The 72,089-nt window shown below is 35.5% G+C and overlaps 3 protein-coding genes and 1 pseudogene across 23 annotated transcripts in view; 1 reads left to right on the top strand and 3 right to left on the bottom strand.

The window, feature by feature from the left end:
- LOC147401740 (uncharacterized) overlaps nt 1–10,684 on the bottom strand; it is a 10,747-nt pseudogene extending 63 nt beyond the window's left edge. Inside the window, exons 1-3 of the transcript XR_015178655.1 lie at nt 9,016–10,684; nt 3,486–4,353; nt 1–363 (exon numbers count right to left, since the gene is read on the bottom strand). The exon at nt 1–363 is cut by the window's left edge and continues 63 nt beyond it. The product of XR_015178655.1 is annotated as an uncharacterized LOC147401740 (transcript). The remainder of the gene's footprint in view (nt 364–3,485; nt 4,354–9,015) is intronic.
- A 7,907-nt stretch (nt 10,685–18,591) lies between these two features.
- LOC147401739 (uncharacterized) lies at nt 18,592–25,267 on the top strand. Of its 18 annotated transcripts, none has more exons than XM_086443130.1 (11): nt 18,656–19,138; nt 20,517–20,627; nt 21,577–21,662; nt 21,950–22,069; nt 22,192–22,283; nt 22,600–22,654; nt 22,965–23,035; nt 23,162–23,247; nt 23,540–23,611; nt 23,726–24,000; nt 24,816–25,265. In XM_086443130.1, exons 7-10 carry the CDS (start codon nt 23,029–23,031, stop codon nt 23,810–23,812), a joined length of 252 nt encoding a protein of 83 aa, XP_086299256.1. In that variant the 5' UTR covers nt 18,656–19,138; nt 20,517–20,627; nt 21,577–21,662; nt 21,950–22,069; nt 22,192–22,283; nt 22,600–22,654; nt 22,965–23,028; the 3' UTR covers nt 23,813–24,000; nt 24,816–25,265. The 18 variants fall into 18 exon arrangements, 14 of the variants coding, with proteins under 14 accessions (XP_086299246.1, XP_086299248.1, XP_086299243.1 ...); XR_015178654.1 differs by lacking the exon at nt 24,816–25,265 and having other exon boundaries at nt 18,662–19,138; nt 23,162–23,433; nt 23,726–23,761; nt 23,895–23,920; XR_015178652.1 differs by having other exon boundaries at nt 18,661–19,138; nt 23,162–23,433; nt 23,540–24,000.
- Nucleotides 25,268–25,514: 247 nt separating this feature from the next.
- On the bottom strand, nt 25,515–29,183 carry LOC147401738 (uncharacterized). The gene is given in 4 exon segments (XM_086444439.1): nt 25,515–25,842; nt 25,844–25,859; nt 26,672–28,562; nt 28,564–29,183. Coding segments are annotated over 4 exon segments (2,835 nt in total). The 5' UTR covers nt 29,164–29,183.
- A 16,307-nt stretch (nt 29,184–45,490) lies between these two features.
- Nucleotides 45,491–66,409, bottom strand: LOC147401737 (Homeodomain-like transcriptional regulator). 3 transcript variants are annotated; one of them, XR_015178648.1, is made up of 19 exons: nt 66,027–66,408; nt 64,711–64,838; nt 64,146–64,619; nt 62,885–62,946; nt 60,641–60,853; nt 60,418–60,477; nt 60,110–60,326; nt 59,876–59,976; nt 56,580–56,666; nt 56,312–56,443; nt 54,112–54,252; nt 52,681–52,803; nt 52,142–52,594; nt 50,522–50,887; nt 49,255–49,875; nt 47,978–48,082; nt 47,627–47,852; nt 45,975–46,037; nt 45,491–45,916 (listed from the first exon to the last, which is right to left on the bottom strand). XR_015178648.1 is itself a non-coding variant. In XM_086443114.1 (18 exons), exons 2-18 carry the CDS (start codon nt 64,808–64,810, stop codon nt 46,033–46,035), a joined length of 3,486 nt encoding a protein of 1,161 aa, XP_086299240.1. In that variant the 5' UTR covers nt 64,811–64,838; nt 66,027–66,408; the 3' UTR covers nt 45,491–46,032. The 3 variants fall into 3 exon arrangements, 2 of the variants coding, with proteins under 2 accessions (XP_086299240.1, XP_086299242.1); XM_086443114.1 differs by having other exon boundaries at nt 45,491–46,037; XM_086443116.1 differs by lacking the exons at nt 56,312–56,443; nt 56,580–56,666 and having other exon boundaries at nt 45,491–46,037; nt 66,027–66,409.
- Nucleotides 66,410–72,089: the final 5,680 nt, after the last annotated feature.

Raw genomic sequence — 72,089 nt, 5'->3', positions numbered from 1 at the left:
AAAAAAAACCAGATGGTCAGTTACATTCTTGTTCAAAACTGATACTTTCTGAGCTTATATTTGCATCAAGCAGCATCCTTACCACATTCATCATCTTCGGCCTTGCTTCGGGTAGGACACTAACACAATCCAAAGCAATCTTAAGGACTGATAGCATCTGATTAGGAACCCCAAATGATGTTTCACTAACATTAGGATCAAGAATATGATACCACGTCTCCTGCTGAATTGAATTACCCAATACCCATTTGGCCAATTCAGTCCCTTCAGTGACTGCTGGCCTTCCAGTCAACAATTCCAGCAGGATTACCCCAAAGCTGTAGACATTCCCGGGCATTGTCACTCTCATTGTGTACGCGTACTCTGCAAACCATGAAAGAAATAAGCTTATAGGTTTAGATAACTGAACGGTTAGGGGCTGTTCGTTTCAACTTAAAAAGCCAGCTCTTGCTGCTTTTTTGGCTTAAAAGCCAAATAAGTCATATAAAACACGTTCGTTGCGATTTTTTCGGCTCAAACGAAAATTAAAAAAAGCTCAAAACCAGCTCTTTTCAAGAGTCGTCTAAACGAGGCTTCGCTGTTTTGCTTCTGCGCGAAGTCGATCACCGAAAACGGTTTACATCGAATGACCGAAATACCCTAAACCCCTTTCGTTCTCAACCTTCAACGATGCATCTCGTCTCTGTCTAAACCTTTTCTGTTCTCTTCAACGAACTGTTGCAGCTCATCTGAGTCGAAACCCTCTTTCGTTCTCAACCTTCAACCTATTTCGTTCTCAACCTTCTACCTCTGTCATTTTCAACCTTCGACCTCTGTCATTCTCAACCTTCAACGCTTCCAGCCAAATCCCTTCCTCGCCTCTGTCCTCGCAGCAGATCTGTGATTTTTTTCCTTCCTATTTCTTTTCACCAACGCAGAGATCGATTAAGGAAAAACAAAAAGAAAAAGAGCAGCAGATCTAAGGTTTCTAGATCAATTTTTTCGAAACGATTCTCAGTCGCTACTGTCGCAGAAACCTGTTGAAGGTTGGGAAAGGTAATTGCTTTTGAAACCCTAGTTTATTTCTTCATTTTTTTGCTTGTAATTGCTTCGTTTTTTTTGCTTCTGTAATTGTTTGGATCTTATTATAATTTTTTTTTAAAAATTTTGTGTACTAGTATCTTTGATTATTGGATCATGTAAAGTGTTCTTTTGAAATCAGAATTTGATTGTTAGGAAAGGTAGAAATATTTTTTACGTTATTTTTGTTCAAATTTTTTGGCTGAAGTTTTGAGTGAAATACATGTATAGGTAGGATTCTTGTGACATTGGTGTTATGAGATTCTCCAAAATAATTTTTTAATAAGAGAGAACAAGAACATACATGAAAAACACTAACACCAACATGGTTTTGGGTAAATGGGTATCATTGACACCCCTAATGAAGCTCAAAAGAAATTGGTGTTATTGAAATACAATCTTGAATATGAATTTTTCGCTGAAACTAAAGAGGGCTATGGTATTGGATTGCTGCTTAGATAATTCATTTGAGAAAATTGACCCATAGTAAGATAATTTGAGTTGTTTTTTTATTTATTATTTTAACTTGATTTTAATCGAGTTCCCTTGGAATGTTTTCTCCGCCTCTAATAATACCCCTGTACCGTACTGCGGGGGCGTTGCCCCCGCACCCCCAACCTATTAATTGTTCCTAGCAATAAAACTTCTCCAAGTATACATTGGTAGGCATTATCATCCGGCATCCGCTTGCTTTCTCTATATACGTGTTATATTCAATATAAGAACATACTACAACATATATAATTTATCATCACTTGTAATATATATTTTTTCTTATTTTTATTTAAAAAAATCTAGAACATTAGCTCATATGATGATAATGCCCACCAATGTATACTTGGAGAGGTTTTATTGCCGCATCAACTTTCTTATGTAACAACCCAATCAACAGAAATACATAGTATTATGTGCAAATAGCAATTATACATCTCTAATCCCTACATAACCATGTGGTTTGTTGATAAGGATGAACTTTTATAGTAGTTATATGAACGATAATTTGGGTTCTTGGGCAATTAATTTTATAATATAAATTTATTATATATATATATATATATATAGTGTAATTATATATATTAACAGATTCTGGTCAATTTTGGTTATAATGTTAATAGTAACATTTCTTTTAAAACAATGATGAACTATAATGACTTAAAACATATTGATGTACATATTATGTATTTTTTTTAATGTTAATGTGTATTAGATATTGCGTGGATGATAGATTATGTATTATGCAGTGCATTATGCAGGTATTTTTTTTATCAGGAAAATTTCATATGTCCATTTTTAAGAGGAGATGTTGTCGAAATTTTGATAGAATTATAAACTTTATAAATATATTTAAATTAAAAATAATTATTTTTATAATTTTTTAATATAAATTTATTATATTTATATATGTATTTAGTATAATTATATATTTATTAATGTATTCTGATAATTTTTTATGTATTCTGGGTGTATTGTCAACATTAAGGGTATTTTGGTCATTTTATCAGAATCCAGTAATAAAAAACTGTCAAACGAACATGATTTTCTGGCTTCTGTACTTATGTAACGAACAAGCTTCTGCCAGATATGGCTTTTCAGGCTCCAGGCTTCTGCTTCTTCAAGAAGCCAGCTTCTGGAGCTGAAGCTGGCTTCTGTAAAGAACAGACCCTTAGTCTCTAGTTCATAATTCAAAGTTTCGTTTCGTTCCATAAAGTTTTGGCCAGAACATTCAGTTTTTTTAATATACTGATATGGAACATTGCCATACATTCAGAATTTGGAATGCAAGGGAATGTTGAAAAACATATCAATTTTAATGTTTTGATACAAAATTATGCATTGAACAATTTTTGTAACTTCTATGATTCATTTTAATCAAATAGAAATGACATTTTTCAATATTATGTTGAAGAATCATGGACCGTTAACTTTTATCGTTAATTTGTAAACCACTTTTGATGGGGGGATCGAAGTTTTGGAATGAGCTGATTTTTTTTGTGAGGATGATCTCCTCGCCATAGAGATCATCCTCACAAAAAATCAGCTCATTTCAAAAAATTTATCCCATATAGGACAAAACTTTGGCTAGGCTTTTTGCTCCCATTTTGGCTGCCGAATGCTATCCTATATATATATGAATCAAATGCAATGTTCCAAGGTGCCTCAGTTTATTTTGAAATGTTTAGAAATATTTTTAAGGTGTATCATGTCGAAAAAGTTTGATTTTTAATTTCAACATACAATTTTCTATATTTATTTATGAATAAATTAATCTTTATTGATTTAAAGCCTATGCTTCATAATGTTACGATACATTCCAAATGTTTCATTCTTTTAAAAACAGAAACAATAGAAGGAAACTTTAAACCTTGAGTATACCCATAACTAAAAAGTAAGAGCTTTTATCGTAGAACATGTATGGATTGATTCACCTGGAGGAATGTACCCAACAGAACCAGCAATTGTCGAAAGGCTCCCAGTTCTCTTAGTAGGATCGATCACCTTATAAAGTTCCATATCCCCAATCTGAGGCTCCTTGAGGGATTTAAGTAAGATGCTTTTAGTTGAAAGGTCGAGGAGGAGAACTGGCCCAGTGTTGCATCCATGAAGGAAAGCGAGTCCCTGAGCTACACCAACAGCTATACTATAACGGTTTGTCCAATCTAGTGCAGTTTCCAAGCTTCCATGAAGAGCGTCGAAGAGAGTACCCATTTGAGTGTATTCATAAAAGATATAAGCACTCTTGACAAAAATGATATAAGCCAAAGGGATCATAATGTTTGAGTTGCTCAGCCTACCGAAGACCTCTAGCTCTTGTCCGAACCTCTCATGGCTCTCGAGTTGCAAAATCTTGTCGCTCTGGTTAAGCTTCTTAACATAATAATTTGTTCCACAAGGCATGACAACCTTGTAATAGGTTGAGAACTTGGTCTTATGGATGATGTTGGTCTGGTTCCTAACTGCTTTCATTGCTGTGGCGAAGTCGATACCAGACATGTGGATGCCATTTACAGTTATAAGATGGCCATTGATAGCCTGATAAAACATTCTCGAAATCAGTAAAAAAGTCCCCCGTACAATTCCAATAGCAATAAGTGCACCCACGACTGCAATAAGAATTCCCACAGTAATTGAATTTCTCTTCTTTGATGAAGTAGGAGTATTTGGGATTGTTGTGTTGATGAGATCCTTATTTCCAGAGGTTTGAACGTCAACAAATTTTTTGAACGTTGGGAGAATTCCAGAGAGGCTATTATTTGAAAGCCACAAGTGTGTTAGGCTTCCCATTTGAGTTAGAAAAGTCGGGTGAGAAGCAAGAAGAAGGATCAGTTACTCTATAGTTACAGTAACAGCTATGTAATCTTAACCAATCCCAATCTGATTAGAGTCAGTTATTATTGTAACAGTCAGATTTGTTATTTCTGTTATGCCAACTGTTATAACAGCTGGCTATTGGTTGTAAGATTACTCTAAGATAAATACAATTCATCTCTATCTCATATTATGAGTTTAGAGTTTCAGAAATACATTCTTTCATTTTCTATCTTGGTATCAGAGCATTAGATCTTCTAATCATGTCTTCTGCTAGCTCTCAACCTTCATCTTCCTCAGGTTCGATTGGTTATGGTCAAGGATCAACAGTGGTGCCTATCCCTGCCTTTCAGATGCTTAATCATACCTTGCCAGTGAAGCTTGATCGATCGAATTACGTTCTGTGGAGATCACAGATGGACAATGTGATTTTTGCCAACGGATTTGAAGAGTTCATCGAAGGAACTTCCGTTTGTCCTGAAAAAGAATTGAGTTCTGGTGCCATTAATCCTGTCTTTGTTGCTTGGAGGAGACAGGATCGCACCATCCTCAGTTGGATCTATTCCTCTCTAACACCAGGTATCATGGCTTAGATAATTGGCCACAATTCTTCTCATTCTGCCTGGGTAGCGTTAGAAAAGATTTTCTCCTCTTCTTCAAGAGCTCGTATTATGCAACTAAGGCTTGAATTACAAGTCACAAAGAAGGGATCTATGTCTATGATAGACTATATCATGAAAATTAAAAGTGCTGCAGATAGCTTGGCAGCAATTGGTGAACCTGTATCTGATCAAGATCAGGTTATGAATCTTCTTGGAGGTCTTGGTGCAGAGTATAACTCTGTTGTTACTGCTGTCAACACAAGAGATGACACGATCTCTCTTGAAGCAGTCCATAGCATACTGCTTATCCTTCGAGAATCGTCTAGAACAACAAAGTTCGATTGAAAATATTTCTGGCATGACTGCTAGTTTTTCATCATCTTCTAATAACAGAGGTGGTGGAAGGAAGAATTACTATGGTGGCCGTAGTCAAGGAACTACTACAGGCAACAATACCAATTCCTATTCCAATAGAGGTCGAAGCCGAGGAGGCAGAAATGGACGAGGGAATTCCAGCTCGAATGATCGACCTCAGTGCCAATTATGTGGTAAATTTGGTCATACTGTTCAAGTTTGTTATCATAGATTTGATGTTTCTTTTCAAGGAGTACAGAATAACAATCCTCAATCACCTGGGACTCAAAATAATGTTCCTGCCATGGTTGCCTCCACTAACATTCCTGCAGAAGAGAGCTGGTTTCTTGACTCAGGTGCTAGCCATCATCTTACTCAGAATGCTACTAGTCTTAAGAATGTCACCAGCTATACAGGAGCAGATTGCGTGACCATTGGAAATGGTAAGAGGCTGTCTATCTCGAATTTTGGTTCTAAAGATTTAATAACTAATTCTCATTCTTTCAATCTTAGAAAAGTTTTCCATGTTCCCTTCATCTCAGCGAATTTGATAAGTGTGGCTAAGTTTTGTTCTGACAATAATGCTTTGATTGAGTTTTATCCCAATTCTTTCTTTGTGAAGGATCAACTTACGAAGAGGGTTCTTGCTCAAGGCAAGCTTGAAAATGGACTCTACAGGTTTCCTGTTTTTAGTTCAAAGAAAGCATATGTTGCTGTTAATAACTGTCAAGAACATGTATCTGATAGTTCTTCTTTTGTTACGAATAATCAGCTTTGGCATCATAGGTTGGGCCATCCTCATTCTGATATTGTTAACAGAATCTTGAATATCTGTAACATTTCTTGTTCTATTAATAAAAATCAGATTTGTTCATCATGTCAATTAGCCAAAAGCCACAGATTACCTCTGCAATTGTCTAATTCTCGTGTTTCTAAGCCACTAGCATTGATATACACTGATATATGGGGACCTGCTCCTGTTAAGTCTACCTTTGGGAGTAAATATTTCATTCTTTTTGTTGATGATTATTCACGATATACCTGGTTCTATCCTTTACAAACAAAGGATCAAGCCTTGCCTATTTTCAAACAATTTAAGGTGCAGGTGGAAACTCAATTTGAAACTAAGATTAAATGTCTTCAGTCTGATAATGGGGGAGAGTTTCGTGCCTTTCTTCCTTTCCTTCGAGCTGCTGGTATTCAACACAGGTTCTCATGTCCTTATACTTCAGCTCAGAATGGTAGAGTTGAGCGCAAACATAGACATGTTGTGGAGACTGGTTTAGCTCTTCTTTCGCATGCTTCCATGCCATTTAAGTATTGGCAATATGCTTTTCAAACTGCTGTCCATCTTATCAACAGGATGCCGAGTAAGGTCTTACATTTTGATTCTCCATACTCTCTTATTTTCTCAAAACAGCCACACTACAAGTCCCTTCGCATATTTGGTTGTTTATGCTATCCTTTTGTTCGTCCCTACAACAACCATAAGCTTCAGTATAGATCTGTTCAGTGTCTCTTTCTTGGCTATAGTCCTAATCACAAAGGGTACTTGTGCCTTGATTACAAATCTGGTAGAGTTTATATTACTCCTCATGTTGTTTTTGATGAGAGTGTGTATCCCCTGAAATCTATGCTTGTTGCGGCCACACAGACTGCCGTAGACACCCAATCTTTACCTCCTGCTCTTATATCTCTTCCATCTCAGCCTACTCATTCTTCAACATCAGTCTCAAACACAACTCCAGTCCCAATTATTGATTCTACATCTCCTTCAGATAATTCTATTGCTTCTTCACCATCTCAACCTTCTGCTCCTACACCTCCTCCAGTTCAACGAATGACTACCAGGGCCATGAGAGGTATAACCAAGAAGAAGCAAATTCTAGATCTCACAGCAGTCAAGACCACAGAACCATCCACTTTAAAACAAGCTCTCAAGGATCCCAAATGGATTTCAGCAATGCAAGATGAGTTAGCTGCTCTTTACAAACACAATACCTGGAATCTTGTCGATTTGCCTGTTGGTTCTAATGTTATAGGATGTAAATGGGTTTACAAACTCAAGCATAAACCTGATGGAAGTATAAAGAGATACAAAGCCCGTTTGGTAGCAAAGGGGTTTAACCAAACTCATGGGCTAGACTACTTTGAAACTTTCAGTCCTGTTGTTAAAACAGCCACCATTCGCATTGTTCTAACAGTAGCTCTCAGCTTCAATTGGATTATTCGGCAATTAGATGTTCACAATGCCTTCTTGAATGGGGACCTCGAAGAAGAAGTATTCATGGCCCAACCACCAGGTTTTGTTCACTCTCAATATCCAACCAAAGTGTGCAAATTAAACAAAGCCTTGTATGGCCTAAAACAATCACCAAGGGCTTGGTTCACAAAGTTGAGTACTGCTCTCTTACAATGAGGATTTAATTTCTCTCAAACAGACAGCTCTATGTTTACTCATTTTGGTAAAACCTCAACACTTATCGTCCTTGTTTATGTCGATGATATAATCATAACAGGAAGCTCTCCGACCATGGTTTGTAATCTGATAGCAAAGCTCCATTCTGCCTTTGCCTTGCGAGATTTGGGGAATCTGTCCTATTTTTTGGGCATAGAGGTATCATATGATCAAGGATCAATGCACCTTAGCCAAACTAAGTACATCTCTGATCTTCTTCACCGCACAGAAATGATTGCTTCTAAACCAGCCAAAACTCCAGGAGCAATCGGGAAGACCTTATCTAAATTTGATGGAGAGCTGATGGAGGATGTTAAGATGTATAGAAGTATAGTGGGTGCCTTACAATATGTAACCATGACACGTCCTGACATTGCCTTTGCTGTTAACAAGGCTTGCCAGTTTATGCAACAGCCCACAACAGCACATTGGCTTGCTGTCAAACGTATTCTCCGGTATTTGCGAGGCACTATGACTGAAGGTCTTCGCCTACAGCCATCCTCAAGTCTAACTATTGAAGCATTCTCAGATGCAGACTGGGGCGCAAATCCTGATGATAGACGCAGCTCTAGTGGGTATCTTGTTTATCTTGGACAAAACTTGATCTCTTGGTCAGCTTCTAAACAGAGAGTTGTCTCTCGAAGCAGTGCAGAGTCCGAATACAGGGGGCTGGCCATAGCTACTGCAGAAATAGTGTGGATTCAAGCATTGCTGAAAGAGTTGTGTGTTACAGTTGCTCAAGTTCCTATTCTCTGGTATGACAACATAAGTGCTTCTTATATGGCCAAAAACCCAGTTTTTCATGCTAGAACAAAGCACATTGAAATAGATCTTCATTTCATTCGAGATCAAGTTCTTAGGCAACAAGTTCTCCTCCAGTTTGTTCCAACTGAAGCTCAACCAGCAGACCTTCTCACGAAGCATCTCACAAGCTCCAGGTTCATGTCCTTAAAGTCACACCTTTGCCTCGTTCCTAGACCCTTTCGCTTGAGGGGGGATGAGAAGCAAGAAGAAGGATCAGTTACTCTATAGTTACAGTAACAGCTATGTAATCTTAACCAATCCCAATCTGATTAGAGTCAGTTATTATTGTAACAGTCAGATTTGTTATTTCTGTTATGCCAACTGTTATAACAGCTGGCTATTGGTTGTAAGATTACTCTAAGATAAATACAATTCATCTCTATCTCATATTATGAGTTTAGAGTTTCAGAAATACATTCTTTCATTTTCTATCTTCGGGACCTTGCCTATAAATCTATTGTTTGAGAGATCTAAAACCTCTAATTCCGGCAACCCACCGAGCGTAACTGGGATTGGTCCATCAAAGCAGTTGTAACTGAGGTTGAGTGCAATCTGCAAGCGAAATGGCATCCTTGGAATCCGACCGCTTAGATTGTTTTTTCCGAGTTGGAGTTCCAAGAGCAAGTTCAAGTTACTAATCGAATCGGGTATTGAACCATTGAGTTTATTGTCTTGCAGATTGAGGTTCACAAGCTTCTGTAAGCTTGAAATCGAAGATGGGATTGAACCGGTAAGCGAATTGAAGCTGATATTCAGTGTAGACAAGTTCACTAACTGCGAAATTTGATCAGAAATTTCTCCAGTGAGACTATTGGATTGGAGTTTCATAACTTGAAGCTGTCGAAGATTGACCAATTCTTTGGGCAATGAACCCGTAAGGTTGTTTTGAGCAAGATTTAACAGAGCCAAACTCTGACAGTTTCCCAATTCCCCGGGAATTTCGCCACTCAAGTTATTGTTATCAAGCTCGAGATGGCTCAATTTCAAGAGCGTTCCGATGGCTGCAGAGGGGATTGTTCCGTTGAGTCGGTTGTTTCCCAACTGCAACCGAAGCAAACTTGAAGAAATGTTTGTGGGGATTGACCCTTCTATTGCATTGTTAGTTAAATCAACATACAGCAAATTTGGAGGAGATAGAAAGTCATCGGGGATTGACCCACTTAAACTATTGTAACTAAGATCCAAATTCCTCACATGTTGTGAAATTCCACTAGGAATGATACCCGAAAATTGATTGTTATGCACAGCAAGTTGCGACAGGGTCTTGATACTAGATAGACTCTTAGGGATTCCTCCATTTAGAGAATTGGAAGAAAGGAGGAGTGTTTCCAACTTTGAAAGCTCTCCTATAAGAATGGGAACAGATCCGGAAAGCCGATTATCACTGAGATCAATCAGAGTTAGATTTCGATGACCCATGAGTCCTTCAGGGATTTGACATTCAAATATATTCTTAGAGAGCTGCAATTCCTCCAAAACTATGGATTTACTGAAGTTGGAAGGAAAAGACCCAACGAACGCATTGGAACTCAGGTTCAAGCTTCTGATTCCAACCAACCCACTAAATTGTAAATCAGCATGTCCACTCAAAAGATTCCAAGACAAGTCCAAGGACTCTAACCCAACAAAACCATGGAAAGTATGCAAACGACCAGACAACCTGTTCTTACTAAAATTCAACATTTTTAACCCATTAATCTATCCACAAACAATGATGAACCCATAAGGAATGAATGTCAGAAGATTTCTGGAGAGATCAAGAGACTCTAATGAATTAATCTGACACAAATCTTTGATGGAATGAGAGGCAGAGATGCCAAAACCAGATAGGGAGAGATGGGTTATGAAGCTAGTGTTATTGTTGGGTGTGGTGTTGCTAGTTATTCCATTCCATGAGCATGGGTTTGGGTTTGGGTTTGTGGTGTTCCAAATGTTGTTCTTCACAAGTGTGGAAAATTTGATAATGGTGTCTCTCTGGTTTGTACTAAGTTGAGACAAGACCAAAGGAATGAAGAATAAGAACATGAACAAGAAGTTTAGGAAAGTACCATGCACATACCTACTCATTTTAGTATTTTTGAACTTATCCTTCGCCCTTGTAATTTTCTTCCTGAGAAATGGAAGTTAAAGAAGAACTGTGACAGAGGAGAAGGGGAGAGTTGTTTATGGGTTTAAGAGATGGGTGTTGACTGGGACAAAGACTTTGACTCTGTGATGTAGGACATCTATAGTTCTAAGTAGTTTTCTAATTCTGTTAGATTTCTATTTCTATTTCTATTTATGTTTCTAGTAAGATTTCTATTTCTACTTCTAGTAGGATTTCTATTTCATAGTTATGTTAGGAGTACAATTTCTTATTAGTTTATAATTTGTTTTAAATTTGTTTTTATTATTTAAATTATAATTAGAAGTCTCCAATTTGAGTTCTAATAGGATTAAAAAGTTAGTATTATATTATAGATAGGTTAGAAATATTAATTTTTATTATTTTAGTAGGATTACAAGTTGTTATGATGGAATTATCTATGTAAGGAGCTCCAAATCCGAAAATTAGAAAATCAATCAATCAATAATCAATTCAATTATCTTTTCTCTTTTAATTACTTTTTTTAACTTTATACTTTATTTTCTTTCAAGCTATTACTTGTTTATCAATTGAATCTATTAATTCAAATTGATTTTGAGTGTTCCATTGAACACGATCTATCAAATCTATTGATTCACACGCTTTCGCTACGTCAAATGGTATCAAAGCTCTTGCTACGATCCACATTCATGGTTGGTGAAGGAGAATTCATCACTGAAATTGAATTGAAAGTCCAATTCGAGAAGTTTGAAGAAGGTGAACATCTTAGTTGTATTATTCGTAACCTATTGCCAATACAACATGTTGATCCTTCAACTAGACATAGTCTTTTTCGAATTACATGTAAGGTGCAAGTCAAGTTGTGTCAATTAATTATAGATAGTGGAAGTTTAGAAAATATAATTTCAAGCTACGTGGTCGATGCACTCAAGTTACCTACTACGCAATACCGTACACCTTATTCTATAAGTTGGGTGGACGATAAATGCAAAAAGAATGTGTCAAATCAATACTCTTTTTCTTTTAACATTGGACAATATAAGGATGATGTTATTTGTGACATCGTCCCAATGAGAGTATGCCACCTCCTCTTAGGAAAGCCTTGGCTTCATGATAATGATGTCACTTATCTAGGCAAAGCCAACACCTATTCTTTCATGTACAATAGTATTAAAGTGATCTTGCACCTTTCCCATTCAAAACCCAAAGCTACCCAATCAGCCAAGGAGAATGAAACATGCTTTGTTTCTACTAACATCCACGAGAACTTAAAGAAAGTAAGCCAAGTATTCCCAATGGTAGTGCAACCTTCCAATCAAGACCCTCTTACTCAAGTTTCTCATCAGATGCAACTCCTAAAGGAATTTTCTCGTGTTCTTCCTTCAAAATTGTCGGATTCATTGCCTCCAATGGAAAATATCCAACACCACATCGATTTGGTATCCGGTGCAAGTTTCCAAAAATTGCACCATTATATAATGAGTCTAAAAGAGCATAACATATTGAAAAAACAAGTGAAAAGGAACCTTGAAACCTCTACTAACAAGTACAAAATCGGTGTCGATAGAAGATTCAAGAAGTATGAAAAAGGAGGCTTGGTCATGGTTTATCCTAATAAATATCGTTTTCCCACCAGAATTTACAATATGACTAAGTTGAAGAAAATTGAAACTTTTCCTCTCTTGAAGAAGATAAGCAATAATGTTTATGTGAAGATTTTACCTGATCATAAGCTATGGTCAATTATATTCTCTAATCTAAGTTTGAAGAATGGATATCACTGGAAGTGGATTAGAGCAAAGGATGAATAGAAAAAAAAAAAAAAAACCTTCAAGATCAACTCGAGGACGAGTTTTTTCAAAGAAAGGGGGCCTGATGTAGGACATATATAGTTCTAAGTAGTTTTCTAATTCTATTAGATTTCTATTTTTATTTCTATTTCTATTTCTAGTAGGATTTCTATTTCATAGTTATGTTAAGATACAATTTCTTGTTAGTTTCTAATTTGTTTTAAATTTGTTTTTATTATTTAGACTATAATTAGAAGTATTTAGAAGTCTCCAATTTGAGTTCTAATAGGATTAAAAAGTTAGTATTATATTATAGATAAGTTAGGAATATTAATTTTTAGTATTTTAGTAGGATTACAAGTTGTTATAATGGAGTTATGTATATAAAGAGCTCAAAATCCGAAAATTAGAAAATCAATCAATCAATAATCAATTCAATTATATTTTCTCTTTTAATTATTTTTTTAACTTTATACTTTATTTTCTTTCAAGCTATTACTTGTTTATCAATTGAATCTATTGATTCAAATAGATTTTAAGTGTTCCATTGAACACGATCTATTGAATCTATTGATTCGCACGTTTCCACTACGCCACTCTGACACCACAATACTTCTTCAATTCTTCTCCTAAACTTCTATTGAGTGTCATAGCTCATCTTACACTCGTAAAAGAATGACTTTTAGCTTAAAAATTCCACATGTATAATGTACTTATAAAAATGGGTCATTTTAAAGTAAAATATCCCATGTATTGTTTTTCTTTGACCCTTCTCTACAAATAATTTCTGGAAGTTCCTCCCTCTCTTCATTACAATTGATGGAATAAAAGAGTCTCTTTCTCTCTATACACTATTTTTTACCTAGGATGCGAAGGAGTTCCCCAAAAAACCTTAAGAACAAAAAAGAGTGTTTTCCTATCTATCAATTTTTTTTTTGTGGATTCATTGGAACTCCCCAACATGCCTCAAGAACAAAAAAGAAAGTGTCTTTTTCTCGACCATTTTCGATTTAGGGTTCACTAGACCTCCCCAACATGCCTCAAGCTTAAAGAAACGATAACACCAATATTCATGTATATAAGCACAAAAAAAAACCTACTTAGTAGAGATAATAAGATCACCCCTCCACCCCCAAGGGTTGGTCAAGATCACGCCTTAGGAAATTGACAAGACCTTTTAAATAGCTTGAATCGTTGTGAGACTTGTGCTTCTTTTTATGTCTATGGAGAGCATGAAAGGCCCTAACAGGTCAATCAAATCTCCTTTAGAAACCACCATCGGGGATTTATCCCAGAAATTACCTAGCGCACGTGGGGTGAGGGGATTGTACGTGCCACGAGGATTGGTTAGGTGCTCTAAGAGGCCTAGATACCTCGGGTCAAAAAGAATCTTTCCTCTCGAGTGTTTATGTTCTAAAATCTTTTTGGTTTGATGCTGTCCTTATTTTACATATGTTACTGTCTTATGCCCTCTTGGGTTTTGAGTTTCAAAACGTCATATCTACTTCTAAAATCAGATCATTCCTATTTTGGGTCTCTTAAAGTGTTTGGTTATTTCTCTAAATTCATATCTTGGGATCGTGACGTTCACTGGACAAAAAATTATTTAAGTGAATAATTCTCATGTATCATACGTCTAAAAAAAGGTATAAGTGTTATCATCTCCTCATTAAACATAAATTTATTTTCATAAATGTCATCTCCATTGCGTTTGTTTATTTATTTTGCATGTGACTATGTCTTTTTTTAGGGGAAAATTAGTATTTCAAATTCCTCTTCCAATCTCAATTATAAAAATGATAAGAAAAAAAAAAAAGCACTTCTTTTGATTGCAGGGATTACTATTTCAATGAGAAAATGAACATGATAAATGAATTCTCCACCATTCAATTGCACCTAGGAAAATAACAAAATGAGAGTTAATTTTTAGCATAGTTTTAAAACTCATTGAGTCAACTCGAAACTCAATAGAATCAATAGAATCAATTTCATTCAATTGGATTTTTAAGTTTTCTGAATTCATCTTCAAAAAGAAACTGCATCTCCTTTTCGACCAATCAGAGGTTAGGTTTCCGCCATAGTTTTCAAAGCTCCATTCAACATTTTCAAGTCAGTTGTAGTGGTCCGTTCCAAACTGAGAACTGAACCAAACCGATAGATTTGAATTGGTTTGGTTTAGAACAAGTTGTGGCTTGGTTATGTATTAAGAAAATGGGGAATTGATCAATTCAATTCAATTCTCAATTCAAGACATGTATAGAACCGAACCAACCCGAGAACCAAACCCTTGTATAATAAATTTATATATGAATTATTTTAATTTTTTTATAAATTATTTTAGGAATTAAGACATAGATTAATGACTATCTATTAATCTAGTTAGGACATAAAATTTCATAACTATTGTATTTATTTATTTTTCATTAAAAATATGTTGTTTCCAATCACATTTATAGGATATTGGCAACCTGTAGAACCGAACCAAACCGACCATAGCTCGGTTTAGAAAATGATGCCAAGTGGCAATGCGGGCCCGTTGAAAGGCTTAAGTTCTAAATTGAAATCAACTCGAGAAAATTTTAGATCTTTCTAATGGGTTCGTATAAATCGGGGTGTCTACAAAGGGGATTCGTGATTCCAAACTTATGTGTTCTCTAAACTCAAACGGTGAATCTGTGAACCACATTTTGATTCATTGCACGTTATCTCATTCCATTCAGTCCCAATTTTTCAATATTTTTAAAATTTCATGGATTGCCCCATTTTCAGTATAGCCATTTTTCAAAGTTGGGATTCCTCTATGTTTTCAGGGAAAAAATTTTGTGAGGTTCCTTCCTTTAGTTTTCACTTGGGGGTTATGGTTGGAAAGGAATAAGAGAATTTTCAAGGAGAAGGAATAGTCTTTCACAGATGTTGTGCTTAACATTCTTTGGTTGCTATTTTTTTGTGCAAGTTGTACCCTGACTTTAAGAGATTTTTCTTTGGGGATTTTGTTTTTAGTGGGACACCATGCGTATTAGTTAGTTGCTTTTGTTTATGTTTGATTGGTCATCTCAACCATTGTTTGCATCTTTTTTTTTCTTAATAAATTTATACTTATAAAAGAAAAGTGGGAAATTGCCCCAAAAGGCAACTTACAAGTGTATTATTTGGAAGTGTATCTTTCTTTAATTTATTACATAATTTCAGAAAAATGATAGATCTGAAAGCCAGTAAGGAGGACAAGATTAGATTTTAGGAGAATTGAAGGTGTGGAAAGTCCCTTCTCAACATCCATTTGCCAAGATTTATAAAGAACATATTCAAAGAAGTTCTTGACAATTGGTTGGAATGGTTTGTGGATTCCGAAAAGCTATATTGAAACTTAATAAGATAGGAATTACAATCCTAGTAGTATGTCATCTCAGATAAGAAAGAAAAAAAAAAACCAATTTCAAACTTTTATAGTGTAATATTGTTGCAAATCACTCTAATTAAAATCAATTGGTGTAAAAGAAGGCACAACTATGTATATAAGAGGGTCATGAGTAGAATTGGGGCACGATACATGAGCACATGATACCTGGAAATGAAGGTGGACAAACAACACTTAACACTCCCCCTCACCCATAAGGGTGGAAAATGCTTTTGAGAAGACTCAAACTCGTGACCTATACAGATTGTGCCGCTTTGATACCATGCTGCAAACCACTCTTCCTCAAATCAATTGGTGTTAAGAGAAGGCATAACTATGTGTTATGAGTCAAACTGCAGCACAAGACGTGAGCATGTGACCTTCGTGAGCAGAGGGTGGATAACACAATACTCAATAGGTATAAGAGTGAACTTTCAATAGGTATAAGAGTGAACTTTCTCGGAGTCTGGTATTCATGAGAAACTTCAATGAATTGGAGGTAGATTCTCGTGTGCCTTATCAGTGACATATCTGATATTTTGATTGTTCCTTGTCCTAGGTGTAGACCGGGAGTCCTAATGGAACATTTTATCAATTTTTGTCAATGTCGCATAAGTTCCTTTTCCCGTGTCAAACTTGTGACTAGTATTATGATTTTTTTTTTAAAATAGACAAGTAGGTTAATGGTTAGTCAGTTAGTAGGTGAATGTCAATGGTAAACCAACCAACTTAGCAAGTAGCATCTTTCAAATCTTGTTAGAAAATTTTAATTTACTGTTTTCCTGTTATGATTATTGTTCATACTTAATTAATTTTAAAGAATATCATAAAAAAAAACATAAAAAAATTCAAAGCATGTCTATGACATGTTAGGCTTTGCCAAGCTTAATATTCGTGATTAGGCATAGATGATGATGATAACGTACGAGCATGATTTTTGTATCATATATTTCATTATATATATATGGGTAGCGTTCAATGGCAAAACATTTTTCAAAACATGAGTTAGAAGTTTTGGAATGGGCTGATTTTTGGTGAGGATGATCTCTACGGTGAGGAGATCATCATCACCAAAAATCAGCCCATTCCAAAACTTCTAACCCCATCAAAAATAGTTTACAAACAATGGACGGTCCACAATTTTTCAACTTGTAAACATGGGTTAGAAGTTTTGGAATGGGCTGATTTTTGATGAGGATGATCTCCTCACCGTAGAGATCATCCTCACCAAAAATCAGCCCATTTCAAAACTTCTAACTCATGTTTTGAAAAATGTTTTGCCAAAAAGTTTGCCATTGAACGGGACCCTATATATATATATATATATATATATATATATATATATACATATATATGGGTCAGGATCGAGGGACATTTGAAAAAATATATGCAAAAACAATGTAACATTAATAAATTTTCAAAATATAGGTTAGAAGCTTCGGATTGAGCTGACTTTTGTGAGGATGATCTCTATGATGAGAAGATCATCCGAACAAAAAATCAGTCCAATCTGAAATTTCTAACCCCATTAAAAGTGATTTAGAATGTTGACCATCGATTTTTTGTCAATAATTTGTAAATCACTTTTGATGGATTTAGAAATTTCAGATTGAACTGATTTTTTGTGAGAATGATCTTCTCATCATAGGCATCCTCACAAAAAATCAGCTCAATGCAAAACCTCTAACCCATGTTTTCAAAAACCATTGTTTTTACATATATATATATATATATATATATATATATATATATATATATATATATATATATATATATATATATATATATAGGGTCCCGTTCAACAACAAACATTTTGACAACCATTTTGGCAAAACATTATTCAAAACATGGGTTAGAGGTTTTGGAATGGGCTGATTTTTGTTGAGGATGATCTCCTAGAGATCATCCTCAACAAAAATCAGCCCATTCCAAAACTTCTAACCCCAATTTACAAGTTGAAAAATCGTGGACCGTCCATTTTTTGTAAACCATTTTTAATGGGGTTAGAAGTTTTGGAATGGGTTGATTTTTGGTGATGATGATCTCCTCACCGTAGAGATCATCCTCACCAAAAATCAGCCCATTCCAAAACCTCTAACCCATGTTTTGAAAAATGTTTTGCCAAAATATTTGTTGATATATATATAGGTGGCGTTCAATGGCCAACTTTTTGGCAAAACATTTTTCAAAACATGAGTTAGAAGTTTTGGAATGGGCTGATTTTTGGTGAGGATGATCTCTACGGTGAGGAGATCATCCTCACGAAAAATCAGCCCATTCTAAAACTTCTAACTCATGTTTTGAAAAATGTTTTGCCAAAAAGTTGGCCATTGAACGCCTCCCTATATATATATATATATCTATATATATATAAAAGTGCATTATGTGTTACAATGCTCAAAGGTATCTAAGCTACCAAGTTTTAACATTTTAGTTATAATAAGACATCAAAGTAATCCTTTGCATCGTTCTTATTGTTTCCTTCCAGAGATATTTTCTCTTATAGTAATTTGCTACATTGTAGTGTAAGAACTTTTTAAAATGGAGCAATTAGATAGCCAACACGCTTCTAACACTTTTTGAACTCTATCTACAATCCAATAGAGGCTTGGGAAACAAAGAGAAGATGTGTACAAACATGACAAATTAATCCTTCAAACATTTTTTTTTTTTTTTGAAAGATTAATCCTTCAAAGAGAGATCATTGGGGAAATTGTTGTTTATTTCAATCAATAATCATAATAGAAACCAAAATTGTAGTATATATCTATATTTATAAGAAAGAGAATTGTTCAACCATCTTTACATATAAGGTGAATATAATACACACTACCAACTCCCATTAGACCTATAACAGTCGAGAATGATGAAAACCAGATGGTCACACTACAAGAAAAATGATCTATGGCAACGACTTGAAACGACGGTCAGCTAAAATCTGTCGTTGTTGACTCTCCTCACGGATCTGCAAATATTTCTTTTCGATCTGCTCTCTCTCACTCTCTTCAATTTGCTCTGATTCTCGGATTTCCTTTTATTTATCTTTCCTTAAATAATATTCGCTCTCTCTAATCAATCTCTCGATCTGGTTCATCTTTTCAAATGGATACATCAAGGTAACTCTCTCTCTCTCTGCGATTTTCTCTTCGAGCTGCTCTCTCTCTTTCTCTCTTCGATTTGGTCTGATTCTCTGATTCCCCTATATTCATCTCTCCTTAAACAATACCGTGCTCTCTCTACTCGATCTCTTCGATCTGGTTCATCTTCTCTGATCGATCCATCAAGGTAACTGTGTGTGTGTGGATCTAGGGTTTGTTGAAGACGAGAAAGTTTGATTTTATTTTTTCTACTGATTCAAGAGATCTAGGGCATTAATTTTTCAAGTAATTAGAGAACTCTGTAGAAATCACATTGAGATTGAAACTTCAAGAAATCCAATAATTTGATTAAAGTTGCTGTTAGTTTGCTTGGTTTGATAATAAAATCAGCTCAAAGTGCATCACCTCCAATTCATTTTTGCAGGTAATTTCATTTTCCTAGCAATGTGTATAAATGAGATGTTTCAGTTTGGAGAAAATTTTATTGCTGATTATATCTCAATTTCTATAATTTTAATTCAATGTTTGGACGAAATCAGATTTCAGGTGACCACCATTCCCCAATTCTGCTTATCAAATCTGAGAACTCGCTCAATTTTTTTTTTTTTTTTTAAACGTGTTTTTGCATAATATTTACCCATAGGAGCACTATTGTAATTTGGTTGTTTGATTTTATTTTTCTACTAACCTTGTTTGAATGATTAGTGAACAAATCTTTTATATTTGGATTCTTATATATTATAGTTGGTTGCTAATAAGCATGGATTCTAGTTTTCCTAATGGGACTCCAAGTAAACACCATAGTGTGCCAAATTTGTGTCTATTAGCAATAAAATTGTCCAATTTAGACTCTTAAATCATGTTTCTGACTTAAAAAAAGTAGGTTATAAAGAGCAAGATCACTACAATAAATTATCAAAGTTTCACCACATAGCCACAATGATGGGTGGTTCTACCTCTAGAAATCCCAATTGTTTGGATTTCGGTTCTATTTTTACGATTTGTTGCATTGTGAGTTCTTTCACCTATCACTGTCAAGAACCAAAAGTGATGTATGAGTGTGTGTGTGTGTGTGTTTATAGTTGAGCAATCAACAAATGATTTGTATCACTTTTTTGTGAATTTAGATAGTGGATTTTTTCTTTCTTTATACCATAATTGTAGCGTTGAGTAGATTATTTTGAAGATAAAAGAGATGTATGATCTTCAATTGTAAAAAGATTGTACATGCTTTTTTTAAAGATTTTGTTTTTAGGTGGGTTTCAATCATTCACAGCTCCATCTAGTTTCACTGATGTATAGCTTGTTGCTCATCCTGTTTTTTTTTTTTTTTTTTTGAAAGTATAATTTATTAAAAAAGAAGAGCAGAAGAACGAGATATCCTTTTAGTTTTTTAGGGGCTAATATACACATACCCTCTTGTTTTGGTGGTCAGTTATTTCAATACCAGTTTTGTTTTATAGTTAACACCCTTAATTGTACCTAGATTAAAAGGTTCAATTAGGCTATTTGTTCTGAGATGTTACGTGAAGTACATAATTGAATCCTCTGTACCCTTTATGCAGGCTAAATATTGGAAGCAATACGTGGAGGTGCACATTGTTGTGAGTAACGATGATGTAACAAAGCAAATATTCAGTCAGTGTTTATTAAATTGTCATTTAGATTTCTCTTTGGTAAGTGTTTTTTACCTCACCATGGTTCAAGTTTATGACATTAAGAAAATTTTTCAAGATAGGAGATCTTAACATATTGTAGCTCTAGATAGAGCTGAATGGTGGAATGGAATCGTGCAAACCAAAGTATTTCTTACTTAAGTTTGCCATTGTTTTGAAATAAATGAAGTCTCTAGGACCCCATTTTTCACTCCACAGTTTATAAAGAGCTTATCTTGCTTGCCATCTTTTGTTTTCTGTTTCTCCACCGCTATAGAAATGTAGTCACTTGAGAACACATCTAGCCTCACATGCTTTGGACCCTAGCTCATATATTGTGTCAACAAGCCACAGATGATCTGCATTCAGTTCTTTAAATGAGATGGATTCATAGAATCTTGGCTTTCCTCACCTTTCTAGGAATTGTCCCCATTGCATATGTAGTTGACAACAAGTTTTTCAGCTTCTTTTGCTCAAGTATCCCTATTCTTAATGTGATTTGTCTAATATTTGAAAATATGAATCTATTTAACATTTGAAAATTCAAAATGTATACTCTATCTTATAAAAAAATGTTATAATATTTATTTTTTCTCATTTAAAAGAATATTTATTCCTGCATGTTTTCCAGTTGTATTTGCATTTTTATGCAGAACATGCGAGGTAAAAAATTATTATGGCCAATCTTTTGTCTACCGCCCGAAAAATCATGTGTGGTTATTACTAGTTATTGATTTGAAACCTTTACATTTGAGCAATTCTCATGTTCTTTCTTGAAAACCATTAAATTCCAATTAAAACATTTCTGTGATTCTTCTTCTATATGATGAGGTCACTAATGTACTAGGTCTTTTTCGTTTCCCAAGCTGTTGCATTTAGGACATCGGAAGATCTTTTGTGCTTCTCTTGAATTAAACTTGTCAAGTTGAACTCATCTTCTAACACTTACTTTTTTCTGATCATGAAATAGATGATTGAGAGATTAAATTGGATGGCTGATAAATCAGAAAAAGGCCTTTGTCAAAGCAGAGGTATCATGGTAAATTATATTTATAGGTAAATCTTCTGCCCAAAACTTTGATCTTCTTTTTTTTTTTTTTTTAATTTATTCCCTATTTTCACTGAAAGGGAAGAAAGGTGGGGTCCCCATTTGCTAGATTGTAAGGAAAATCTACAATGTACGCTTCAAGTGCTTAGTTTTCTTTGCCTTTTGAATTGTTATTACCTTCCATAGAAAGAAACTACAGGTTAATAGTTTTCCTAAGCTGAGTACAAGTGCTTGATGTCTCTGTTCTACCATGTTCTCGAGGGGAACATAGTTTTATGACCTTCCATCTTTTTAGGTATTAGATTTTTTCAATAGCCGCATGGATGCCTAGATAATGGATGTTGAATGGTCCGTGGAGGAAGTCCTCCAAATCATAATCATCAATCGCCGATCTTGGCGAGGTGAAAGGATGAAGGTAAAATGTTATTGGTCTATTTGGCATTAGAAATTGTAGTCCAATTATTTTTTGGGAAAAATTATTTTCATGAAAAATAACGTGCCTTTAACTTGTATTTTGGAAATATTGAATCCGAGCAGATGTTTACTCAATTACGATTCACATATGAGCAAGAAAATCATCCTGAGGAGTTCTTCATTCCATATGTGTGGCAGCTGGTACTGTCTCGCAGGTATTGTTCCGACTCTTATGGCTCCTTACGCTACAAATTTTTTATGTTTTCCAATCAACAAGTTTCAAACCCAAGAATAAGCATACAAGCATTGACATTCTGTATCTAACTCCTTTGGTGCCAAAAACCATTCTAGTGTTTCATTTATTGCTTGGCCATTTTTGCCATACTCTGAAACAATAAAGACATTTCTACTTATTTTGAACTCATCACACAACTTTTACTTCTATATTAAAATCGAAGATCTGTATTCAATTAGTTGCTTATATATGTTGCGTCCCAATTTGATGCTGATTACACCACACTTTCCCCGCAGCTTCAGTTATAATCCTGGTGCCATTAATCTATTCCCAGCCAGTCTGCCTGTAGAGGTAAAGTACTTGAAGTTCCTATAATAATAATAATTTTATGTGTTATTATGGAGGAAATAGGACTGCTTATACATATTATACTCTTTTAGTTGCAAGTCGTGCTTCTTAATATAAATAAACTTTGGTCATGTAGAAAGGTCATTTAGTTGGGAATAAAGTTCAATAAGACTGCCTTTCAATTGTCTTCACTGTGCATGCACAATAATACATGCACATACACAAATACAAACAAACAAATAACATTTACACATGTACTATCACAAGTTAATGAAGTATAGCCTATCAATGCCAATATTGTTTGGTCATGTAGGAAGACCATGGAGTTTAGTCAGGAATAAAGTCAAAAAGGACTACCCTTCTGTTCAATTGACAGTATGGAAGGTATGAAATGGTGAACCATCTTTTTTATATCTTGAAAAGAAATTAATGCAATTTGTCAACAAAAAAAAATCAGATAAAAAATAACTAAATAGTAAACATACTTAAACTAATGTGGTGTAATTGCAGTTTTGGCCTCCAGTTGGCTGGGTGAACTACCAATATATGCCATCGCAGGTTCATGTCGTGTTTCACAGCTTTGTTGCCACATGTTGGTAAAAACACCTCTCACTTCCTTTTGTTTCTCTCTCTTGAATCTTTCAATTAAATATCCCTTCCAATACATGTGCATGCGTAATACATTTGAAAATTTGTATTTGAGGTAGATGTATGTGGATGGCTATGCTAGTAATGATAACAAGTATGAAGTGGGGAAGAACCTTGTCTACGGTATCTAACAAGTATGTTCGAGGACATTCCAGCACCTCACTCTGGGATGAAAAATCAAGTACTCAACAAGTGGAGAACATTATTTATGAATATTTCACATGTTTATTGGCCTTGCAGGGTGATATTTTGTTCTTACACATGAGTAAGGACCCTATTCGAACTGGGGAAATCGTTGTGTTCAATATTGATGTACGTACTGTATTATACTGTTAATACTTGCATTTATCTATTTTTAATAGTTTTCTTTTATTTTTATTTGCTAAAATTGCTAACATATCTTTTCTTCAACTTATTTTGTTTCAGGGACGTCCCATTCCAATTGTTCATTGTGTCATTGACGTTGTTATTCTGGCCAAACCTTTTTCGTATTCATTTATTTCCGTGGAATAATAGAAGCAAACTTAGAATTTCACTGGTATGACTAACATGCTTAATAAATATGAACATGATCCAAAGCTTTGTGTGTGTGCAGGTGTTAAGCATGTGTGTTCAACCCCTATAATGGTTCCCATACCCTTACATACAACATACATTTGCAGTTATGGCCTCATCAGTCATTTTCGAAATATGATTATAAGGTATTACTGTCTGATAGTACGTACTGATAAGAGAGAATTTTTTTAATTATTAATTATTTATTTGTTTAATAGTGTGATGAGATCTATTCTCTATGTTTTACTTTTATTATTGTTTTTGTTTTTGTTTTGCCATACCTAGATTTAATCATCTTTATTACACTTAATTGTATCTTCAAACCAAGGAGGGGAGTGGGTTTTAAAATTTGAATACTTCTTCAAGGGTTTTTGCAGTTCTATAGTTATGGTTTTATCAGTATTTGCATTTTTTTTCATGTCTGTGATCATTGGGACATCAATTGGTGGTTGAAGCGTGTGAATATCCCTTTGAGTCCATTGACTCTAACCGATGTGAATTTCCTTAGGAATCAACAGGAAGTGATTAACAGGTCAGACCCATTAGAAACTCAACCAGCTCAAATGGCTTAAGGCGTTTTAACGTCACAAACAATCATTTATGGCTTGGCTTTTGAAATTTGCAAGGGACCTCGGTCGAAATTTGCACCTTTTCAAGTATATAGTATGTCTTCTAAAGTTATTTGATGAAATGCATTTTTAATTCTAAACCTTCAAATTTCAGAAGATTTCAGAATAATAATTCTAGCCTATCTAAGGGTGTTAATGGGCCAAGTTTGGACTAGATGTAAGGCCATTTTAGCCCATCCAATAAGGGTCAGAGTCTGACCTTTTTGTTGTTAATTCTAAAGACCAATCTTGGCCCATTTATCTAAACAGCCTAAAAATTTAGCTCAAGAGGGTATGGCATCAATCTTTTGAATTTAATTTATATGCATGAATTGACTGGCCTATGATCACAGGGCGTATTCATGGGAGATTGTGGCAAAGAACTAGATCATGGGGTGGCGATCAAGTATTGGATAGTGAAGAACTCATGGAGACCAGAATGGGGTGAGAAAGGTTACATAAGAATGCAGCGCGGCATAGTCGATGAAGAGGGAATATGTGGTATAGCCACGGATGCTTCATATCCTATCAAAACCTCAACAAAGGCAACTAATTAGTTATAATTACTCCATGTCCATTAATTTTTGTAATGTAAAAGTAAAATTAGTAGCTCATCTTGTATCATAATCTGGTAATAGTTACACAATGAACTCTAGTAGAGTGGGCATTTGGGTCTTTTCATAATGGTAATTAGGGTCATGGTCATGAATTTCAAAACGTAGGGGTATCTCCAATATTCTACAATACATGAAGGGGCTGGTGTAATTAACTTTTTTTTTTCTTCAAAAACCTTTGCAGCGACGGCCAAAAGCGCAGCTAAAGAGTAAAATTTTTTTTTAAAAAAACGATACCCTATAGCGACGGTCAATAACGGCTGTCGCTATAAGTCATGTATATAACGACGTTTGTGTATAGTTGGCCGTCGATACAACATAGAGCGATAGCGACGACTACCGACGGCCTCCTTGGCCGTCGCTACATATTTTTTGCGACGGTATTTTTCCCTATAGCGACGGTCACGGCCGTCGCTATAGCCCCATTTTACCGTAGTGTCAATTTAGTTCTTGTTCAAAACCGATACTTTCTGAGCTTATATTTGCATCAAGAAGCATCCGTACCACATTCATCATCTTCAGCCTTGCTTCGGGTAGGACACTAACACAATCCAAAGCAATCTTAAGGACTGATAGCATCTGATTTGGAACCCCAAATGATGTTTCACTAACATTAGGATCAAGAATATGATCCCACATCTCCTGCTGAATTGAATTACCCAATACCCATTTGGCCAACTCAGTCCCTTCAGTGACTGCTGGCCTTCCAGTCAACAATTCCAGCAGGATTACCCCGAAGCTGTAGACATTCCCGGGCATCGTCACTCATTGTGTACGCGTACTCTGCAAACCATAAAAGGAATAAGCTTATAGGTTTAGATAACAGAACAGTTAGTCTCTAGTTCATAATTCAAAGTTTCATTTCGTTCCATAAAGTTTCGGCTGGAGCATTCAGCTTTTTTAACATACTGATATGGAACATTGTCATACATTCAGAATTTTGAATGTATGGGAATGTTGAAAAACATATCAATTTTAATGTTTTGATACAAAATTATGCATTGAACAATTTTTGTAACTTCTATGATTCATTTTAATCAAATAGAAATGACATTTTTCAATATTAAGTTGAAGAATCATGGACCATCATTTTTATCGTTAATTTGTAGACCACTTTTGATGAGGGATAAAAGTTGTGGAATGAGCTGATTTTTTTTGTGAGGATCTCACAAAAAATCAGCTCATTTCGAAATTTTTTAGCCCATATAGGACAAAACTTTGACTAGGATTTTTGCTCCCATTTTGGCAGCCGAATGCTATCCTATATATATATATATATATATATATAGATATATATATATCTCAAATGCAATGTTCCGAGGTGCCTAAGTTTACTTTGAAATGTTTAGAAATATTTTTAAGGTGTATCATGTCGAAAAAGTTTGATTTTTAATTTCAACATACAATTTTCTATATTTATTTATGAATAAATTAATCTTTATTGATTTAAAGCCTATGGTTCAGAATGTTATGATACATTCCAAATGTTTCATTCTTTTAACAACTGAAACAATAGAAGGAAACTGTAAACCTTGAGTATACCCATAGCTAAAAAGTAAGAGCTTTTATCGTAAAACATGTATGGATTGATTCACCTGGAGGAATGTACCCAACAGAACCAGTAATTGTCGAAAGGCTCCCAGTTCTCTTAGTAGGATCGATCACCTTACAAAGTTCCATATCCCCAATCTGAGGCTCCTTGAGGGATTTAAGTAAGATGCTTTTAGTTGAAAGGTCGAGGAGGAGAACTGGCCCAGTGTTGCATCCATGAAGGAAAGCGAGGCCCTGAGCTACACCAACAGCTATACTATAACGGCTTGTCCAATCTAGTGAAGTTTCCAAGCTTCCATGAAGAGCATCGAAGAGAGTACCCATTTGGGCGTATTCATAAAAGACATAAGCACTCTTGACAAAAACAATATAAACCAATGGGATCATAATGTTTGAGTTGCTCAGCCTACCGAAGACCTCTAGCTCTTGTCCGAACCTCTCGTGGCTCTCGAGTTGCAAAATCTTGTCGTTCTGGTTAAGCTTCTTAACATAATAATTTGTTCCACAAGGCATGACAACCTTGTAATAGGTTGAGAACTTGGTCTTAAGGATGATGTTAGTCGGGTTCCTAACTGCTTTCATTGCTGTGGCAAAGTCGATACCAGACATGTGGATGCCAGTTACAGTTATAAGATGGCCATTGATAGCCTGATAAAACATTCTCGAAATCAGTAAAAAAGTCCCCCGTACAATTCCAATAGCAATAAGCGGACCCACGACTGCAATAAGAATTCCCACAGTAATTGAATTTCTCTTCTTTGATGAAGTAGGAGTATTTGAGATTGTTGTGTTGATGAAATCCTTATTTCCGGAGATTTGAACGTCGACAAATTTTTTGAACGTCGGGAGAATTCCGGAGAGGCTATTATTCGAAAGCCACAAGTGTGTTAGGCTTCCCATTTGAGTCAGAAAAGTCGGGACCTTGCCTGTAAATCTATTGTTTGAGAGATCTAAAACCTCTAATTCCGACAGCCCACTGAGGGTAACTGGGATTGGTCCATCAAAGCAGTTGTAACTGAGGTTGAGTGCAATCTGCAAGCGAAGTGGCATCCTTGGAATCCGACCGCTTAGATTGTTTTTTCCGAGTTGGAGTTCCAAGAGCAAGTTCAAGTTACTAATTGAATCGGGTATTGAACCATTGAGTTTATTGTCTTGCAGATTGAGGTTCGTAAGCTTCTGTAAACTTGAAATCGAAGATGGGATTGAACCTGTAAGCGAATTGAGGCTGATATTCAGTGTAGACAAGTTCACTAACTGCGAAATTTGATCAGGAATTTCTCCAGTGAGACTGTTGGATTGGAGTTTCATAACTTGAAGCTGTCGAAGATTGACCAATTCTTTAGGCAACGAACCAGTAAGCTTGTTTTGAGCGAGATTTAACAGAGCCAAACTCTGGCAATTTCCCAATTCCACAGGAATTTGGCCGCTCAAGCTATTGTTATCGAGCTCAAAATAAGTCAATTTTGAGAGCGTTCCGACGGCTGCAGAGGGGATTGTTCCATTGAGTCGGTTGTTTCCCAACCTCAACCGCAACAAACTTGGAGACATGTTAGTGGGGATTGGTCCTTCAAGTGAATTGTTAGTTAAATCAACAGACTGCAAATTTGGAGGCGATAGAAGATCATCGGGGATCGACCCAGTTAGACTATTGTAACTAAGATCCAAAATCCTCACATATTGTGTAAGTCCTTTAGGAATGGTACCCGAAAATTTGTTTTCATACGCGGCAAGTCGCATCAAGGTCTTGATCCTAGACAGACTGTCAGGGATTCCTCCATTTAGAGAATTGGAAGAAAGGAGGAGTGTTTCTAACTTTGAAAGGTCTCCTATAAGATTGGGAACAGGCCCGAAAAGTCGATTATCACTAAGATCGATCAGAGTTAGATTTCGATTACCCATGAGTTTTTCAGGAATTTGACGCTCAAACATATTCTTTAGAGAGCTGCAATTCCTCCAAAACTATGGATTTACCGAAGTTGAGAGGAACAGACCCACTGAAGTTATTGGAACTTAGGTTCAAGCTTCTGATTCCAACCAACCCATCAAATTGTAAATCAATATTTCCCCACAAAGAATTCCCAGACAAGTCCAAAGACTCTAACCCAACAAAACCATGAAAAGTAGGCAAAGGACCAGACAACCTGTTTCTACTAAAATTCAACAATTTTAACCCTCTAATCCCACCACAATCAGTGATGAACCCATCAGGAATGGATGCAAGAAGATTATTAGAGAGATCAAGAGACTCTAATGAATTAATCTGACACAAATCTTTGATGGAATCAGAGGCAGAGATGCCAAACCCAGAGAGAGAAAGATGGGTTATGAAGTTGTTGTTGGGTGCGCAAGTTACTCCTTTCCATGAACATATGTTTGGGACTGTGGTGTTCCAAGTGTTGTTCTTCACAAGTGTGGAAAATTTGATAATGGTGTTTCTTTGGTTTGGACTGAGTTGAGACAAGACCAAAGGAGTGAAGAACGTGAACATGAACATGATCAAGAAGGTGAGGGAGGAACCATGTACATACCTGCTCATTTTAGAATTTTGGAGCTTATCCTACGTTTCTTTTAAATTTTTTTTTTTTTTTTTTTAAATTCCTGACAAGAAGAAGGTTAGAAAGAAGAAGAAGAAGAGTTTGGCAAGTGAAGGGAAGAGTCGTTTGTGGGTTTTAAGAGATGGGGTGTGGGGTCTTGGAGTTTGTGAACTTGTGTTTTGGGTGGGAGTTGGTGTTGTTGACTGGGGCAAAGACTTTGACTGACACATACACACACTAATTCTTATCACACCGTTGATATTCCCCTATCTTCTCTGCATAAATAACCTAAATACCCTCATCTTTAGTCTCTAGTAGAAAATCCCTTGATTTTCTCATGAAATCAGTCATCTTCAACTCTATGTTAAAAGGTTTTTTTAACCATGTTTCTAAATTCAGATTTTATCCTCTTCATACGTCAAAAATCAAGATAGATTTCTTAGCGAGTTAGAATGATAGTTTTTTGGGTAGAAAAATTTTAACTTTCTACAAGGCATTGAAGACAATGGATGGAAGAAAAGATTGCATAAGTTAGGTATAATTTACTTTAAAAGTTAAATAGCTTGAAGATGAAAGATTTTGAGGGTGAACTTGTCTTCAATCTTAATATTATATGTCCTTCGTCCTTCAAACCTCAAGAAGAAAATAAGATTTCTGGAGGAAAATGAAGGTTTCTCAAGATTTTTGAAAAATGTTCTAAAATAAAATATTGAAGAAGTTGAATTAGTTGGAAATAGTTTACTCTAAAAGTAAGTTAACAACTTGAAAATATATTTTCTACGAGAAAAATCAAGGGGTATTGGTTGAAAGTTGAAGATAAAGGGCATTTAAGTAATTTACTTAATCTCTCATAGAAGACCGAGTTCAAAAGAGGCTCATCATCATCAGTTTGAAAATGCAGGGTGTATCTCTAATTGTTCGAAATCTCCCTAAAAGAAAAATGAAACTCTTCTTCGTAGGACCCACCAAGACCTTTACAAGTCTTTATTTGCATGGGTTGACTTTACGGAGCTCCTATTTTTTATCCAGTAGGTACCATAATATGAAAATACTCCATAAGAACACTCGTGTCAACTTCTCATTGGTTAAGGTAAAACTTGGGCAGTGTGCATCTTAGTTATTATTTAATATTGGAATGACACGTATATCTTTGCCGAGCAATGATAGGTCTATACATAATGCATAAACTCCTGATTATCAATCTGAACAGCAAAATGTGATTGGGATCACCTAAAATAACCCAAATGCTAACTATTTTAGATGGACGAATTTACCCTTAATTTTGGCTTCATTTACTACGCAATACAATGTGAGATTTAGGGCCTTGTTTGGTAAAGTTGTTAGATAACTCACTAATTCCTGCCCCAAATATTTTGACACAAAGAAAGATCAAAGAAATTAGGAAAAATTATTTAAAGGACCCTCACGGAAGGATTTCTTTCTCAATAGTCCCTAAGTTTTGCACGGCTTGTTCACAAGACATTTAGTAAACTTTTTCTTTCTAAACGATCCATCAGTTCACCACTTTTTAATTACTATCAAACTTGAAACTTTTTAATTACTATTGAATTCACCACTTTTTACAGTTGAGTTCACCACTTATTAAATAAAAAGTGGTGAACTCAACAATGGTAAAACCTGCCCATTTTCTCTTTATAAGTTTTTTCCATTAAAATACATGGAAAGATTACTAAAAACTTGAGATAACAACTTGCTTAGATGATTCAACCCAAAAGAACCATTCTTGATTGATATTTATCCAAAAAACTAAGAGAAAAAAGTGAAATATCCTAATTTTTTTTTACAAACATCTTCAAAATATTTTGTTTATCCTAGTTATTTCTCTAAATTCATATCTTGAGATTGTGAAGCTCATTGGACAAAAAAATTATTTAAGTGAATAATTCTTACGTATCATATGTCTAAAAACGGGTATAAGTGTTATCATCTCCTCATTAAACATAAATTTATTTTCATAAATGTCATCTCCTTTGAGTTTGTTTATTTATTTAGCATGTGACTATGTCTCTTTTTAAGGGGAAAAATAGTATTTCAAATTCCTCTTCGAGCACCAATTATAAAAAGAGTCGTGCTGGGGTGACACAGAATTCATTGTGATTCTCACAATTTTGACGTGGACATGTATACATAATCATAGATGGTTTTTACTCGTATCATGAGGGAACACATCTATGGCTATGTGCACATCCCATATCAAACTTGTGAGAATCGCAGTAAATACCCTATGTCATTTCAGCATTTTCCTTATAAAAATGATAAGAAATTAAAAAAACAAAAAAGCACTTGTTTTGATTACAGGGATTACTATTTCAATGAGAAAATGATGATGATAAATGAATTCTCCACCATTCAATTGCACCTAGGAAAATAACAAAATGAGATAGAGTTGATTTTTAGCATAGTTTTAAAACTCGTTGAATCAACTCGAAACTCAATAGAGTCAATTTCATTCAATTGGATTTTGAAGTCTCACCCCTCAGCAAGGACGATGGACTTCGAACTCTCCAAATCACATACCTTGAACTTATCTATTTCTTCCTCCAAAGTTGAAGAGCTAAAGCAACCAACTCAATGAAGAAGTCCTTGAAGCTCAACTAAAGGTTCCTATTTCTAGCTCAGAAAGAAAAAAACTCAACTCAAAGTTGTTAACTTGAGCAAGACTCGAAAGGCTAGCTAGACTCGAGCTTCTGCTTCTAGTTCAAAGATAGAAGCTCCTATCTCAAGCAACTACATTCAACTTCATGCTTCCAACTCTAAAAAGAGAAATATTTAAAAATTAACGAAGAAGTTGTATTTGAAATGGAGATTGGGACCTCACCCTCCACATTTTTCATAATGCACACTTTACGTCTTCAAGAGTGGAGCCCACAACAAAAGTCTTCTCAATTCATCTTCAAAAAGCAATACCAGCTCCTTTTCGACCTATCAGAGCAATAGTTTTCAAAGCTCCATTCAACATTTTCAAGTTAGTTGTAGCTTGTAGGGGTGCAACATCGTCCGTTTCAAACTGAGAACCGAACCAAACCAAACCGATAGATTTGGATTGGTTTGGTTTGGTTTAGAACAAGTTGCGGTTTGGTTCTAGATTAAGAAAATGGAGAATCGATCAATTTAGTTCGATTCTCAATTCAAGACTTGTATAGAACCAAACCCTTGTATAATATATAAATATATACATGAATTATTTTAATTTTTTATGTATTATTTTAAGAGTTAAGACAGATTATTGACTTTTTTATGGATAAATTAATGATATTTCTCTATGGATAGATTAATGACTATCTATTAATTTAATTAGGACACAAATTTCATGACTATTATATTTATCTATTTATTTTTCATTAAAAATATGTTGTTTCCAAGCACATTTATAGGATATTGGCAACCTAAAGAATTAGGTCGGTTTGGTTCTATAGGTGTTTTGATTCGGTTCTGGATATTATTTAGTAGAACCAACCTATGTCGGTTCGGTTCCAATTTGACCCCAGTCCAAACCAAACCGAACCAAGTTGCACCCATAGTCAGTTGCATGGGTTCTCTATTTTCTTACTATTATATAACCTTCAAAAATAATAATTTTACTTGGGGCCTGGTTCTATTGTAGACACGTGGACTTCGAAACACCTTTGGGAAGGTTTGAGCTCATCTACTTGGATTTTGAAATCTCCACTATTTAATTAGGTGTGAATGGGCACCACATAGAATGTTTTGAAATTTATTCTCCTTGGCTTGTAGTGATTCTCATATCCAAAAGGATAGTAGATTAGGTCTACCTAGAGATTCTAAGTGAAAGAGATCAATTGAGGGACAAGCAAGGTGCCAGCCACCTTATCCCTCCCATCTAAAGATGGTTACCAATATGACTATGAATGAAGAATTTGAAATCCTTTTTTGAGGTTTTGAAGATAGGAGTTATAGAGAAAATTAGGAAAGATAAGCTATAGTCTAATTTTAGAAAATGGACAAATTAAGATGATGAGCAAGCCCTACTAGAAGTAGGTGCTTGCTGGATTTTTTTGTGAGCTTGGGATTTTGATGAAAATCCACTTGGATTTCATCATTTTTCATCCCAATGCTTTAATTCTTACATTTATACTCATTTATGAGTTCTTATTTATTAGTTTGGTCCATAGATGATGTTTATGACTTGAACAATATCATATTGGGACTAAGACCACATGCATGAAATTTTGTATCCTTAGAGGATCATTTTTATTAACTCTAAAGACTGGGTATAAGTTCATAGGGACCCACACCCTTACTTGTAATCATTTTATAAGTGAGTGTGTGCAAAGTGTACATGTTATAGACTTATCAAGAGAAGATTACCTCCAAAGAGGGTTTACTATTTAGCTCTATTGCCATCAAGAAAGGAATAAGAGAAAGCATCTATTATAGAATTGAAATTGCATGATTTTTTGTTATCAAAGGTAGTCGTCGGTCAATTCACCACTATCTCCTAAGTAGGTATGCGTGTCAACATTCCTTTGACCAAGGGATGCCGAGCCTCAATTTGGAATGCCTTCAACCCGCCGAGGTAATGGCACGATACACACTAGAGCATCAATCTCACCTCGTACTTTCCAACAAACAATCATTATAGTTCCTAACCGACGATCATACTTGCTATATTAGCGTCGAGGTTCAAGAAATTCGGTACGATACCATTAAGATTTTTAAGAGATTTCTATCGGCTCCCTCCAAACACTTCGTCGTTTGTACATTAGACAAATTGGCTAATCGCCCTCACCTCAAAGTTTCAAAAGATGTGACACGTATTCAATGTTTAGTTAAATATGGAAAAAAAGATGGGAGATGATGTTTGCCCCTTTGAGTTTGAAACCTCTCTATCCACTTTGAAATTGCTATCATTTCCTAACAGTTCTTCGCCAAAGCCATCCCCGATGATTTATGGCAATAGAAGGTATCTTAATACTTCGGAGGTTGTTTTTTTGTTAAATAAATTGAAGGTTATTGGAAAGAGTTCCGGCGGTAGTGCATTGGGTAAGGCCATTGATCATCTCGTGATACTTCTTCCTGTCGAATTGTTAAGATATTCAAGTAAGTTTCACACTTTCGTTTTCCTTTATCTCTAGTCCTTTTTTATTATTTCTTCCTTCTTGTATGCACTTGTGTAGGGGACACGAAGCTCTAATCACATTGTCTTATCGGATGTTGACGATGAGGGTGACGTTCTCGACTTCCTGAACGATGACTTGGAGGGTGTTGTGCACCATTTAGATGCAGCCCAAACAACTGATGTGTTACATGCAATGGATGATGAATGGGGGAATGAATTAGAGGAAGTTGGGGGCTCGGTACTTGGTGGCATCATCGGCGATGTTAGACATTTAATGGGTGCAGATGGGGCTTTGGCAACTCTTTTTTTTTTTTATAAGTATAATATATTGAGAAGAGCAACAAAATCACATACAAGGAGTCCGAGGAGGCCTCACAAAGAACAACAAATAAAAGGAACAAACAACATTAGTGGTTATAAAGAGAGTTCCATCTAAATACAAAGTCATCAAAAGAAATTCCCGCGAAATCTATGTTCTGCTTAAACCATAGGTATAAATATCCCAAGATTTTAAAGAACCCTGTGTGAGAGCTTCTAGTCTTACTATTGAACCTCCTGTTATTTCTCTTGTTCCAAATCTCCCAAGCAATAGTTGATGGTAGCATAGCCTACAGGAACCGTTTTCTGATATGAAAAGTATTACTGGCCCATTCTTCTAACAACGAGGAGAACTTACAAGGAAAGACCCAATTAATACGGAACATTCCAAGGAAAGTTGACTAAATGTTAAAGGAAAAGGAACAATGAATTAAAAAATGATCAACAAATTTCCCTTCTCTCAAACAAAGGGGGCAACAATTAGGGGTAATCCAACCCCTTACAATCAAATTATCCATCGTAAGAATCCTATCAAGGGAAGCCAACCAAACATAGAAGGAGATTTTAGAGGGGACTAACTTGGACCAAATGATGGATCCCGAAATGACTCGCTCTGCAGAAGGAGTGAGCTACTTATGGAACGACCTGACAGAGAATCTCAAATCCTTAATATTTATCCATTCCCACCTATCCTAATCACTTTCATTGAGGGGAAACGTATGCAGGAAATCAAGGAAAGATGTTACCTCAGTTAGCTCCCAATCATTAAAGTTTCTCCTAAATCCCAAATCCCACAAAGGACTACGCTCGCTGCAAATCAAACACTACTGAATTGAATGATTTTTCTTAATAGAACAAGCATACAAATATGGAAATTGAGTCGCCAGAGACGAAGTGTCACACCAACTATCTTCCCAGAATATGATCATGTCCCCCAACCTCGCTTTAAACCTAATCCCTTTCTCGAATTCCTTACTAACTTTTAGAATCCCTTTCCACACACTACACCCATGCAACTCTTTAGACTCACCACTATACCGTCCTAGCCTCCTCTCTCCATACTTAACCACAATAACCTTCCTCCACAAACTACCCTTCTCCTCGCCAAACCTCCAAATCCACTTTCCTAGGAGTGTTCTATTAGTTAATCTAAGTCCCCTAATGCCCAGACCCCCATTCTTCTTGGGCATGCAAATCACCTTCCATTTAATCAAATGGTACTTCTTCCTGTCATTCTTATCATTCCACAAAAAGTTCCTCCTGAGCCTTTCCAATCTACTTTCAACGGACCTCAGAAGCATGAACAGGGAAAGAAAATACACCGGGATACTCGATAAGGTGCTTTTAATCAAAGTTATTTTCCTTCTTTTTGATAAATAATTAGCTTTCCAAGTGCTCAATCTTTTCTCCAATCTTTCAATCATACAATCCCAAATTCTAATACTCTTGTAGGGTGCTCCCAACGGTAAATCCAAATAGGTCGTAGGTAAGGTATCATACCCACAACCCAAAGTTGCGGCCATCAAATGAATGTCATTAACCTCACCTACCCCGAAGAGCTTACTCTTCTACAAATTAATATATAAACCTGACATAACCTCAAAGCAGCATAATAAAACTCGGAGCACCCTCACCTGATCCCTCGAATGTCCAAGAAAACTAGTGTATCGTCCGTGAATTGAAGGTGAGGAATCAAAAGTCTGTCATTCACCCTAAACCCCGATAACTTGCCTATCTCAATCGCTCTTCTAAACAATCTCTCCAAGGTCTCTACTACAATAAGAAACAAAAATAGGGATAAAGGATCAGCTTGCCTCAATCCTCTCGAACCTCTAAAGAAGCCAGCCGGACTCCCATTAACGAGAATTGAGTAAGATATCGTAGTAATACATTTCATTATCCAACTAATTCACCTTGTCCCGAAGTCCACTCTTCCCATCATATACTCTAAAAAGTCCTAACTCACGTGATTATAAGCTTTTTGTAAATCAATTTTCCCTATCATCCCCTTTTTTTTTATTCTTAATCCTGGAATCTAGACACTCATTGGCCATCAAAACACCATCTAGGATTTGTCTTCCCTTTATAAAAGCCCCTTGTTCATCACCGATAAGTTTATGAAGGATTGTTTTCAATCGAGACACTAACACTTTTGTTACGATCTTGTACACTGAGCTCACCAAATTAATAGGTCTAAAATCTTCTAGTTTAACCACCCCAGCATTCTTGGGGATCAAGGCCACAAAATTGCTATTAAGGCTATAATCCAAGTACTTCTTATTTTACAATTCCCCGATGACCTCCATGAAATCTTTCGAAACGATATCCCAACAATGTAAGAATTCCATATTAAATCTATCAGGTCCCGGTGCCTTATCCCCACTCATCGATAAAATAACTGCTCTAGCCTCTTCCTCCCTTATTTGTCTTTCCAACCACTTCATGTCCTCCTGATTTAATGAGTTGAAATCTAGATTATCCGGCCTCGGTCTCAAGGCTTCCCTTTCCTTGTACATATCCTTGCAAAAACTCACCACCCCTTCCCTAATTTTCTCTTTACCTCCTACCATGTTATCATTGATGTAGAATTTATCAATCTGATTACTTTTTCTATGGGGTTTCGACAACTCTTATTGATGAGTAGGTTTTATACCTACGAATTAACCATTTTTAAATATAATATTTTGTTAATTTTAGAGTCTTTTAGTTGCTTTTAATTAAATTTAGTTTATTTTATACTTTTATGTAATTATGTGTTTTTATTTGATTTTTATCCTTATTTTACAAATTAAGAACAATATGGAACATTGGGATGTTTGCATACGTTAGGAGAAATTCTGGATCCAAATTGATTCACTCTCGGAAGAAGGAAGCTAAGCATACAAGCTAAAAAGTCTTCAAGCCGCAGCTTGATAGAAAATGAGACCGCGACGGAAATTCAAGAATTGCACAACAGAAATATGAAAATGCAAGCTGTGGCATGATATATTAGGAAGCCATGGCCTGCTTACATTTCTAGCTTTGCACGATAATTTTTTGGACCGAATTAGAGACGAATTTTAAGACTCTTAAACCCTAATGACTCCATACCTATAAATAGAAAAGTTTAACCCTTATTTGGGGGGAAGAAGTTTTGGAATTTTTCTTGGAAGCACAAGATCAAGAAGGAGGACGAGAGCTAGAGATTCGACTTTTGAGTTTTATCTTTCTGAACTTTATCACTTCTCTTAATATTTATAATCTCTAAGAATGGCTGAATACTTTTGTGATTTTATTTTATTTTCAATGATGAACTAATTTCTATTCTAGGGTTATAATGAAACCCATTCATGATATTTGATTAGTTTTATTTATTTATTCTATGATTCCACATGTGATTGTTTATTCTATTATATGTTTAATGCGATTTAATTAACTGGCCATTAATTGAATTGAATCGGTGAACCTTAATAATATCGACAAAGTTATTTTGTGTTCATGACCTAGATAGAATAACATACGCTAATTTGAGATAGACATATACTCACGTTGCGTGTGCATCCCTTATAATAGCTTATTCTTAATGAATTCTTCTTGATTTAATTCTCATAGACATATAAGGAGTTAGTTTAGAAGGGTATTTTTACATGACCATCGACAGAGGCTTGTAGAGAATTTAGTGCTCTTGGATGACAATTATAGTGAATTAATTTATCATAGAAGGAAAGATAATTTAATCAAGTGGATTGTTTGGGGGATATTATAAACCTAGATTTTATTACTCATTGATTTTAAATCTGCAAATTTATTCTCTCCGTTAGTTTTCTTGTTTATTTTTAACTCCTATTTTTACTTTTGTTTGGATAAAATTAGAGTGAGATAAATTGGTAATTAGCAATAGATTGGTATTTAGTCTCCGTGGGAACGATACTTTCTTATCACTTTATTATTTGTTTCGATACGTATACTTGCGTGCGTAAATTTAGACAACACTTATCCAAGGGGTTTCGGCGTGGACCTTGTGAGTGTCAAGGATTCAGTAACTCCTTTTACCGAGGCCACTTCTGCATTAGCTCCTCCTGAGGTGTCGATGACTCATGTTGGCATGGAGCCGCTGGCAGCTATTCTCGTCATCGCTTTAAACAAAGTATCAATGGATCAATTGAATCTTTACACGAGTCCTTTCCTCCATACACGAGGGGATCAATCATTTGAGAATCATCTCAGCTCGACGATTCATAATTATGGGGTGTTGATTCATGGGGTGAGGGTACCCCTCATGGCATAGAGTTGTATAGAGACTGTTATTGACGCTTGCCCTGGCATGGTTCATATGTTAGTTTCTAAGGTTTTGCAAGTGGTAAAGGTGTTGCATTCGACGCACGTGGCCGATTTAACATCCATATTGCTAGACCTTTGGGATAGAAAGATCTGCACTGTAGAGAACGTTGAGTTCAATGTGTCTTGGTTACGTGCAATTTTTAACAAGGTAGCTAAGACTTATCGGGATCGCTCTACTTTAGCCCCTTTGTTGTTGAAGGCTAAGGACATCAAACGTCACACCCATTTGCTTGAGGCAGCCAAACACGAGGCGCGACTTAGAGTCTTGGTTGGAGCCTACACATTGCTTCTTTGCGCATTGAGATAGATCATCTTCTTTCAAATCTACATGCTGTAGAAAGGCATCAAGAGGAGTTTCAGTCTGGGGATGGCTTCTTGCTAGCTGGTCCTTTTTGAGCTTGTCTGATAGCTTTGACATTTTCTTTTGTTATGTTAGTCATGAGAATATTATGTTGCAATGCATCGTGTCATTTTGTTATGTACTTAATGACTTTTTTTGCGTTAAAATGTTGAATGAAATATATTACATGATGCTTATTGTGTGTTTTCATGTGACTTCTGATGACGTATTATCATTGCTTATGGTGGATTGTAATACCAATTTTTTATACTTCTTTGATCCTATTCTCCCCCCTCATTTTTTTAGAAAGATGAAAGAGACTGCATGAGGCCAACTTGTGTTTCATTCATTCCAAGTAAAAATTACAAATTTGTTTGTCGCGTTTGTATTACATTGAAATGATCAAACATGCATTTCTTGAAGAAAAAAGAAAGAACAAAATATGAGTTTCGGGAACACTAAACTCCACCAAAACAGACGTCCCTTTGCTAAGTGTGATTTTAAGGAAAATAAGGTTTCAGCCATTTCCCATTGATAGGATCGTGTAGTGTGACACCTTCGGAGTTACTGAGGAAATAATACCTGGAATTTTCTGCTTTGTGGACAATGTACAGCCCTTCCCAGCTAGGTTTGAATTTTGGTGCCAAGATGTGTTTTTGCACATGTGGGGCACCCCGTAGTACCAAATCGTCCGCTATGAATTCTCGTCTTTGAATCGATTTGTCATACTCTCGCGCGATACGCTCCCTGTACACCCTCGCGTTTCTCTCAGCCGTTCTTTTCTACTCTTCTAAGGCTTCCGGTTTTGACATTCTTGTTTCATTAAATCCTTCTTCCATGTTATCGGTGAATGCAACCCTTGAGACATTAACTTTGATTTCTGATGGTAACACGACTCCGGCGTCGTACACTAGTATGTAAGCGAAGAATCCCGTATAACTCCTAGGAGCCGTTTGATACACCCAAAGGGCCATAGGTAATCGCTCGTGCCACTTCTCATGTCTGTCATGTACCATTCTATTTAGGATTCTGAGCAATTCACTGTTAATTGCTTCTGCTTGGCCATCCCCTTGTGGATAGTAGGGGTTGAGCAAATATGCACAATCTCATATGTCGCTAGCATGCGTCACACGTCTTGATTGACGAAAGGGGTACCATTATCGGAGATTATTCGGTTAGGTATCTTGAAGTGACAAACGATGCTTTCTTTAATAAAGGTTGCCACAACAGACCCCTTGGTTGTTCGCAAGGGAACGGCTTCTACCCACTTAGTGAACAGCTCTGTCGTTGTAATAATCCACATGTGCCCTTGCATCGATTTCAGTGAGATGGGCCCCATCAGGTCAATCCCCCAGGAGTGGAATGGCCACGGTGAGATAATGCTTTTGAGTGTAGTATGGTGTATGTGGATTAGATTACCCAGCATCTGACATTGGATGCACCTTTTAACGTTCGTGCTCAAATCCCTTTCCATTGTTGGCCAGAAGTAGCCGATTCTTAGCAGCTGTCTATATAGTTTTCTTTTCCTTAGTGCTCACCTACTTCTCTCGAATGTATTTCTATCAGGACCTTTTCTGCTTCTCCCTTTCCTAGGCATCACAGAAGGGCTCCATTCTAAGACCTTTTGAACAAGATCCCCTCATGAAGTAAGAAACACGTTACATCCAATTTGTCCTTTTTTGAACTTCAATCGCTAGCCTCATTTTCCCTTAGTGCATTAATATATGTTGCCCAACAGCCTCCCTCTTCCAAAGCGTAAGCTTTGTTGGGAATTACGTGGCATTTGAAATTCTTATCTTCCACTGATTGGCATTGACGTATCATTTCAGGCCAAAAGTATCCCTGCCTTTGTATGTGGTGGTGTAAGGGTATTTCTAGCCTCTTGCCACAGAAATCGCTTTGCTTGGCAACTAGCATATCCCATGCTTTTTTCTCCCCTACACATCGTGCTAACGTGCCATCCAATTGTTTTCGATATAATTCTCACATGTATGCTTGAAGTTCTTTCAGCGGTAACTTCAAGTCCCCCTCAGTGGTAGTCAAGCCATCAATTATGACTTGGCGCCAGTTTGTTTCCTTCACCTCCTCTGTGTGGTGTAGACATTCTCTGTTTGTTAGCCAGGTATTGGGAACGACTCGATGCAGGTCATGTATTCCCTCCTCGTCACCTTCAAATACAAGTTTTGATGCTAGTGTAGCCAGGGCATCCGCGTATCTATTAGCACCCTGTCCCATGTATATGAATGCATTATCTGCATAGTAGCGAAGAAAACGCTGAGCTTCAATCTGATAAGGTGTGAGTATTACTTCCTTGAGAGAAAAAATGATTGTCATCTGGTTTACTCACAAACTGGAGTCCCTTTTATGTCTATGTGCATGACCCCATTTTGTGTGCCACCTGTAGTCCTAGCAAGAATGCTTCATATTCCGCAACGTTGTTGGTGCATGGAAAGTCTAATTTGAAAGACATTGTCGTCCCCTCCCCCCCCCCCCCCGCCTTTGGATGTTGAGGGTCGATCTAAGTGCATAGTCCATCTTGGTGCAATACAAGTCGTGTTGACTTCCCCAGGGAGTTTCTCAGGTACTGCTTCTCTTACCATTACCTCATCGTTTCCTAGGAAGGCAGCTAACACTTCCACCACCGCTTGACCCTAGACTCATTTTGGATGGATTACGTTGATATCACATTCGGACAGTTGCAAGAGCCATTTAGCTGTTCTTCCCGTTAGTAGTGGCTTAGACAGTAAATACCTTATCAGGTCAGTTTTCATTATATGACAGACACGTCCTCCCAACTGGTGGTGTGTAACTTTTATATCGCATACATGAAAGTAAGAAGATTCGATCAATTCTTCGGTAACAATATTCAGGTTCCCTTAGGGCTCTACTCAGGTAGTATACAGATCTTTCGACTCCGTCATGCTCCTGAGCAAGTAGTGCGCCCATAGCAAGGTCGGACGACACTATGTAAAGTAGTAAAGGTTCCCTTGGACTTGTCTGCAGGTAAATCTCTCTATTTAAAGGTTGTATAACCAAACCATTTACTTAAAAAAGATTGGATAATTTTGAAGAGCCTCTCCAAGTCTGTGTGAAAATTAGATACACTCCATGTGTTCTAAAACTGATGACATAGCCCTTGACTTTAGTTTTTCACAAGAGATGTATTTAAAACGATTGAAATGCCCTCCTCTTCAAGCTTTTGACAAGAACAGTTTATTTTTCCCAAAAAATCCCATCATCTTCATATTCAAAAATAAAAATCCTCGCATTCAACCTACAGGTTCTACCTCCCTCAACTATCAAGAATAAGGAAGGTTGAAGACTATATACACTGTTGGCAAAAAAAAGCCAAGGATCTTTACCAAAAGGTTGAAGGCTGGGTTAAAGAAGATAGGTTGCTAAAAAGGCTGTGTTTTTTTTTTTTTTTTCTTTTTTATAGGTAAGCTGGCCTTGAACCCACGATCTCAAAGTTGTTTTGCAATGTGTCAAACCAACCGAGCTTGATGAGGCTTAATTAGGATGAAGAATAGTTATATTAAGAGGATGAAGACAATGAACTTTGGAAAAATAAATCATATGGATTAAGGGGATTTTGATCCTTTACATTATAGGGTCTCTCATGCAAAACCAAAGTCAGAAGGGAACATTAGATTATTGCATGTACTGTCATACTTCAAGATCTAAAATGACTAACATTCAAACCTCCCATCTGATACATTATAAACTTGTATCAGATGATTTTTAAACTGTCCAACCAATTGTGTTCTTTCCATTTTTTCTAAAAAGAAAAATAAAACAAAGTAAATTGTTTTATGAAACCTGTTTCACATGCACACGCTGACACACATCCGATAAACTTACCATATTAAACAGCTGTACATATTTCCGTTGATCACCAAAACTAAGGAAATGATTATATAGTCTAGAACAAGTGAGTATGAGATCCGGGTTAACAATCTAACTTCATGTTTTTCAGTTATTTTTTATGAACTAAGGCAGTGTTTGTTTGCGCTATTTTTCAGTGCTTATTACTGAAAAAAATTAAATTCAGCACTTTTTGTCAAAATAACGCGTTTGTTTACTTTATATTTTCAGCGCTAATTGCTGAAAATAAGTGAAAAAAATTCAGCACTATTTTGATGCTGAAAAAAAGTACTGAAGCGGTAAGCACTTCACTTTTTTCGACACGGACAAGTATGCCCTTCGTTTTTTTTAGTATGGACAAATATGTCCTTATTCTTAAAAGGATATTACCTCTTATATCCCATGGATAAGTATATAAGCACCCCACAAATTAATAAACCCACACCATGGCTAAATTATTTTGTCTTATATGGGTTAAAAGTTTTGGAATAAGTTGATTTTTGACGAGGATGATCTCTACAATGAGGAGATCATCCTCACCAAAAATCAGCACATCCTGAAACTTCTAACCCTATCAAAACAAGTTCAAGAACCGTAAATCGTCTTTTTTTTTTTTTTTTAAATCATTTTTGATGAGTTAGAAGTTTCAAAATGAACTGATTTTGGGTGAGGATGATCTCTAGACCATATAGACTATCCTCACTAAAAATTTGCTCATTTCAAAAACTTTAACCCATATAAAACAAAAAAAATTGGCTATGGTGTGGGTTGCCCTTATTAATTCATAGGGTGATTTTATAATTACACATCATTTATTTCCATCAAAAATTATTCATTCAAAATTAAGTTCTTTTAATGTTGATTTCAAATTTTGGTGACTTGTATGACATTATTATTTTTAATTTGAAATTTGTGGGCTTTTATAAATAGAAATTATTATTTATAAATTGAAGATTTGAGTGTTATTTATTATTTAAAAATTAATTGTATTTTAATTTTATAAGAAATAATATATTTTATTGTGTTTGATAAGAAATAGGCATTTGAAACATGCAAATAATGTATAATATGATTGTAAGGGTAACAAAGACAATTTATTAGCTTCAGCTATGTGTAACAAACATGATTCAGCATCTAAACAAACAACTTTTTCAGCACTTAAATTTAGTGCTTATAAGTTTCAGCGCTTAATGCTATTCAGCACTTATTTTTTTCAGTTTAACAAACAGCACCTAAGTTGGATCCAGTCTGCCTCGCAGGCTTGACCCATTATTTTTATGGTTGGGCTGATAGGGCTTTGGGGTTCAGAGGTTCAACTGGAGAAGTTCCTGCTGCAAGGAAGATCAATACATCTTCAATAGAAGATTAAAGGGAACACCAACCACCAGAACAAAATAATAAACTACTGCTGCCATTTGTTATTTTTTATTTTTTATTTTTTATTTTTTATTTTTTTTGTTACCGGGGTGGGAGGGGTTCTGCTTGAGGATAACCAGCTATAAATGGCATGGTTGCTAGAACTATGACAGGCGAAAAAGAAAAAGGATCAATGTAATATGAGGGTCCATGTAATTGAGAAGTCAAACAAGTAGTTTGGTACCTTTGCCATATGGCAAGGCAAGAGACTTCTTCGTGAGCTCGAAAAGTTCGAACTACTAGCAAAGTTTCATTTGTAAGCACATCACATTCAAGCAAGTTCCATACCACTTGGCAGAACAGAGCAGCTTGAGGTGCCACTTAGCATGAGCCCGCTTACACCTTTGGAAACTGGAAATTTCGGTGATCATCCGAAATTTCATGAAGTAGGCCTAGAACTGGCCTTACTTAGTCATCCAGATGTTCGCCTTTGGAATAGTTGTAGCAGACAGGTTCACCTTTGGAAAGACTACTATAGTGTTTTTCTGAGGTAGGTTGCTTTGTCAAAACTACTTAATAGTTTGTTTTTCTGATGGGACCAGCAAGCAGCAAGCTACGGCGAAAAGCAGCGAGCTCCGCAACAAGAGCGAAGCGAGCCGCGCTAGCGCGCGTACTCTTCTTTTGCGAGACTCCATCCAAATCCGCCACTCGTTGGTTGGTGTTCAATTATGGTCGCAATATTATTGTTAGCCTCAACCCAAGATTCATCCAGTAGCTACCCATTCTCGATAAAGGGAGATCGAGACCACTTGAAAGCTAAGACATGGACATCATTCCATGAGGTTTGGTTCATCCATCCATTGAATCAGTTAAAGTAAAAGCTGTCGAAAGGTTCAAGCAGCTAGCAAAAGCAGTAGTTGAGTCCTACTTCCTATTCCAACACTCGTGTGATTCAAGTACCTGGTTTAAATTCTAAAAGATCACAAGTGGTCACCTTGCCTGTATCCTGTTTACAAAAATACTAACTGCATAGAGAATGAATAACTAAGTTTCCATTTGATATTACAACAAACTTTCATTACTTCCCAACCTATATATGACAACAATGATAAAATGCTGTAAAGGTAAAAAAATTCATCTTTAACATGAAACAATCCTTTGCTATCTCAATTTTGATTAGAAAAAGCTGTAACAGTCATGAAGGTTCACAAAGGTGAAATTTTCAAGAGAGGCCGAGGTGATTGGAATATACCCGAAACCATCTTCTGAATACCCTATTTGCTATACACCATCACTTACTCAATGCGGTCAAAAATGGAATAGTAGTGCCAGAGAACACTATTGTGCAGACTGAAGAACACAGTCGATTTCATGCCTTCAGAAAAATTAAAGGCAATGCTCCTCTAGATATCACAGGCAACTGAAACTTGTGAGCGTCCATCGATGAACCACAGCTCTGCAAAAAAAAAGAATCAGAATTCTTGTATGACTTGCCAGCATAAACCTCCGTTTACCTTTGGAATGAGACAATGAAATGGTCAGAGAGTTTCCAGGTCATCAGTTGGAAGCAAATCAGCCTGAAAATGCAGAGAGCACAATCATATGTTATTGAAGCCGAATGAGACCTAACATTCAGGGTAGAAGATTCCGACTACTAGAGTTATTTACTGCTAAAGATGAAAGACCCTGAAACTCTAGATTCTCACCAAATGATGCCTTTTCTATTAAATAATTGCATCATATTATGTCATAACAATTACTATTATTATTCCTTAAATCTAAACTTTGAAGCAAGGTTTTCGATGGTTGAGGGGGGGTGACATGCTTCAATGGCATAATGAACAAGGCCTTGTGAGCATGCTTTTTGACATAATTAATAAGAAAAAAATAAGAGCTTTTCTCCAAACAAGAGAAATTACAAAAACAATTACGAAATACATGAAAAAAAAAAAAAAAAATTTCAAGAACAGTCAAATTCATGAATTAAGGAAAACAAGGGAGACACATTAGAGGCAGGGGTAGCAGAGGCAGCTTCAGGATCAGGATCCATCCAAGTGAGATCTCCCTCGATGGGTGGCATTGATCCGGGTGAGGCAGGAGGATTTTTTGTTTCACCTTAGTTGGTGAATCATGCACTTTGATGGGGCTAGTAAGGTCTTGGCCAGATACAATTCGATCATAAAGAGTAGATTCAAAATCATTAGTTCCCAAGATTGGGGAGAATGGAATCAGATACATAAATCAGCTAATAAAAGAATACAGAAAGCTTTTATGATAAATGGATATAGATTGCTTCGATGAGAGAAACCTGATTTCTGCCCAAACCATTTCAGGTTCAGAAGCATCTAAGACAAGTTTCTCCATGTAATTCAAAATTTCAAATGAAGTACCCTGATTTTTTCTTGACATCTTTGCTAAAATCTATTTTTCCTCTTTAACAAGATCTCTACCCATAAAAATAAAAATAAAAAAGTTACCTGATTTCATTACCTTTATTTAGTTTTAAGTATACATATTTGTTTATGCCTAACCGAAGGTCATGATAAAATGGTTTTAAAACCCTGTGTTTATTGTTGCACCACCCTGCTATAAACGCCAAAGCCTATTGTACATGAGGGGCACATAGCCAACACAGGGAAATAAAATAAAATACATGAAAAGGTTGTTTTTTAATGCCGTGTACTGCGGATATTTCATGTCTGTGCTTCTTGATGCACTTCAGGGTATATTGGAAAAACCTAGTTAAGTCAAGATGTATGAATGCTTCAAATGCATTTAGAGTAAAATGCTATGAAGGGTATTTGCACTAAGTGGTTAAGTAACATCAAGTGAAAGGAAGAATGTTAAAATTTTAATTTCCTGTTCTTTCTCCTGCTTTCAGACCACTTGAGAGAACAGATAAAGGGGAGAAAAAAAGAGATTAAAAACACAAACGAGAAACAAACAATCTACTGGGACTACTGACTACATGCAGAATCCCACCTAAATATGAAGTCCACATACCCTTTTTTTCTTTCTTTAACATCATTAAAGGCACTTAAAGAAAGAAAAGGGATGTAGAGGGACTTAAAACCAGGAAAAATATACCGAGTGGCAGCATAACATCTTAAAATTTGATTTTCTACCAATCAAATAGACAATTTCGTGGTGAAAACAAAAAACATACCTTGTCGTCTGGTACTCCTTTGCAGTGCTTTTTCAGAATGAACTCTTTCCAAATGGGGACCAATCAAAGCATCCAATTTGACCAACCAGAGTGCAACTGCAGATGTTGTTTGAGGCATAGTTGGGAAGAATACAATAATCTCATCCAGAGCTGTATTAGAACAATGGTCAACATTGTGTTGGCACAACCAGTCTTCATTGATGACACCGACAAAATCAGCCAGAACCTGTAAGATATTTGAAACAGCAAGGATAGAAAAATGAGTCATTTGTAGTTCATCAAACATGTTTCAGCATAGACCTCGAATTAAATGATGATAAAATAAAGGAACCCTATCCCAAACAAAATAACCTGCAAAAGTTCTGGCATGGATGAAGTGCGTCTGAGTCGCTTGACCCAAAGCTTGTGAGCAGATGACGTCCAAGCATCGTCTAAAGCATTTTTTGGCATCACTGCCTGAAAGCATAAACAAAATCAGATTATAACAAATGTTGAAGCTGAAGAGAAGATGAGTATGTCAAAGAGGCCAGTTACTAACTCTAAAAACAGATTTTGTTTGAGATGCTAAATCAAAACTATGATTTTAAATATTTTTATGAACCAAGGCTCACCCCATCATGACGCTTCTACAAAATGTCCCAAGCTAACAAAAAGTGTGAAAAGCTCATGGGGCAAATGGCCCATCCACTGAGAGTTTATAAAAAGCATATACAACAGACCTTCAACACCTAATGCATATGCTGGAGGTGGCAATTACAGACATGGTATGAAATAAAGTTCTATAACAGTACGCTAAAATGGAAACACCAAGAACCCTTCCCATTTTTTGGAAAATAAAGGCACTTTTTATTTATATTGGACCTTTTTACTGTTCAATGGCTGTTTTTTTTTCCAAAAATAATCCTCGTTATTTATGACATTATGTAATGATGTCATTTAAGCACTATATTAATAAATAAAAAAGGTTTATAAATTTAATAACAGCTGTTATTGAAGTTTAAATTTCATTTTTTTAATATTTTTTTCTATTATTTGTGGTGGGGAAGCCATTACACCACCAGTAATGTTAATGGATCCTCCCCCCCCCCCCCCCCCCAAACGAAATCACTCAATATTTTAGGTTAACAGCAAAAAGAAACATCGCATTCCATGAGGCAACATTATTTTCATAGTTTTTCCTAAATTTCTCCTCTTTATCAAATTTTTTTCATTTAATAATTTATTTTTATTCTCAGTATTCTTTTAAATGCGCTCATGATGCTAAATCTGAGATTTGTTTGAAAATAAAGGTTGGCAGGTGTTGAAGTTGTATGCTCCTAGGAATATTGTAACAACATGTGCGCATGTCACACCAAACTGAGCTGAGTCATGGGACGTGGCCCGTGGTCTTTGGTCCATGAAATATTATTTTGATGTCCTTGTGTTGCACCCTTTTCCCTCCATTAGTGATTAAAAAAATGTCTCCGAGTTCAAACATGTGGAGACACATTAGTTTCTTATGTATACTGGAACTAGTTCTAAAGAGTACTCAACAAAATTGAAGTAAAAGACATTGAACTTCCAAAAAAAAATAAAGGATTACATCATGCAAAACAAAATATAAAGTTTGTGTTGAAGTCAAAGCCCACCTCAATAGCATGAATTGCAGCTTTGAGTGTCTGCAACTGTGATGATAAAACTTTATGCCTCGGAAAAATGTCAGTGTCCTCTTTCTCTCTACATGTGGCTGCATGGATGGCATATCTTTCCTCCAGATCAAAGTCTAACTCAAAGGTAACATGACATATCCTACAGTGCTTTTCATCCCTCCAATATAAATCATGACAACTTTCACAGCGAGCAAGTGAATCAACATAAGACCTTTTTCCGTGTTTTACAGCATTAAGATTAGAATAGAAAGAATTCCAAACCCATGCATCAAATGCTTGAAGGTGGTCCCATTTTTGTTTTTTCTCTTCTCCTGTCTTTCCGAGCTCAAGAACTATGGCACCAGATGAAGCTAAAGAATCATTTCCTGTCCCAGCAAGACTTCGATTGCTGTCAACATCAGATATTGGCGAAGAATCATCACCACTAATAATATCAATGGCAGATTGATCAGATCGTGGTGATTGCCTAGTTTCATTATCATTGGCCATTTTATCGGACATTGCTTGGCAAAGAAAAGCTTCTCGCTTCTCCAAAGAAGCAAGAAGATGAGCTTCCCGCATACCCCTGCGATCTAAGGCTGACAACAAAGCACATAAAGCCTGCAATAGGTTTAAGTTAGCCCAAGAAAATCACAAGCAAGTTTTGAATTTCATGCATCATACTAGGGCCAAGAAAATCACAAGCAAGTTCTGAATTTCATGACATCATTACTAGGGCTAAAATAGGTCGGATTTTATCCGAAATCTGAATGATACGAATCTGAATTTTATGGGTTTGGACCCTTGGGGTATACCCGAATAAAAAATGGGTTGATGTCCCTTGATCCAATTCGGATATGGATCCATCCCTATATCCGTCTAGATCCGAGTAATATATGCTTTGAAAATTATATTTTTCAAAAAATAGTTTTTTTACTAGTTTAATATAACATGAATTCTTATAAAATAAAAGAATTATAATCGTAAAATAGAATAGTATAGCAATTAGAAAAAGAAATATTGCAAAAAAAAGTAGAACGGACCGAAATTATCCAACCCAGCCAATCCAAATCAGGTAATTTGGTCAGGTCGGATCTAGATCCGGATTAGTGAAAGCAAAATGGTTCAGATATGGTTTTATCTAATGGGATCCAAGTCGGGTTTGAATAAAATTTTCGGATATGGATATACTCAGATCCGACCCATTGTAAGCCATATAGGACTATGTAAGTAATGCAGAATGGATTCTTTAGAAATAGTGAATTACCTCTTCGGTATCAATCACCTCCCAATGACCATCTTCAGAAGACTCAAAATAAACCCTTCTGTGGCCTGGATCTTTTGCATTGCATGGGCCCAGGAAAAGCCAATAGCTGTTGTGTCTGCGATCAGATCCTAAACAAACAGATTGCAGCGGATGCCCATCCAAACCCATCTCCTTTGAGATGGGTGCAGAAGAACCAAGTGAAAGAAATTCAGGTGTTGTATGCATCTCCTCCATACCAAGCATGCCTGCATTTTGAACTTGGAATGGCCTTGGCAAGCTGTACTGATTTGCTGATGATCTCTTTATTTTTGCTCCGCCATGATGTTGGATGGTATGAACCCTTTTCGTTGAGACGCTTACCGGATCCTATACAATAATGATCACATCAAACAATTTAGTCCACATACTTGATTTGGAGATATAAGCTAACCACTATTAATAGAAGTCAATAAATCAAATCAATTTGTATGTTAGAAATACACCACAAATAGTTAAAGAAAACGGATAAAATTACGATTCAGGAATAACAGGAGATGGTCATAAATATTAATAATACAAATAAAAACAATACTGTATTTTTATTTTTATTTTTTTTAAATGAAGTACAATGATTAAGTAAAGAAACGCATTGACCACTCGGTGCCATTCTTGTTAGTTGACAACCTTAAGGTGGTCCAAAGTTTGAATTTTGCAGGGTTTCTGTTGCAGATGAGCGTTTGACCTCCATGACAATGAAGTGGTTCATAAGAAAGATTAACCACTAAACTATTTTATTTTTTATTTTTTTTATACCTTGGGATCCGGGCCTCATAGAGCACCTGACTAATCCCATGGGGCACGCATGTCACCCCTTCCACATACCAAGTGTACTGGAATAAATCCCATGGGGTGGCCACCAAGGGGGGTATGCCACTCAGCTATTTACCAACTGGATTAATCAGAACTCAAGTTTCTGAATTATGTAGTGTTTTGGCAAATGGCTCACCAAATTTAATCAACTTTCCTACAATTTATCTTGTATTGGTGTTACTCCAAGATTCCCCCGAATGTATTCATTTCTTGTTTTGTCTTTCCTGGTCTTAACATTCATCCAACTCAACATCCTCATCTCTACTACGCTCATTCCATGAACACGTTTAGACAAAATCTAGCTCCATAAAGCACATGGACTAGGACCAAACATTATCTATTCAGACACATTGATAGGCTAGTTAGTTTAGTCCTAATATATGAGCTTTTCCAACATAACAAAAAAAACAGAATATTTGAATTTTCTACAGAAGGAATGTGACTATTTGAAAAGTGATCCTAAAATCATATTAAGTAAATAAACAAGTCATAGGATAAACAATCAATTTGGAAGAGGGTTATGGTTGAAAACTTAGTGAGCACGAGACACAACAATCATGCCATGGAAATAAAATATAATGAGAATCAATTTCATAAACCCGCAAAATGAAGGGACTCAAAAGCACTGTAAACGACATCATTAAGACAGATTAAGCTAGCATTGGAGCAAAATTTTAATAAATTTAAGAGTGATGGTGCAAATAAACAAATCACCCCCTCCCCCCAACCCCACCCAAAACAAGAAGTAAAGGTTTTCAAACTCAAGATTACCTCCATTCTTATACTGGATCCAGCACTTGTAAGATCTACCAAAGCCACCAAAGCGTTCAGCTTTTCTTCAACGCTTAGATCTGAATATTCACCTTCTATCAATCCTAACATCCATGCTTCTCCTGAATGACTTTCATCAATTTCAGTGCATTCTACCAACATGTCATTTTTCTTTTTACAATGGCTTTTGTGCTCAACTATACTGAGGCTATTTCTTACTGAATCCGACTCAGAATCATCACCACTGCTGTCCCCAGAGTCATCATCATCAACACTTCCAGAGTCTTCACTATCTGATTGAGACTCTCCTGCTCCCTTTGAAATCAGAGGGTTAATGCGTAGGCGATATGCAAAAGGCGAGATCTTTTCGAATAAAGTGATGTCACTTGAAAGGGTTGAACATATCAGAAGTTCCAATTCATCAGTTGTCTTGGTGAGATTTAACTCAACAATCTTCAAAACAAAAACAACCAAATATTATTCTCAGCAAATTCCTCTTGTTTTTCTAGAATATAAAGCTCATTCTATAAGAAGGTTACCTGAAAAGCTTTAGCCAACTCAGACACTTTCAACCCATTATTTCCTTCTTCAGTCAAAATACTGAACAATTCACCCTTCAAAGTATGGGGACGTAATCCATATTTTTCCATAGGATTTCCTTCCTACAAAAAAGTTGATTAGGAAGATTATACAGAGGCGAATCTTGACATTTATATTGCACCCACCCGCCCACACATGATCACAATCATAGTCACAAAAGTCGCCGACTTGTTCCAAAAATCATGTTAAAGGCTGGCAATTAAATCACTACTTTTTCAAAAAGTCGTGATTTAAACGAAAGTCACGATTTAATCGCTATTTAATCCCGAATTTTTGAAAAAGTCACGATTTAAACACAAAAAATGTGATTTTTTTTTTTTTTTCTAAGCAAACTATTTTAAAAGGGTTTTTTCAAAGACCATTTATTCTCAAGTTTAAAATAGGATTTGATGATATAAATGATAACACCACTTAGTAGAAAAAAATCTATTGCCTTAACGCTATTTCGATTTTTTCCCAATTTTTTCGACTTTTTCCCAAACCCCAACTTGGTGACTATGATCGCAGTTATATGTGACTTGCACTCCTTAAATTTCACATGGTAAGAAGTCTTCCAATCATGCATAAGAACAAAAGTATAGTGTAAATGTCAATGATAAGCAAAACAAACAACTCTTCCTCTGAATTTTCATAATTTTGTGACAATGTTGTGGAAAATGTCTGTCTGACACAAATATGAGGTGCATGGAACGACACCTTTGAGAAGCCAAAAATGCACACATCCGAACGCATATTGAATTAGAATATCAGACAACTGTGCACAACTGTATGCCCTAAATTATTGGTTATTCACCCTATCAAAGGACACTGTAGTTTGAAAATGCCACAGCCGAAACTACATACATCACACTATTGTGTAAAGAACACTCCAATACTCTATGGAACCTAAAAAAGGGTGACCTGTTTCATTCTCCATATACTACTACTTGACCAAGTTGTAAACTACAGCAATTGTTGTCCGATAGTCATCCCTCTTATTTACCTACTTAGATAATCAAATTAGCGAATAGCTGCATGAGTTATGACTAGTATGCTTTTTGGGGTCCTCGTGTCAAATACCTCGTATATGTGTAAGAGATGTGCCCATGTCATTGTTAAATAGATAAACGCCAAGAATGACAGGTCAACTAGACAAGCCCATTTGTTAAGTCATGAAAAATAAAGATATACAGCTCTATTAATCAAGGACCACAACAATACCATGAAATTTATGTCCAAAAAGTGCCCCAAAAAATGCATAACCATCAGAAAAAATATCTTTGCAAGAACACATCACCTATTGAGAACTAAAACCTATACATCGACAAAAATATACAAATCCAAGTTCTAACAGAAAACTGTAAATGAATTAGTTTTAACAGGGTGAATACCTTGTTAAGGGTTTCCCTTTGCAGTGTACTTTGTCTTGAACTAAAACCGGCAGCAACCAATACCTGGTGAAGTATTTCTGTCCATGTAAGAGGGTTCAGAGATCTATTCCAGAACTTCACAACAAATTCTTGGCGTTTCACCTGCCAAATGGGAAAAAAGAAAGATGTTGTGGAACAATTAAGTTACTGTAGGTGAAAATTTATTTACAGAAAAATGTCGATTAGAGAAAGATGTTGACTAGGGTAATTTATTTACAGAAATTGAGTAAGTTATTGTCGTGGAAAAAAGAAAGATGTCATTGGAAAAAAGAGATAAAATTGATTTAGTTATTGTAAGTGAAAATTTATGGAGAGAGAGAGGGCTGTGGTTCATCACTAGAGAATCAGGCGACTATATCCACAAGCTAAGTTGACCATTTCATGAGTAATTAGAAATAAAATTCCTTCACATTTCACAATGTCTCATCCTTCTCCCCAGGAACTAGAGAGAACATATATGTCAATTTTTAGAAGGGATTTGGTCCACTTGATCAATCATTACCCACAACATTGATTTGGGACATGACATAACATCGTGTCATATCTACAATATACACTCCACCTAGTCCATCGTCATCACCTCACCATCTATTTAATTTTTTGGAACCGAGGTATCCAGGCCTCTTAGAGCATCCAACTAATCCTCAGGGCACATGCAGTCCCCACCGTGCATGCACCGGGGGGGGATTCGAACACAAGATCTACACTTCCTGAGGTGTGGTCTTGGACACCTCACCATTTATTACTGCTTGTGAGAGTGAATCACATTTAAAAATAGATATAAATTTAGTTGACATGTACCAAGCTCAGAATACCACCTGGCACACATTGTGTGCTGTGCCATTTTTCAACACATACAGATACATATGTACAAAGCCTCTTAACTACACCTTTAATGCAGCCAAACTTCCCCATATTCTTATGGCACACAAAATAGATATAAATTTAGTTGACATGCCGTGCACTAAGCTCGGAATACCTCCTGCCACACATTGTGTGCTGTGCCATTTTTCAACACATACAGATACATATGCACAAAGCCTCTTAACTACACCTTTAATGCAGCCAAACTTCCCCATATTATTATGGCACACAAACCTACCGCCTGTTGTAAAACCAATTCAAGCAAAGGGAAAGAAGAAGGGGAGGGGAAGCTAAGAAAATTGTGAAAGCTGAGATGAGCAGGAAGGATGTACAGTGAGCACAAGGAAATTCAGCAAAGTCAATTTGGTTCTCCTGTGGAAAGGGAGTATGCAGCTTTTGCATTGAGAGGCATCAACTATGGAGAAAAAAAATACACCCCTAGCTGATTCAAACACTAAATTGGAAGCCAACACCTTTTATCTTCTCAATGATGCCAAAGTTGCATGACATATTTACAGTCTTATTTAATTGGAAGCCAATTACAGTCTTCAAAATATCACTTATAGTCTTATTTAATTGGAAGCCAACACCTTTTATCTTCTCAATGATGCCAAAGTTGCATGACATATTTACAGTCTCTCATTTACTAGCTTAATCAACTTGAACTAGTTAATCACAGATTTTGCAATTCTTTCTCCTACTTCCCTAGCTGTAGTTTAGGCATGTTTTAATTTTAATCTACAATCAGTTTTATAAAGTTCAAAACCAACCCAAAATATCATAATCGATGTTGATTTCAAAAGCTTAAGTAATAAGAAAATAGAAATCTATGATATTTGGATACTTCAAAATTCCCAAAATATCTTAATCAATATGTCACCATTATCAGTATTGGTATCATGATGAACCATTTGACATCAATAAGAACACACCCCTTAGAGCATTGTGTTAGAGGATTCGAGTTTAATACTATTCACTAGCTATACACACATGAGAATGTCAACCACCATTGTCGAGATGAATCCATGTCATGCATGACACAATGCCATAGGATTGTTTTCCTCATGGTTCTCGAAAACAACCGTAACCATAATGTTTATAAATTCAGTCAATTTTATCCTAACAACTAATGTAGGCTTCCAGTTTTATGTGGGGGCAATGTCATATCAAAATCAAAAGACTAAGCAAAGCAAGGATCATTAAAGTGGACAAAAATCTTATGAGATAAAAGATGGCTAACAACAGTGCTCAAACAAATTGACTGGAGATAGAATGGGATCCATGATCTTAAACCTACCGAGTGAAGAAACACAAGAAACCTGCAATCTTTGCTTGCATGAGAAAGAAATCCATTACTAAGTTCCATTTCAACATGTGATAACAGAAGTTTGAGAAGAGCCACATGTATTCTTCCAAGCAACAAGGAGTCCTGAAAGCCATATGTGAAGCAAAATAACATAATTAAGGGCGTCCAATGTTCAGACATGAACAAAATTGCAGAGCGAGGTAAGTTTTCAGGTAGATTAAGCATGCATCAAAACAAATAGGCTCAAATGAGGGTCGACCTTGTCATGAAATGCCTGAACAAACTCATCGAGTGTAAAAGGGCACATGTCAACTGCAACGGCATGACTATACACAAAACGGAAGACCTGCCAAGGCCAAGTTAGGTTTGACATTAGCAAAGACCTTTAAACAATTATATGAACAGGAAAGGATTAACCAATCACCACATAAATAAAAACTAAAATAATCAAATCCCACTTACAATTCAATCCTGGAGACAAAAATATACAGCACCAATATATGAAAATAATTGTGGCACTGAGACAAAAATTTGGGACTACAAAGCATGGCTCAAGTTTGCAATGATGCTTATGTTTTAGGAATTTAAGGTTTGAAAACCCAGTATAATTGCAGAAGGTCTAACAAATAAGGCAAAGAGAACCTAAGCAAGGACAAAAGTATGCCAAAAGACAACCGAGGGAAAGAAAAGGAGAGGTTTTCTGCAAACAGATCTGATCTGGTGAAGGGCAAGAGAATGTTTGATAAGTTTGTTCAAGCACTTGGGGATAATCAGCGTAAGACAAGGTCGAAGAGGAATTTAATTTATCATGATTACAAATTCAGTGGCAATGCAATAGAGTTCTGGCTAGGATCTTGTTCAAGCTATCGGCGAGTAAAATAGCTGATGGCATAACTAAGCATGATGGAGACGGTAAAGCTTGAAGGAATTTAAAGTAAGTTGACGCAAGTAGAGTTCCAACAGTCAAGTTTGTAGAAGTCAATTGTTTATGACGATGATCAGCCCGGAAGGATGCATTGACCATGAATAACATAGCACAATGGATGTATCTCATAAGCATTAAAGGCATCCAAGTTGTCTTCAAGCCTCCTATAGGGGTTTGGAAAGACTTCACGTACTGACGTGGTATCCCAAAGTAATCCAGAGTTGGATCCAGCATGGGTAATGCATGCTATTTGGGAGGTTATCTTCAAGACTTGGAGAAACCTCCAATTGTAGAGCTGTGAGTTGAGAGGGATTTGGACTTCCGTCAAATCACATACTGAAAGTTCTCGATTGTCAATGTCTATGGACTAGCCTTAGCAGTGAAACACTTAGGTTTTGTTCTACTGTTTTGTTTGTTTTCCTCTCCCCTTTATTGTCGTCAAGGTTTAAAATCTCATTTCAAGGCAACATTTTGGACAAGAAAAACCGAAACGGTCTCAACCGAAACATTACAAGACATTCCCAAACATTTTCAAAACATACTATGTTTTAGAATCAATGTTTCGTTTTGATTTCAGACGAAACCAGAATGGTCCACCGAATCATTATAAAATGGCACAAAATTCTGAACCACGATCGTCATAATTATTTGTGGTTGCCCGATGTTAATCTTGATATTATTACATAACGTTTGGATACTCTCTTCCAACGACTGGTATAAGAGTGCGACTGAACTGAGCCTCAATTCATAACAACTCTGAACTCCACAACTATGAGGGCATAAATCACACAGTTAAAATAATAATGACTAGCCTAAAAAAATGGACAAAGATCAAAGGTTTTTGATGCCTCACCATTTCCTTCGAATCTACTTTTATCCATTTCCTTACTGTATCTTATGCATTTAGAATCTTCGAAATTGTCAATGATTCCTTTCCTAACTCCGACAACATAAGATGAGGCCAGCTTCAACTATCATATCCAATATTTTGTTGGGTGCATGACTCACCTACTCCCAGGTGTACTTATGATCACACCCATCGTTAGTACGTGACCCTTTTATATTCATACGCCCCCTTCCTAACATGTCAACATTTTGGGACAAATGGTCCGTCAACATGGTATCAGAGCAGGAGTTCTGTATGGGCCACATTTCAATTCTTTCCACCCTATGGGTAGGGAGTGATGTGTGTGAGATTCGCCTCCCCCTGGGTGTTACATATTATCCTATCTCTATTTAGCCTGTGACCCTCTTATTCCTTGTGTGCACCCTTCCTAGCAGGTCGACCTTTTCAGATAGATGATTGGTTAACATGGTTTCAGAGCAGGAGGTCCGTATAGGGGGGAGGGGGGAAGTGTTGAGTACAGGATTCATCTGCTGCTGGGTGTCACGTATTATCTTACCCCTGTCTAATCCGTGACCATATAATATTTATTATGTTCCCCCTTCCTAACAGATAGACTTTTTGGGATAGATGGTTAACAGATTCAAACACTAAATTTGTGTAAACTCCTCATGCACCACATCACGTCATTCTCCTTATAGAAATACCAAATCCATTTTCCAGCAAACCTTTCTTCTTTATATTAGGCTTCAACCATCTAAACCACCACTTCCAACGGTTACAAATACATTTCCCTTTCCAATTTACAAAGTGTTAACTTCTCACATCCTGCTCAATGAGAAATCCCTCTAAATCTTCTCCACTATCAACTCGAAGTGGGCATTTCAAGTTCCCAATGAATGTACATGATCAATATGTCGAGGACTTGACGAATTTGGCTAAGGAATGTAATCATGGACAAAACACACACCCAACAATGAACATTGGTTTTATCATGCCTTATGAGTTCAGCGGAGAACTTGCCTTTAAGACCTCAATAACATTTTGTTGATTAGATAAATGTCAGCATATCATCTAATACAAATATCTATGAACATGCGCTCCATACAAGGCAGGACAACAAACTAGTAGGTCTCAAGACAAGCATCTCATGCAATAGGCACAAATGACTAAACAAATGTCACTTTGCTCCCTTCGTTACCACAATTTGATGCAATTTACATCTAGTCAACTTCTGATTATTTCTTCTATGAAGGCAATGAATAGCCTTAAAAAGTTAGAAGCCAAGTATCATCGTTAGGTAGCAACAGAGACAGATATTCTGCCACCGCCCATAAAGAGAATTCGAAAAGCCACAATACAATATGAACACTAACTACTGAAGCATGTAATGAAAGACTGCTTAAAGATGATAGGAACAAAACACAATACAATATCACTGAACAAATAAACTATTTACTTACTATTCTCTATCATATAAGTGAAAATAAATGCTAATTAAACAAAAGGTGTAAATTGGAACATGAGAAACCTTTTCGGTGTCATATGCAACAGACTATGCCAAGTTAAAACAAGAGAAATAAGGAGTATGTCATCATCTTGCATATATCGCATGTACAAAAGAAAAAAAAAAAAAAAAAAAAACAGAATCATTCGAAACTGTGAAAACTTTCAGAACAGATTTCACCAAGTTACAAGAAGCATGTCTTCATCTTGCATATATCACAAACAGAAGCATAAAATAATTTGACACCGTGAGAATTATTTTTGGTTTTGCTCTACACACCTTGAACAGTTTCTTGACAAGCTCTGGTGAAGAACCCCAAGGTTGCATTCGTAAGGGTTGCTTCATCTTCACAGAATGTGGAGGAAACCTAGCCAGCAAATCTGGAGACCAACAAAAAATCGTCAAAAAAGAAAATACAAGAGAAACAGAAATAGTATGTATAGCACAGTTGTTACCATTTAAGGCACAGAAATGTGTCCGAATATTTCAAGAAACAAGGGATCAAAACCAAACCTTGGCAAAGTGAACAACCATGCATTCCATTTGAAGCCAGATGAGCAGAGCACGTCAATGTATTTGGTCCTGCTTGTAATTCTCTTAGCTCCAAGTCTTCATCATCCACCAATGTAGCTAATGCATTTGAGTATTCTTGAGATGTCTGTCCTTCGAGTGCAAGTTTGCATTCCACTTGGTGTGCCTTTTTAGGATTTTCATCCTTGTTACTTCCCACCTAAATATTACAGTCAAAGTCTTAAAGTTAAAAATGCCCACACACTTAACCCTGCTTGAACCATAGAAGGCAATAATTGTGCTATGCTTACCTTTGTCTTTTTAGTGGCACGCTTCTTCCTGTCCTGTAATTTATTCCCTAGTCTCTGTTTCTGCAAAAAATAGTATAATAATGTGTCATCATAAGAAAATTCATGGAACATCAATTTGGTAACTAAATAAGCCATATATTCACTCGAATATTTACAGAGCATTAACATAACTTCGCAAAAAAAAAAAATTCATAGAGATAAGTGATTCAAGTTAAATATTTACCGCAGCAAGTCTTTGATGGCATGATCTTTGTGTTTCCTGACGTAATGGTTTTTGGGGTTTCGAAAATGCAGAACTAATACCCGTAGGAAAGCCTCTAGCATTGGGATTTGTTGCATGCCAAACTGTCATTAGACCTTTCCCAACACCATGCTTCATCACCGGACCACTCTTCTTCGTACAAGCTTGTGAGTCTGAGATAGGCAACTTCGAGACCTATAGATGAACATTTTTTTAGTAATAAAGATGCATTGTATTATTAGGTAGAAAAAAAAAATGGGACTACTAAATACATAGCATGGGAAATATTAAAAAAGAGTACACCTTATATTACATCAACAACCTTTACTTTTATTGATTTAAGATAAAAATCAAACCAGTCAGAGTGACGAACACAAAAAAATTCTACGACTACCACTGTCTATCTTTGCAGTTGACAATATCATCAACTTGAACAGTTACAGAACAGCATATAAGAAGAATATACTACATTTTTGCCACTAAGAAATGTTATCTGATAATATCAGTAAAAACAATCAACCAGCATAAATGCTTTATAATGACCCATCTGTAGCAACAGTATCACATCCTAGCACAGAAAACCATGTTTGACAATAAAGGCTCAAAAAGAAGTTAGTGGAATAAACGTGTCAGAAATATTTGTTAAGTAATGGTATCTATATAAAAGGTTGTCTCCCCTCCTCTTTATTCCCCCCCCCCCCCAAGTAAGGGGTTGGGATTTAATCTTGCCACAAAACTCGAGGACACCTTTCAACTTTCCTCCTTCTCTGTTTTCCTTTTTTCCAAGAATACCCTCCCAACTTTATTGCATTTCCTCTTCTACCCCATCTTCTACATGTACTTAAGAACTTTTCTCCAAATCATGCCAGTCAAATCTCAAACACTAGTAACCCCTTACATGTGGAATTCAAGATGAACTGCACAAGTGGTGATGCCATCACCTAGTTTTGCATGCCTACCATGCAAAATCGGGAAAGTTAAGAAAAAGAAACTTTCGAGGATGAAGAATGACCATCCATGAATCTCCAGCAGAATTGAACCTATAAATAGATTTAATCATAGAACCTTTCTGCATGAATGACCATCCATAACTCTCCTCCTGCATTGAATCTAATTGATCATTGAACCTTTCTTCATCTCTCAACTATGTCTAGAATATGAGCACAAAATCCCATGAAAATTGTTACAAATTCGTCTTTGAACCAAAGCAAATCATTGTTTTTAAAGGCTAAGGTGTGAGGTGGGGTGTTCCACTAGCCAAAGCATTGAGGCATAAGCCTTACAACCATGCATCTTAAATAATTAAATATAAATAACAGATAAAATAAGGAAAATATATCAAAAAATGAAGAAAAATTATGAAAATTCCATTTCGCGTCATAAAATTTAATACCCAAATTGCAAACTCATAAAAATCAATTACATAGTATAACATTAATAGTTCATACTTCACAACTTTCTAAGTTATAATCCCTCTGGGAAAAAAAAAAACAACAATTTGCATGTAACAACCAATGTAACTAAAGGAGAAAAAAAAATTTAACATGAAGGGCTAGAATAAGGCACAAGCCGTTAGAAGCAAAGGGCTTCTCCTTAAAAACCGTAAGTTGCTTTACAAGACCATTGAAGCAAATAAAGGATTAGAATCTGCAGACACGGTCAGGATCCTCATGAACTCTTCCTCTTTTTCTTCCTTCTCTTCTAATTAGTAATACAAGATTTTACTACACATAATACTCATGTCGGAGAGGAGCATACATAGAACAAGAAATGAAGAAATGAAAATCATTCTTCAATAAGTAGTTTATAATCAAATAAACTACGGTAGTTCATCGAGTATTACACATGTATTTTTCTTCTTCAAAATATGACTACATTTATGTTGTTCCATAGTTCTGATGCCCTTGGCAACAAGAATCTTATGGGTTCTTTACAAATTAAATTCATGGAGCATCTTCCAACATTGAAAACTTAGTGTTCCAGTTAGTATGAACAAAGTAGATCATCTTGCAAAACTAATATCTTGAAGTGAGGTGGTTTATGCATTATTTCATTCAATAAGCATCAATACAAGATCCAGGTTGAGTAAATACTAGAAATGTAATTGCCTCATTCAGAGTATCAATACGATCAGGGAAATGTACTATGATCGACACCAAATGCCAAACTAATTCCTTTAAAAGAGATACCATACTTGTTGAACCGTAGAAATTCTATTTTCACTACCTTTCTCCTTTTGGGTGCTCTTTGGTTGACGACAGAAGTGGGGGGGCAACCATTTTTTGGATCTATATCACATCAGACACATCAAAAGAAAAAGTCAAAATTATAAAATGAAAAAAAAAAAAAAAAAAAAAGAGTTTAAATGACTAAATCAATTTAGGGGGGAAAAAAAGCTTCTACTCAAACACATTACTCAATGCACATAAGAGATCAAATTGTAAGAAGCCTTTAGGATCTCTTAGTGACCACATAAATGCAGAAAAGAGGGATTAACCACGAATAATACATGACATTCAGCTTAGAGAATTGAGCAATGTACAAGATATGTACTGATCTAATATAGCTTCATGCAATTTGCAAGGTGATGTGCTCTATGTTATGTGTGGCTAATTATACTGATGAGTTTCAAGATCATCAAATGGATACCTGAAGGATTATCATGGTACAAGACGCACCAATTTCCAACGTGTGAGAAGGGCTAAGAAAAGGGATCCTTCCAAGTAAGTCCACTCCAATTGGGGTATTTAGGAATGAAAAATGATAGAAGCTAAAGGTATTCAAGGTCAATAGGTTGTGAAAATTATAATGCAATTAAGTTCTTCACTATTAAGTAATTAAAGAGTTTCTGTAAGTTCTTTCAGGATCTAATCATGATCAACAACAATTTGTCTATATCAACTCTTGGCCTTCTTTCATAGTTGGATGGGGACTTGAAGAACTGCAATGTTAAGGATGTTGCAGAAGATTTAATTGTTCTGACATAGGCACGCACACCGTAATGGCACTGAGAAAGTAGACTTATTGGGTAAAGAGAATAGAAGCTCATATGTTCCCAAATTTGAAATTCCCCTTCGAGTACCTTGCCTAACAACTTAACAAAATTGATGTTCATGTTGAGATCAAGGTTTAAAGTCATCTCGAGATAATATTTTGATTAGAAGAAAAACCTACGGTCTTGGTCAAAACATTCCAAAACATTAAATGCTTTGTTCCCTTTAACTGAAACAAATCAAAACTGTGAACCATGATTGGATTACCAACAGAAGTTCAAATTAATCACTGCTAATCATTCGTGATATTGTAACGTAAACAAAACATGGCCATAGTGCAATGTCTGAATAACCAGCATAATCCAACGTACTCAACCTATTACTGAGTGAAATACATAAAAGAAAAAAAAAACATCCACTAAACATTATTCTTTCCCTTTTCTTAAAATAAAAAAATGGTGGGGGGTGGGGGGACAGCAAAGGAACAAGAATACCTGTAGAATAGCAAAATGCTCCTGGAGGAAGAGGATCAAACTCTACACCCAGAGGAGGACCATCTTTTCGGAATATCTTCTTCAAAATGTATTCTGGAGGCAACAAATCTTGAAGACAAGCAATTTTTCTCTTTTGCTTACTATTCTTGTTTCGACCTGCTGAAGCCCTTCGATCTTCATTACCAACATGGTGACTAGAGCCTAGAAGCTTTTGCAATCTATTGCATTTTGAAGATAATTGGGTTTTATTCACATTCCGACTCCTCGAAGTATCTTGCTTAAATATCTTGTTACTTCTTGATGTGAGTCTACCATAACCATTCATAAGTTTCTTATTATTAGATGATGGCGACACACCCCTCTCCCTTTTCTCTTTCCTCCTCCTTTCAACAAACCATCCACGGACCTGTTTATATGTCAACTTGAGAACGGAAGCATAATCCTCCATCGCCTTTTGTGAGGGATAGTTAACCTCTGCATTTGATAGAAAGTGTTAAAATAGCCATCCATGAAAATAATTGAAAGTGTTTTGAGCTAAATTGAATTGAATCAATCTTGATGAAACCTGAATAGAAATTTTCAAGGGCTTCAAGTTGGAGAGTGGTCTTCCTCTTTGTTCCATAGTCATGCTTAGTAGTAGGAAGCTCCTCTTCATCATTTCCCATAAAAACCCAAACAAGAAGAAGCAACCCACTGCCACAGGAAATCCCAAATAACAACAAGTGAAAACAGAACTAACCATTCAGAAACAATGGAAGTAACTCAATTAATGCAATAAAAAATAATAATAAAAAAGTTAATTAATAAAAACGAGAACAACAAAAGTTACATGACCGCATCTCCATGTGGCATCCGAAAAGCATGATAGGATGCCATAGGGATGTAGATCACAATATTTTAAGAACTTTGAAAAATAAAATTAGAAAAGATAATTTTTCACCATTAAATTTTAATTTAAACTTTGAGAGTTTGGTGGCTGTCCATTTTCAAAGTCTTTGATCAAGCCAAAAACAATGATTTTTATGATTTTTATTTTTATTTTTTTTATTTTTAATTTGGTGTAGTCCATAAATTCTAGAGGGCTGTTGTCTTGGACTGTTAGTAAGATTTGAATCTTAGTTAGTCACTCTAACCTATCTCATTAAACCACCACAAAGAAAACAATGAGTTCTACTTGTATATATAATTGGTCACACATAAAAAACACAACCCACCGCCACTAGGAGTCCCCAACAAGAACAATGAATATCATAATTAAATATTCCAAAACCATGAAAGTAACTCAATTAAATAAACAAATACTAAGAAAACGATTTTTTCTTTATTGTTGTTGTGTGTGAGGGGTGGGAGGAGTTAAGTAAGAAAACAGTGAGTTTTGCTTGAGTTTATATAATTGGTCAAATTAAAAACCCAAACAAGAACAACCCACTGCTCAAAATTAACTATTCGGAATCCATGAAAGTAACTCAAAATAATTTTAAAAAAATATAGATCACTAAGGGAACAATGGGTTTTGCTTACAGTAATGTAATTGACCACACCAAACACAGATAAAAAACACAAATCAGAAGATGAGCAACCCACAACCACTAGAAAAAACAGTAAGAAAAACAAGGGTTTTTTGCTCATAATTTATATAATATATCAAAGCATCCCATTGCCACTAGAAATCTCCAACAACACCATCTACTGAACTCTGAACTAACTATGTCTGAAACTACAACTACAACTAGTGAAAAAACACCACTAAGAAAACAATGGGTTTTGCTTCTTTATTTAAATAATTGGGTCACACAAGTACAAGGAGATAGATTGATAGATAGAGATAGAGATATACAGATACAGATAGAGAGGGATTAAAAAAGAGAATAAAATGAACACCTGGTTCAAGAAGATACGAAGATTGCAGTAGAGGTAAGTAACGACATCTGATATCGATTGGGGACCGTTTCGTTCGTTGGTTCACACCTTAGTCTCAACACATCATCATCAACAACAACAACTGAACCTAGAAATGAAAATTGAAAAACCCAAAAGGGGAAGAAGAATCAGAGATGAAAGCTTCGACTCGTCTGTAGCCTCTCTTCCCTTTCGCAGTAAGTCGATTGGGTTGAGAATTGAGGCTGTGAGTGTGAGTGAGTGATTGTTTGTAAGACAGAGAGATGGATAGATGGCGGTGGGGGCTTCAGAGAGGGATAGAGTAGGGTTTTGGGTTTTGTGGGTTTTGTGAGTTTTATGGGTTTTGGGCTTTTAAAATATCTCAAATACAAAAATCAGAGGATGACAATAAAAATCTTTTCAAGGAGAGAGGATGGTCTTCACAAATTTTTCCCTCACTTTTGGCCTTTTGGCTTTGAGTTGCATATATTTCATTTTTAGAAATAACACTTTTATTTTTATTTTATTCACGTACTCATCCCTTGACCAAGGAAAAGCAAGAATGCAAAGCTCAAAGCCAAAGGTCTTGACATTTTGGTATCAGTCACTGATTTAGGGTGATTTTAATCACCTATGTTTTCAAACTGATGACGTGATTACTTTGACCTCGGTATTCTCTCATAGACTACTAAGAATTTCAACATATAGCCAAAACCCCTTCATTTTTCATTAGCAGATCTTATACTTTCTATAACCAAAAACCTTTCATTTTTCACTAGCAGATCTTATAAGTTTATTTTATTTTTTTGGTCTTATAGTGTTTTCTGCAATAGAGAAAGCGCCAATGGTCAAGACAATAAACACACTTCGTCAAATTTTGAGAGTTCAATGGTTGTCCATTTTTAAAGTCTTTGATCAAGTAAGAAAAAATCATTTGTTTTGCCTTTAAATATAAATATGATTTAGACCATGAATCTTAGGCGGCTGAGGTGTGTGTATGTATTTTTCTCTTTTGTTTACGACACTATTTTGATCATGGATAAAATGCTATAGGGTGCTATTGGAAAAACAAGCTATAGATGGCCCTAATTTCCTTCCAAAATTCCATTATCTTCTGCAGGTTTGTCAACTGAAATTATTTGTACCAAATATAAAAATATCCAAAATTCTGTAGATGAATCAATCCTTGAATTCGAATCTAATTAATTTAACAAATATCCGATTCAACTAAACAATATTTGGAATTTGGAATGATGGCATACCCCTTGAACGAAGGCTTATGTGATAGGCAAATAAAAATAACTTGAATACCTACTTCCTCAACACCCTAGTTAAAAGTCATATATATTTCAATCATCTTCTACTATTTGATTTTTTTTTTAGAAAAATTACTTAAAGGACTCTCGCTAAGAGACTTCTTTCTAAATAGCTCCTAAGTTTTCAACAGTTGCTTAGTAGGACATTTGGGTGATGTTTGCTAAATTGAAAATAAATAAGTGTTGAATAACATTAAGTACTGAAAAAGTTATTTGTTTAGATGCAGAATCATGTTTATTACACATTGCTGAAACTAATAAATTATCTTTTTTATCCTTACAATCATATTATACATTGTTTCATGTTTCAAATGCATATTTCTTATCAAACAAAATAAATTATATTATTTATTATAAAATTAAAATACAATTCATTTTTAAATAATAAGTAATACTCAAACTTTTAATTTATAAATAATAATTTTTATTTCTAAAAATCCACAAATTTTAAATTAAAACAATAATGTCATACAAGTCACCAAAATTTAAAATCAACATTGAAAGAACTTAATTTGGGATGAATAATTTTCGATGGAAATGAAGGATGTGTAATTATAAAAGCACCCCACGAAATAACAAGGGCAACCCACACCATAGCCAATTGTTTTTGTCTTATATAGGTTAAAGTTTTTGGGTTGAGCCAATTTTTTGTGAGCATGATCTATATGGTCTAGAGATCATCTTCACTAAAAATCAGTCCATTCTGAAACTTCTAACCAGGTCAAAACTAGTTTCCAAACAAAATGGACGATTTACATTTCTTAAACTTGTTTTGATGGGGTTAGAAGTTTTGGGATGAGCTGATTTTTTGTTAGGATGATCTCCTTATTGTAAAGATCATCCTCACCAAAAATCAACTCATTCCAAAACTTTTAACCCATATAAGACAAAACAATTCGCCCATGGTATGGGTTTATTAATTTTTGGGGTGCTTATATACTTATATATGGGATATAAGAAGTAATATTCTTTTAAGTATAAAAGCATACTTGTCCTTGTTGAAAAAATTGAAGGACATACTTGTTCGTGCCTAAAAAAATAAAGTGCTTACCGCTTCAGTGCAAAAATTAAGCATTAAAATAATGTTAACTTTTTTTCACTTATTTTCAACTATAAGCATTGAAAATATAAAGTAAACAAACATGCTAATTTGACAAAAAGTGTTGAATTTTTTTTTTCCTAGCAACAAGCACTGAAAAATAGCACAAACAAACACCGTCTTAGCAAATTTTTTCTTTCTAAATGGCCCTTGGACCTCATCTTCGACATTTCTCACGATTCGAACTCATCATTTTCATCCAAAAAATGGATTTTTGACATCTCAATCGAGTTTCAAAGACTTTATTCTATCAAAAAGGATTTAAGAAATAAGAAGATGTCGTTTTTAATGATTTTTTCAAATATTTAAAAGATATATGTAAAAAACTAGGATTTTTTCACTTTTTTCTTATTTTTTGGATGAAAATTAATTAATAATGGTTTTTTTAGGTTGAAATCATTTAAATAAGTTGTTATCTCAAGTTTTTAGCCAATCTTTCCATGTATTTTAGTCGAAAAAATTCGAAAATTGAAAATAGGTGAATTTTACCAGTGTTGAGTCACCACTTTTTATTTATAAAAAAAAAAAAACACTAAACTCAACAATAATTAAAAAAACGCCGAGTTTGACAATAAATAAAAAGTGGTGAACTCAACAATAAATAGTGATATGAGTTCAATAGTAAAAAATGTGAACTCAATAATAAATAAAAAGCATTAAGTTCGATAATAAAATTATGAACTCAACAGTATGATTGACCATTAAGAAATAAAAAATTTACTAAATGCCCTATCAAGCTAACACGCAAAACTTAGTGACTTTTTAGAAAGAAACCTTCCACGAGGGTCCTTTAAGTAATTTTCCTTCTTGTCCATCTTCAAAATCAAGATCTTCATCCTTAATATCATATCCATACTTCAAGCCTCAAGGTAGGATAGAATTTTAGAAGATGTAGAAAATGGTGAAATTTTGTAAAGAAAAACTAGTGTTTTTTTTTTTTTTTTAACAAAGGATTAGGTTGAAAATGATGGATTGAAGATAAGGTTGAGTAGGTTCAAATAAATTTCTCATAGAAGTTAAGAGAGTTTGAATATGATGGCTTTTGAGTAGAAAAATAAGGGTTATTTAGCTAAACATTGAAGATAAGGGATATTGTTTGGGTGTGAGTGTGTAGGAGGGGTTGCCTGGGATAACCTCCAAGACATCAATAGAGAAGTTGATCCAAGAGGTTAAAGAGTTTGTAGAAGATGGATTTAAACCAAGGATTTTTTAGCTCGAGCTTGAAGATGAGAGTGGCCGAAGATTTACCTACAATGTTAGTACAGTCGCCAAAAGTTGAACAATGTCAAGGTTTAGGATTCATACCCTAGATCTCTAAAAGGTGGAGGCTGGTTAGTTTTTAAACATTATACGAGGAAAAGTCTATCTTTAGTTATATACAATAAATTTATTATATTTATATAATATTTTGAATCGAATATTATGATAATGAATGTATTAATATATGAATCTATATCTGAAAATTATTCAAATATTAAAAATTATTAGAATCCGAAATATCCGATTTTCCGAATGCAAATTTAAATTTACATTCGGATGTTCAACTATCAATTAATACTTCTAATCTTCTACTTCTCAAAAAATCCTATGTTGTTCTTAAGAGTTGGACAATGAAATAGATAAAAGTCATACCCCTCCACGGTTTGATGAATATTTTGAGGTATCCCATTGTTTTCAACTTGACAACATATTTTTTTTTACCTGAAGATGCTAGTCGTAAGATGATATTTTTATTTAAAAAATAAATATTTAAACTATTAAAAAATATTTATTTTTATCCAAAATCTTATTGATTCGGATGAGTCTTATTCAATTGCTCAATATTTTGAAAGTATTGAAAAAATCATATCGTATCTTGCACAAGTCAATGTGAAAGACGATTCATATGATAAATCTTGCATGTTCACGAATTATGACTTAAAGTGAGTCATCTTAGTCATGGACACTTTATAAAATCATGTCTCTATCTCATTCTTTTTAAAACTTAATATTTTATTTCGTCCCTTACAAATGCCGAGTTGACTCACTTGAGTTATCCCAAATATCAACATCATCACATATAAGAGGTTACATAAATGAATGATTTTTGAGAAAAATAAAAATCAAAGATTTCTAAATCATTTTTATTTAGTTGATGAGAGAAATTGAAGTCTAGGGACATGTCACTGATTTAAAAACATGAGTGCTATATAAAATATGGGTGGCGTTGAGCCAAACATATTTTCAATGTACGGGTTAAAAGTTTCGGAATGTATTAAATTTTTGTGAGGATAATCTCTATGATGAGGAGATCATCCTCACTAAAAATCAGCTCATTTCGAAACTTCTAACCCCATCAAAAGTGGTTTACAAAAATTGAACCGTCCAAAATACTTCAACTTGTAAACTAACCTTAGAAGTTTCGGAATAAGCTGATTTTTAGCAAGGATGATCTTTTCACTGTAGAGATCATCCTCACAAAAAATTATCCCATTTTAAAGTTTCTAACCACTATTTTGAAAAATGTTTGACATGATGTTTGGCTCTCTTTAGGGCGTTTGAACACTTATTACATTAAATATTCTCAAACTGTTGAGGGTCCATGTGTCAATTAAAAAGGGAGGGTTCTAGCAAACCTTTTGAAAACAAGATACCTACTTCAAAGTACTTTTTAAGAAAAAATTACTTAAAAGGACCTAGCAAAGGGATTTCTTTCTAATTAATCTATGAGTTTTAGGGCATCTCTTAACGGTCCATTTGGTAAAACTTTTTATGTTTATAATCAGTCCACGAACCTCACTCCACATATTTCTCACGATTAAATGCTGAATGTGCTCCAATCATTGGAACTCACCAATTTCATCTAAAATAAATTGGATTTTTGACATTCCAATTAGATTTTAGAGATTCCATTCCGACATAAAGGATTTGAGAAGGAAGAAGAAGTTAATTTCTAGGATTTTTTTCAAGCATTTTGAAGACGTATATAAAAAAATTAGGATTTTTTCTTCAATTTTTTTTATTTTTTATTTTTTTGTTTTTGATGAATATCAATCAAGGATGATTCTTTTGATTTGAAATAATCTAGACAAGTCGTTATGTCAAGTTTTTAATTGATCTTTTCGTATATTTTAGTCGAAAAAACTCAAAAAATAAAAACAAGCAGGTTTTACCGGTGTTGAGTTCGACATTTAAAAAAGAAGTGGTGAGCTACACAATAAATAGAAAGTGGTGAGTTGGGCACTAGATGGGGGGGAGGGGGCATTGGATGAATCAAATAATGAATATACAATGTATTTATTTATTTATTTTTGAATATTTTGATAAAAATTCTTGCCCTTTACCGAAGTATGCTAAGGCTTCCAAACCAGTCCCTGGTTTTTTCTATTGGGTTCCATCTTGATCTTATCAAAAGTTCTTGCCTTTATTAGGGGTGCAACTTAATTTGGTTCAAACCAATATCGAACCAAATCGTGAATTTTGGATTGAGTTGGTTCAGTTTAAACTAAGTAATGATTGGGTTTCGGGTTAAAAAAATGATGAACCGATGGATTCAATTTGATTTTCGATTTAGGCTTTGTAAATGAACTAAGATGTTATTTTAAAATAAAATGTAAATTTTTTTCAAAACCCTAAGATGTCTCTTGCAATTTTCCCTCCTCTACTCCCTCT

The sequence above is a fragment of the Akebia trifoliata genome, chromosome 5 (assembly GCF_017979445.1).
Source record: "Akebia trifoliata isolate Shusen 1 chromosome 5, ASM1797944v1, whole genome shotgun sequence".
Lineage (NCBI taxonomy): Eukaryota > Viridiplantae > Streptophyta > Magnoliopsida > Ranunculales > Lardizabalaceae > Akebia > Akebia trifoliata.
The sequence above is the reverse complement of the archived record's forward strand: the minus strand, read 5'-3'. Positions and strand labels throughout refer to the sequence as shown.

Coding starts and splice junctions, on each gene's coding strand:
- LOC147401737 (XM_086443114.1), bottom strand. CDS start 64,810: ATGGGAAATGATGAAGAGGAGCTTCCTACTACTAAGCATGACTATGGA. Junction 52,595..52,680: donor AGTTGGCTAAAGCTTTTCAG/GTAACCTTCTTA, acceptor TTTGTTTTGAAG/ATTGTTGAGTTAAATCTCAC. Junction 50,888..52,141: donor GATCCAGTATAAGAATGGAG/GTAATCTTGAGT, acceptor ATTATTGTATAG/GATCCGGTAAGCGTCTCAAC.
- LOC147401739 (XM_086443120.1), top strand. CDS start 21,577: ATGATTGAGAGATTAAATTGGATGGCTGATAAATCAGAAAAAGGCCTT. Junction 22,284..23,161: donor CAGCTGGTACTGTCTCGCAG/GTATTGTTCCGA, acceptor GTGTAATTGCAG/TTTTGGCCTCCAGTTGGCTG. Junction 23,612..23,725: donor TCGTTGTGTTCAATATTGAT/GTACGTACTGTA, acceptor ATTTTGTTTCAG/GGACGTCCCATTCCAATTGT.